This window comes from Eublepharis macularius, chromosome 1 (assembly GCF_028583425.1).
Source record: "Eublepharis macularius isolate TG4126 chromosome 1, MPM_Emac_v1.0, whole genome shotgun sequence".
Taxonomy (NCBI): domain Eukaryota; kingdom Metazoa; phylum Chordata; class Lepidosauria; order Squamata; family Eublepharidae; genus Eublepharis; species Eublepharis macularius.
The window spans coordinates 44,343,276-44,415,364 of NC_072790.1; the positions used below are offsets into that span (position 1 = coordinate 44,343,276).

The following is a 72,089-nucleotide window of genomic DNA, read 5'->3' on the forward strand; positions in this document are numbered from 1 at the left end:
GGTGGGGAGCTTTGATCCGTGAAATTGCACAGGGAGAAGAGATTAACCCCCTCCATCACAGAATGGCTGCGATTTGAATTGGAATTTTCTATGGGCTGTTTTACTTTTTAAAATGCTGGAAAGTTACAATTGCAGAACTCATCCGGTTGGGCATCAACACAGCATGCACTTTTTCCTCCATTTTTTCATAATCAAATTACATTTTACTCCCGTATGTATCCATATGGCAACCCTACTCCTCTAACCAGTGCCTGCTTATTGGCTTCTTCCTGAGGCCACTTTTCCCTTTTTTTCCTCCTGAGGTAACGCTTACATTCTGGACTGGTCTTCCTGAGGCCACTTTGGGAAACAGGATGTTGAACTAAATAGATTATTAGTCTCTCATGACGTTTAGGTATATTTATCCAGGCCCTTTCTCAATTTCCCTCCTCTTCAGTAACAGCCAATGATGTAGAACGGGGGCTGGAAACCCTCCAGTTAGATCGTATCATAACTTCCATTACAATTTTCAAATGTTATAGGAGTAGGAACAATGTAATATCTGAGGTAATATCATATCATCCCAAAAGGTTGACAGCCCTCCCAAACATTAAGCAAAAGAAGTTTTAATATGCTGTACATACCTGAAAATTGTAAGCAAATTTGACCACCTCCTCTTTTTCTTTATGTCACATCTGGAAAAGAACATAGCCTTCCTTTGGGATTAATACTGTATCTAGTTCCTCCCTAAATTAAACAAATTTGGCTTTCAGAGACAAATGTAGAGCGCTGCTAGGAGATTAACAATGTGGTAACAGATTTCCTCTTACATTTAAATTCTTAAAAAACAACCACATAGTAGCTTTCAGGAAACTAGGTGAACTAGCTCTCAGGAAGTCAGACCAATTGACTTTTTTTAAAGTACTTTTTAAACCATCCCGCATTGGATTTTAGCTTAAATGATAAGATGATACACTTTAGAAAGAACACATACAAAAGGTTATTGGTCATGTCAAAGTTTTATTGGTGTTGAGGTAGCCTGCCTTATTGTGAAGTGGTTAGCCGAGATAGCTGCGCAGTTGGCCTACTGATAAAGTATCCTCTTTACTGAAATTTTTAACAGTTCACAAGCGAAGGAACAGCAAGCAGTATTAACGAGAGGAGGTCACAATAAATCGCGATCATCATTATCATTCAGCAGCAAAAGGAATGGTGGTAATCATGGCGGCAAGGAAGCATTTGGCAAAGTTAGGCTGAATCCCAAAAGCAGATGTTGTCATTAATTCATGGGGGAGGAGAACATATTAATTCATGGGGGAGGAGAACATGAAATTTACATCATGTGGCTTACGTGATTCGATAAAAAACTTTTTGCTGGCCAAAAATATAAAATGAGGCAATCAATGGTATGTATGGCTTATTTATTTTTGGTGGAATGGGGAGGGGGGGTTGGTGCGAAGCTGTAACCGCAAATGCACAATAAGCTCTAGCAACATCTGTCAGCACTGCCCCATTTTTGTGCCACTTACTGCTTATGGTTATTTCCCCTAGGGTTGCTTTAGGGAGAGATCCTTTAACCATTCTCAATAGTTGAGTGCTGAAGCATCTCTTCAATATGTATGGATGCTTTTAGCTGTGCTTAGTGCCAGAGGTAACCAGCAGACTACAGGTCCAGTCACAGATGTGTCTTCGATGAGACTAAAGATGCCCGTTCTATATGAAGGGAGACAAACATATTTTTAATGCTGAGTCTTGGTTTCTTCAAAATCAACTCTTGTACATGGTTCCACTACACAGTGGGAAACGATGGCTTATGGGAAGTTAAGTCGGTCACACTTGTTTTGTTTTTAAAATGCTGGCGCTTTAAGGAGCTACCAGACCTTTTATTGTCTTGTGCACATTTATTTATGGTTTTAATGTAAAATTTTACTGTCAGTTTTAACACTGATGTAATCTGCTCTGAGCCTGTTCACGGCGAGAGTAGATTATAAATTCAATCAACCAATCAAATCAAAAAGCAAAAGAGACAAAATCATTTTTGATTAGGACCAACCCAAAATGACACCAAAGACTACACACCATTTTGTGTCATTTTGGTCAGTCCTAATGAAACATATTGCGTGACTTTTGTTGTTCAATATTGCTTTGCACATACGCTGCGACCTGCAACTTCTTTCCGCTTTGTGAATACATTGTAACCCGGAAGAACTTTAAATACATGGGGAAATTATGAGATGTCTTGATGATGTCACTAGGCTATGACCTTTGCCCATTAAACTAATGCTTCTTGCTTCCCTCCCTTCCCTCCCCTCTCACCCAACAGGATGCTCAAAATACAGTCAGGGAAAATTCAGCCATCAATCATTAGGGTTTGTTTTTTTGTGATACTATCTTGATATTTTTAAACAATTTTTTTAAAAGCCATTGTCCAGTACATCTGCGTATATAATCAGCATAATAAAATTCCTGTAATAATATTTTTTAAAAAAAACATTCTTAACATTGGGCATGATCCAGTCCTTTGTGCGGACATGTTCTTGACAGAGCTCTACGGGGTCTTTCTTTTCTTTCCCCCGCCTATTCCTGTGCAGGTAATTCAAGTCACCACTAAAGAAAATGAGCAGTTTATTTCATGACTCCCTTGTGTCCCAACCATACTTCACACTGTGCTTGAGACATGGGGATGTCCACAGACTTCCTGTTCGGTCACATGGCTCCTTGCACTGAATGTCACCTGCACACACAGGTGTGGAAGGGGGAAAAAAAGTTTTCTATCAAGTCCTATCAAGAAGCTCCACACATGGACAATGCATTCACTGTGGGGGAACACATTCATTTTTTAACAGTGCCAGTTTTCAAATATTTCAAACACCTTTGGCTTTTCATGTTTTATATATGCATATCTTTCAATTATATATAGTGCTGTTTCCCATACTGTTTCCCAGCATGGACCAGAGTGGTACTATCAGAAAGCTAAAAGGAAGATTATAGTTAGGGGAACCTGCAAACCTGTACCTGAGAAAAATCCCCTTCAAAAGTTCTTTTCTTGAGGGAACTGCATTAGGCAATAACACTTCCTTCTTCTTCTTTAGGAAGCTATCAGAGAACTTGATTCTCGAAAGCTTATGCTACAATAAAATTGGTTAGTCTTAAAGGTGCTACTGGACTCTTTTTGATTTTGCTACTACAGACTAACACGGCTAACTCCTCTGGATTTATAAGTCATGACACCAATCGCCACCATTTCAGACCTATTTGCATGCCTAGCAACCACTACACATCATACTAAGAAAAGGGACTGCCATATTTAACAAGCCAGGAAACAAATATTCAACAATGAATACAGGCATTCTGAACTCAGAGAAAACCAGCGTACAGCCATTCAGAAACACAGCCTAGTGACTCGGTACACAGGGAAGAACGAACATATCTTTCAAAGTTTGGTGGCAAAAAAACCAAATCCAAACTCTTAATTTTGCAGTATCTTAGCTGTTTCTAAGCTATGTTCTAACAGATGAAGAATGCTTCCAAGTGCTCTCACGAGTGAACACACCTTCTGCCTAATTGGTATCACTCACTGAAATGCCAAATCCCTTTTCCCCTCCAAGTTTCCCCTGTAGTGTACATAGTTTTAACCTGTAGTACAGCCAGCCCCAGATAGTGGAAAGCTACAGCATTTGCCGGGGCTTCCAGACCAGCAAAGGGCTTACCAGCTCCTAAAGCATCAACATTCTCTCAGAAAGTCAAGGGCAACGTGCCAGAATTCTGTTTGCTGGAACCCAGCAGGTGCACTGAGAATGTGTCATCCTAAAGCTCCCCCTGTACCCTGGAGCAAGTACTCTAGATGTTATTAATGTGACAGTATTGGATAAAACTTGGAATCAGGGCTTTTTTTGTGGCAGTACGAGCCAGTACTGGCACCTCTTTCGGCCTGTGGGGTTGGGCCCCCAAGGACACGAACATCGTAAGTACCAGCACACCTCTTTTTTTTTAAAGAAAAAAAAACACTGGATATGACCGAGACCATATTAATCTTCTCCTTACTGGATAATACACAGTTGCAAGTTTAGTACCCAAACTGCAAATACCAAGAAAGGATTTCTTCTTCTTTCCAGCCACCATCCAACCACCTATTGACAGCCGCTTTATCATATGACAAAATTGGCCCGTTATACATTGCATTCCCCAATCTTGTAAGATTTTCAGCCTCTCATATATCAGCATGTCAACTAAACTCCTCTTTATCTAAAAGATGAGAAAAGGAGTGGACGGACTGTACCTCAAGTGACCCCGATGTTCTCAAAATGGCACAGACTACATCAATCTTTATGCCTAATATATCCTTACTGGATTTATTTACCCATCCGGCAGTTTTCTTGATCTTTTTCAGACCTTGTTTTAACACCCAGCTGTTAAATTTAACCCTTCTGATTTTTTTTTAAAAAAACGTGTATCTACAGTTAAAGGAATGAATTAAATGAAAATCTCATGGGTGTTGTTTTCTCAAAAGAATTCATACTCCGCTTTAAGTACAACCTCCTTGAACACATTCATTCTCAATTATCTCAAGTTATTGTCATTCACTTTGTACCATGATACATGCCCAACTCTCTTTGGGTGCAATCCAGCACACACTTACACTAATTAAATCCCATTAATGGTTGAGTAGCAAGTGCATTGGGCATGGGAATTGGTCTTAGGGTCAGAACCTCTGGAAAGAGCAGTACGTAGCTAGTTCAATGATTCAAAGTAAACTACTGCATTCTTTTTAAATGGCAGAATTTAAGCAAGAAATCTAAGTGTATCCACAGCCAAGCTCTGCCTGACTCTTTCTGAGCTTCCCATTGTTCGCTCATTTAAAAGAAGGTGAGGGAGAAAAAATGGCAATTACTAGACATAAAGTGAAATTCACTGGCAATAGCTATAATGAATTTTATCTTCAGAGGAAACCAGGCGCGTGCTCGTGCATACAAATGGAAGCTTTTAAAAGCATGACTGTTTTATTCATACAGTCTAGCCTCTCTTTGGATATGCCTTTTCAAAAACATAAACGAAACTGAGGCAAAGTAGATATGGGTAGCTGTTTTAAAATATATAATGCAATGAGACCACATAAAAACAAAGTTCTCAATACATTTACAGTCTCCGTTTTTTTAAAAAAAAAATCCTGAAAACTTCTATACTAATGTTCAATATACTAAGACACGATTGTAAGTCTACCTGCCTGTCCATCTTCTCCTCTGGAGCAACTTTGTGAGTAGCACGGCAGGAATGGCACCCTCTGAGCTATAAGTGATGAGCAAACAGCAGACTGTGTCAAACTATGTCCAATGCTGAAGTCCTGTGACTGGAACCCCTGACATTATTTTGCCCTAAAAACAACTGTGGGGGCTGCAATATAATTCAGGGGCTGTGATGCAGGGAGCAAAGGTGGGAGGGTACTTCTTCCCTCTGTACTATTTCCCTATTAAAAATGGACCTCCAATGATGATTTACATCTTTGAGGGCCATTTTGGTATACTGGTTAAGAATGGCGAGACTCTTCTCTGGAGAACCGGGTTTGGTTCCCCACTCCTCCACTTGTAGCCAGCTGGGTGACCCTGGGTCAGTCACAGCTCTCAGCCCCACCCCCCTCGCCGGGTGATTGTTGTGGGGATAATAATGACATACTTTGTAAACTGCTCTGAGTGGGCATTAAGTTGTCCTGAAGGGTGTTATATAAATCAAATTGTGTTGTTGTTGTTGTTATCATGGTAGGGATAACAACTGGCCTATCGTGGGGGGCTTAAAGCAAGGGGGGGCATTTTTGATCAAGTAAATGGCATAGGAGGAAGTTGTAATCGTATCTTTCTCACTGCCATGACCCCAATCCATATAACCCTCCCCAAACACACAGCGACTTTATTTATACAGCTTACTTTCATGTTGGTGGATCCAGGGCTTTTTTTCTGGGAAAAGAGGTGGCGGAACTCAGTGGGTTGCCCTTGGAGAAAATGGTCACATGGCTGGTGGCCCCACCCCCTGATCTTCAGACAGAGGGGAGTTTAGATTGTCCTCCGCGCCGGCAATCTAAACTCCCCTCTGTCTGGAGATCAGGGGGCGGGGCCACCAGCCACGTGACCATTTTCAAGAGGTTCCGGAACTCCATTCCCCCGCGTTCCCCCTGAAAAAAAGCGCTGGGTGGATCCAATCACAGTATTCTAGTTTCTGCCTAGTTTGTCGCACTGCAATTTTTCACTAGGAAAAAAAAAAGAGATAAATGCCCCAGCTCTTAGGATCGGCTTTGTCAAATGGCACTGCTTTCTCCTGCTTCAATGCCTTGGTGACATCAGCAATGATTACACCAGTCTAAATACCCACCCTCATCCCTTTTTGCCTGATAAGCAATCGACACATTTTTTAAAATTTTACTTCATTTATACCCTGCCTTTCTGTCCTAAGGGGACGCAAAGCAAATTACATCATTCTTCTTTCCTCCAATTTTTCCTCACAACAAACCCTGTGAGGTAGGTTAGACTCGGAGTTTGTGACTAGCCCAAGTTCTCCAGCAAGCTTCCATGACAGAGCAGGAAATCAAACCTGGGTCACCCAGATCCTAGTCCACCACTCTAGCCACTATACAATACTGTCTCTCGTGGAAAGGAAAAAAGACTGCCTTGCTCAACATGCTTAGAAGCACAGGGTGAAGGATGAACTTACAGCATGCATATGCACAGAAGTACTGGCATAGCTATAACCTAGAGCCACAACTGAATGACAGTGCAGAACAAGAAAATCTAGGAATGCATGCTTTAGGTTTATGGATGATGAAGAATCATAAAACCAATGCCATTTGCAACCTCCATAGAGCCAGTATGGGATAATGGCTCTGGTGCCGATCTTAGACTTGCACAGCTGGGTCCAAATGGCTATGCAAAGCTTATTGGAGAACCTTAAAGGTTTGTTGGGAAGGTGAAAGGGTATCAGAGGAACCAGTATGTGACGAGATAGCAACTGATGCACGTGCATCTCTGTACCGTAGCACCTGAAGAAACTTTCACACTTACAAAGATGCAAATCATCTTGTCTAAACAGTGAAGGCAGACTGCCGACTACCTGCCTGAAACGAAAAATGCACAGCAGCTATCATAATACTGCACAGTTTTGTCGGGAAGCTGGTTGTATACATTAGTTCTTCGAAGAAGTTACTGGCAATTATAATAACATGACCCAGAAGTTGGAAAGCTCAAGCAAATATCAGCAAAAGGCTTGCTAGCGAAGCCAAAATTTGGCAGCATTTTCTCATTGATGATCGGAGAAAAGTACTAATGGCAATTTTGGCATCATCTGAGACGAGGGCAGCTTCCAAGCTGACCCCACCCCCACCCCCACCTTAGTGCTGAAGATCAGCAGAAAATGTAATTAGAGTCTTCAGAATCAGCAGAAAACCAACATGATACAAACTATACTGCAAGCCCTGTTCCTAAGGAAAGTCCATCTTCCATAAGGTAAACTGAACTCAGTGTGTATGGGGGGAGGGGTTTGTTATGCTTGTGTACATGCTACAGAAAAGCACCTGTGGCCATGAAAGTACCAGTTCACGGGTTGTTTCTTCTTCTATGTATTACCATGCACTTTGTGGGGATGCTTTCAAAAACTGTCTGGGACCTTCCACTAGTCCAAACTGCAGTAGCTTACGCTAGTGTCAGGGGGAGGATGGTGGTGAGGGAAGTGCCATCAAGTCACAGCCAACTTAGGACGACCCCCGTGGGGTTTTCAAGACAAGAGATGCTCAAAGGTGGTTTGCCGTTGCCTGCCTATGCAGAGACCCTGGTCTTCCTTAGTGGGCGCGCTTCCAAACTGGAACTAGGGATAACCCTGCTTAGTAGCCAAGATCCGACAAGATCAGGCTAGCGTGGGCCATCCAGGTGGCAAACAGGAATTTTATCACTACGGTGCTAAAAGATCCATACTGGCTTCCCTAAGGGCCAAACTACACATTCAAGAGAGCACAAACAGACTCGGAAAACTGCCGGGGGGGCTCTGCCTCCCCCCCCTGCCATCTTCCTGAGCAGAAATAGTGCTGGGAGAGAGTTACATACCCGTTTTTGCAGCTCCACATGCACAGAATACTCCATGTGGAACAGCAAAAACGGGGAAATGACTCCCCTCCAGTGCTGTTTCAGGCAGGGAAATGGCTTGTGGGGGGAGGGCAGGAGCATTTCCTCTCCCCTCACCAACAGCAATTTCAATGGGCTTAGACTGGAGTAACTCTGTTTAGGATTGTACTGTCAGTAGATCACACACTGTGAGCTAATCCGATTGATCGAGTAGCAACTAATACGGCCTTAAAACCTGATGCAATGTTTCCAAATAAATGCCTTCTGTGAATACGTGATAGCTTCTAAGTTCCACTGAAGTTTCTGACATTGGGCATATCCTCTCCATCTGCATTAAGTACCTTACCATTGCAATTTGAAATCCCATTTACTTTCTGCCTTTCCCAAACCATCCCAGTAACATTAACTACAAATCTCCTTCAGTGTTATATAGCTACAGTTTTACAGAGAAACCGGCAAAGATTGCAAGCAAAACAAAGGCAGTGGGGAGCTGAAGTTTTAAGCATTCTGTTCAGGACACTCTCGAGAAGCAAAGCTTCATTCCCCAACCTAGAGCTTGCAATTGCAATTTATAACAGAAGCATTTTGCATGCGCTGCACATTCCTGTAATGCAGCAGTCCCTGTACGCATTCCAGCACACGGTACATTAGCAGAGATTAAGTCAGGTGCCAACATTTCTTAACGAAATGTAATAATGTTTTGACAGCTGTCCAATCAGCATGTATAGCAATACAGGTATCTCTGTCATGCACGTTAGCATTTTGTTCAAAAGGGGGGGGGGAGTCAAAACTATAGCGCCAACAACATTATTGACCCTGTTCTTGCTAGTAATTGATTTATATAGGGTCATTTATCCTACAGAACACCACAGGTAATTTTATTTTCCCTACTGATTTCATGTGTCTGAGAGATCATCAACCCATCTTCAGACTTGCAATGACTTGCTAGCCATGATTTCCCTCCAGAGCCACTCAAACACTCTACAGGATGACCAGCTGTGAAGGCATCACGGGGTTTGACACCTCCCATCCCATCTGAGGGTTCAGTGCCACTTCAAGGACAGGTACAGCAAGTCCCACAAAACAGCAACTGTGGTGAGTCATTGGCTCCAATGCTTAAGGGGGAACACGGGGCTGGGGGAGCTATTTTGCAGAAGTGAAAGCATCTGAGGCTGACATTCAGTGGTAAAACAGAGCCAGAGGAAAGGGTAAAAATATCCCTCCTCCCCCCAGGCCAGCATCCCCTTTAAAGTGCAGCCCCCACAGCTGTGTTCTGTTAAAATAAACTAGGGAAAACAGAACTAGGCATGTAGTTAAACCATTAAAGACCTAAGACCTTTTAATCACTGCTGTCCTGTCAGGTGTTCTACAAGAATATTGTGGGAATGTTGTCGGAATATTCCTGCTAATGGAAGAATACTTTGGAATTTTTCTGCTAATGTAAGGGGGGAAATTTTCCACCAATTCCCCCATCAGGTTGGTGACCTCCACCTCACCACCACTACCACCACCTCAGTTTCTCGATGGTTTCCTGTCCCCCAAAAGCAGCAGGCGGGGGGGGGACATTTTGGACTGCAGGAAGAGAGGAAAGTGAAGAAATCCCACTCTGCAGTGCTGACAGAAAGGTCTATTTACTGTGGGATTCAAGCCATATTCTAAGCTCAAATAACGCAACTACAATGTACACATGCCCACCATGTGCCTCTGTCTAACATGTATCTTTGAAAGAAGGCAAGTGCACTGCACAACACGGAAAAAAAGACTAGGTCTATACCACAGCCAGGCCTGTGGACTTTCCTGCTTCGAATCAGAAGTGTCAAAAACTCCCAGGGCCTGGGCCATTTATGACACTTGCGTGACAACCAGGGCTCATTTCAAGGGGGAACGCACAGGAACGCAGTTCTGGCAGTTCCCCAAAGAAGTCACATGTCAGGTGACCCTGCCCACCTGACTCTCGGCCATTTGGGGCCCATTTCAGCCTGGATTGGGGCTGAAATGGCCCGGATCAGGCCTCTGATGGGTGGTGGATCACTCTCCCACTCAGCAGCGGCCCGATCCTGACCACTTTGGGCCCATTTTCAGCCATTTTCAGCCCCTTTTTGCCATTTTGGGCCCAATTTGGGGCCTGAATGGCCAGGATTGGGTCCAAAACAGCCAGGATAGGTGATGTCGGGGCGTGGCATATGCAAATCAGTTGTGCTAATGACACACTTCCAGTGATGGCAAGGGGTGTGGCACGTTAATGGCTTATGCTAATGAGTTCCTCCAGCTCTTTTTCTAAGAAATGACCCCTGGTGACACCTAGCCATACAATGATGACAGCACGTTCTCACAGCCTTTCATTCCCATCTATATTACATGGGAATAATGACTCACCACACCGTCAAATCTGCGAGCGAGCTACAGATTGAAAACACAATCTTCCTTACCACAACTCAGATCCTGAAACCTGAGAGGGCAGGAGATGGGTGTCTTCTTATCTGAGGCAGCAAATGTCATCTGTAGTTATGGTAGTTACAGCCAGCCTGTCTGCAGCCTGCAATCAATGCAATGCGGGAAAAGGCTACAGAGTACAGTGTGTTTTTTCAGGTTTTCTCAGAGGGGGAGCAAATTTCTGCCCCTATAGCTGCAAAGGCAAACTGAAGAATGTGGGGCCACAATGCTTCAAAATCGCAACAGCTACCTCTGGTAACTGAATAATGTATCAGCTGAGGGGTGGGGGAGCAGGCAGGGCTGCAGAACCTTCTCTCTGGGACCAGAACTAGGGACATGCCCGAATATGGAAATCTGAACGTTTTTCATGATTTATGCAAGTCACTGAACCCAACTTTTCCTAGCTCAAAAATCTGCCTTTTAATTGCCGTTAAGGACATACCTATCTCTAGGATATGTCAAGGGACGGCTTGCCATCTCGTTTATTAATGAAAAGCCTCGCTGACTTTACCTCAAGAGAACGATATATCTCGTCTCTTTGAGCCTCAGCTCACAAAAAGAAAGTTGTCTCTCTTCCTGTTTCACATTATAGAGATTACTGTGCTTTAAAGGGGAGGGGGGAATCAGCTGAGCAGAAATAATTTCAGATAAGGGTATCAGTTCCTGCCAAAATTCACTCATCCTAAGTATTTTACCTAATGTGTTATGATACAAAAAGGGTCTATACTTGATGTGATTTAACATGAGCTAAAATGATAAATAACTTTGATTCAAGTTTATGAACTCCCACAGCAATGGCTTATTATCAGTTAATATGATGAAAAAGCATTATTTTATTTCTTGGATACAATCCAGTAATCTTTCATCTTGGTATTGTATTTCAGTCTAAGGGAAATCCCTAGGAAATTATACCCTAAACAGCTCTCCCAATCTATAGCTCAAGGGAAACTCTTCAGCAGACTGCATATCCCAAGGAACTTTTGATACTAAGAAAAAGGATTGCAGGCTTAAAATTAAGCTTGTTCACAGAGACTTGAAACATTTCCTTTTTAATTTTTAAGTGAGTTCACATAGGCTTAAATAATTTCCCTTTTGATTGCTGGCCTTAGATTTGCATATCATACAATTTGCCCATGTGGTCTGCCTTTCTTGCATGTTTACATAAACTGGAAATTATGCACTTTCCAATATGCTGTGCATTGCTTGCATATTATGTATACAAACCAACGAAGGCAAATTACATGGGAAAGATACAATCCTAGCACCAACAACTGTAGAAGGAATGTAACAGACAATGCTGTAATGCCCCTATATAGATCTGTTGTGCAGCCTTGCCTGGAATACTGCGTACAATTCTAGCTGTTGCATCTCAGAAGAGGTATTGCACAACTGTGGGAAGATGCCGAAGAGCTCGAAAAAGACAGAGTATCTTTCCTATGAGGAATGACTAGAGAGTCTGGGGCCTTTCAGTTTGCAGGAAAGGTGATTCAAGTTTGCAAAATTATATAAGGTGGATAAAGTGGATGGAGAAAACTTTTTTCTCCCTTCTTCATAATAAATTTGTTTGTTAGCTGGTAACTAATGGACTGACTTGCATTTAATGTCCAGTTGGTAATATTCCATCCCTTGGTCACTCCATGAATGGTTTCAATTCAAGGCAAATCAGGGCCAAGCTACAAGTGATGAATGACACTTGAACGGCATGTGGATTGAGTGGAGGGCAAGTGAACAGGGAGAAATACACTTGCCGTTCAAGTGTCATTCGTCACTTGTAGCTTGGCCCTCAGAGAGACGGAATCCCAGAAAACTGATTTGGGGAAGAGTGCCGGGTAATGTATCAGAGATCCCTTGAGGTCACCGCCCCTACTCAAAACCAGGAGCTGATTTCAGGAGAAGGCAACAGCTGAAAAGAGCAGGTAGTGGTTAGTACCTGACGTTAGAAGAGCTGAGAGAAGCAGGGGCAGGAAAGGGCTAGAGACTTCACCCCTAAACACACACTTGACTTGTGAAAATCCAGACGGCTTTAATAACAAATCGGAGAAGACCACTATTGTGTAAAGATGGCGGCTGTTTTGAATCTTTCTCTAGTCTACCCAAAGTTCTTTCTGACTGGGAGCCAAGCTACAAGTGAAGAATTGAACGGCAAGTGAACAGACTCACGTGTATTCCTCCCTGTTCACTTACGCTCCACTTGATCACAAGTGGAGCGCAAGTGAACAGGGAGGAATACACGTGAGTGTATTCACTTGCCGTTCAAGTGTCATTCGTCACTTGTAGCTTGGCCCTGGGAGCGTCATTCTGCAGCAGCAGGAAGGGCTGTTTATATAACACAAAAGGATTTTAGGAAAAGAGACTGCAGTACAGAAAAATCACTAACTTTCTTCTAATGGCTTTCCTTGCATCGTGACTGAAAACATTTGGAAAAGGTAAGGAAGTGTACACGTCGGACACCATAGCCGCAAGGTTCCTAAGCCATGATCTTTCCTCACTCAAGTCATACAAATTGAAGGATGTGGTCATTTAGAGCTTTTAAAAAGGGGGAAGGGAGATGTTCTGCACGCTGAAATATTGTAATGGGTTGATAAAAGCTGTTGATTAATTTGAGAGCGTTCAAGGAACTTCAGGCCAATAACTGTCACTTTCAACTACTGCTGCAAACAGATAGATGGAGATGTCAGAACTGCCAGGATGAATCAGCACTTCACACTGCAGCACTCACAGACACCGAAGTTATTGCACTGCCCTTTAGCGATCGACTATCGCAAAGCCTTTTTAGCTTTTTCCAAAAGCGACTTGGTATGCTCAAGCTTACATACCAACCGACGTGACTTTGGGTGCCTATGAATACCCCCTGCTGCCCAAGACGGAGCATGACGTTCTCCGGCAGCGATTAGTTCTCAGCTTCCAGTACGTCTTTCCACAAGCTGCCCTTATCAGCTGTCCCCGGAAAACAGATGCTTATGACAAACTCTGAGTCAAGCCAAAGCAGTGTCTAGAAGGTGGTGAAGAAAGCCTGTTCTCTTTTCACAGCCTTCAACCTAGGGCTCGAACAGTCACTGGTATCAACTGAATTACTAAGGTCTGTTCTTCAACACACATTACCCTAGGCTCCAGAAGTCAAGACCCATTTGTAGCCACTCAAGAAATGCGGCAGATTCCGCATGCCAACTCTGTCTCTCGCTTGACAAATCCAAAGCTTCCTTATCCAACCATAACTACTATGAGAATTATTTCAAAGCCCTCCTAAAAGCCATACTTTCCCATGAATCTTTCATCCCAATTGCTTATTGCTACTCTCCAAATGAAACAATTCCTGAGCACAGGTATGCATTTGTTCACACTGGTTAGCTAGCCCTGGTTCACTAACCTCTGCCTTCACTTTGTTGCTGATTATCCTTGACTCTCCCATTCTTCTATATGGCTGATTCCACACACATTGGATAATGCACTTCCAATCCTCTTTGGAGATCATTTGGAACTGAATTTTTCAAGTGTGAAACAAAAAATCCACTTCCAAACGATAGCTAAAGTGCACTGAAAGTGCATTATCCAACGTGTGCAGAATCAGCCATCTTTGTTCTCTTTCCAAAAGGAGAGAGTGAGAACAAACTGGGCCCGGCTCTGGTCAAAGATTCTCTAAAGCAAAATTCTGCTACAGCCCCCTTGATGAACTTCTGTTCCTGGGGGTCAGACCACCAGGAACAGCACGAGGAGCAAAATGGAGGAAAGAGAGGAGAATTGGGAGAAATTATTGGACTGTTGGATACAGTCCAATAAGAATAATTAAAAGCAATAATAGTAATAAGATAAAAAAAATAATTCTACCACTTTGGGGCAAACAGCTGATCAAGATGATCAGTTTTTAAGAGGAAAAGTGACTGCAGGGATAGGGGGGAACCCTGTACTTGTTTCTGCAGGTTTAATTCTTTTTATTTTTAAAATTAAATTTATTAAAATAACCAAATACAGAAATATGCAAAAGATACCAAAATTTATAAAATACATTACTAAACTAAGTTCACTCATCTGGCAGGTCTCATGGGTACCCTCAACAAGGTGGAATTGATCATTATTACTATAAGCCACCTCGAGTCAAAAGGAATGGGGTGGGATTAAATATTTTAATAAATAAACACCACCATACAAAATGCAATGAAGAATTTTTTTTCAGAAACAGTTTAGCACTTCAACTACCCAAAGGACTTTAAATATTCTTAAAACAGCGCTTTAAGAACATTTTAGTGGATTTCTTATTTTCTAGTATTACAGATTCTTGAAGAAGGAGATGGTAGAAAGGAAATAGTAAAGGAAACATTTTAGCAAAGACTAACAGCAGGGAATGTCTTTTCAGAAAGGAATTTTCCAAAGAACTAGGAAGCCCTTGGAGTGGTGTGAATTCTACCTTCCTCCCAGCCTTCCCTGTAATCCCAATTATACCACTGGCAATTTGTAAACATAAGTATCATTTAAAGTTGTGGCTGAACACATGAAGCTGCCTCATAGTAGCCCTGTTCACAAGTTACAGTGAACACACATACCATCTGTGGACAGTGTACACTTTATTTTTCTTTACATACATGTTGAACAACTCTCACGTTACATTCAATGCATTCCATCAATGTGTGATGGAAACCCTACACTTCACCAGGTACTGGGACCAAGTTTCATTGGTAAAGTGAATGCATGATGGTTCTTTCTTACAAAGAGGCAGGGCTCATTTCGAGGGGGAACGTGCAGGAACGCAGTTCCGGCTGTTCCCCAAAGAGGTCACATGTCAGGTGGCCCCGCCGAGGGGTCTCTGATGGATCGGGCCTCTGATGGGTGGTGGATCACACTCCTGTTCAGCAACAGCCTGATCCTGACCATTTTGGGCCCCTTTTCAGCCATTTTCAGCCCCTTTTTGCCATTTTGGGCCCAATTTCGGCCCTGAATGGCCAGGTTTGGGTCCAAAGCAGCCAGGATAGTTGATGGCAAAGGTGTGGCATATGCTAATGAGTTATGCCGGTATGTTATGCTAATGAGTTCCTCCAGCTCTTTATCTAAGAAATGACCCCTGCAAAGAGGTATATGTGGAGGATGTATGTGAGCTCACTGTGACATGTGAGCAGGGCTACTCAGTCAGATCATTGGACTGTCAAGGTCAGTACTCTCTACTCTGGCAGAAATTAGCTCAGGCAGAGCTTTTTCGTATCACCCACTATCTGATACTTGAGAAGTTGGGGATTGGATCTGGGAGGTTCTGCATGTCAGGCAGATGTTCTGTCACTGAACCACGGCCCTTCTGATGAAATCCAGCCACCACTGTTATCCATCATCTCTTCAAAACAAGTGTAATGTACACCATCACATTTCTTATTCTTTTGGCTTCTTGAGGAATACCCATCAAAACTAAGGAAGTTTAGCAAAGAAAGCTCCGACATTAAAGCTCCCGTGTAATCTAAGCATCAATGTAGCAATCTTTAATGGTAAGTGAGAGCATTTGGATTGCTACATTCTACACTACAGACCTATTTCACTATTGATTGTTAATCGGATTCATGCACCAGTGAATCTTGCATACATAGATGAAACACAATTTACTTAGATTTAACTCTAGTTGGCCGGAGGATGGGGTCCATTTTACTGCTGATACGGGAGATGATAACTCATTTTGGTCATTATAGATCAGCAGGTTATATGCAAGGACTTTATCGTAATTGCGCCGGATTCCTATCATATCAGTGTACAGTTCATAACATTGTTAAAATCTCAGTGTGGGTGATAAAAGAACAAACAGACTTCAATTGGAATTTCAAAGATATGGTTACAACAGCCACTGTAACGAAAGAATATGATATTAAGATTTAACTGAATACCCATCGGTCTATCAAGAAGAGCAAAAGAGACTGAAAGTGGAAAGTTGAATCCTTGGCAGAATTATTCACACGAACAGATAGAGGATCATTCCAGAATCTCCTTAAAACATCACATGTATCAAAGGTATATAAATAAACAGTGATCCAACCAATCCGTAGAAGATGCCTATGGAAGGAAATGCTTATTTATGAGTTAAAATCTTAAGTTCTAAAGAAGTGACGCAGTTGCAGGAATTTGCTGGAGCTTCAAGAACATTTCTAACAACCATCTGGAAACCGGTTGCTGGGGGCATCTCACTGCAGCATTAAGGGCTTGAGTTTCAAAAGAAGAAACCGTGTGAGCTCTGCGACCTATCCTGTGCCCCGGTACTGTGTCCCAGCCTCTTGCTTGCTGGCAATGAACTCCCCACTGATCCAGCTCATGGACCCAAGATTTCAGTTTTGCCAACATGCAATAGAACCTGGCTTTTATCCACTGAGATCAGGTAGGGCACTGGACTTAAAGAACACTCCTAAGCAGGTCTACTCAGATTCCTACTCAGGTCTATTCTGTTGGGCTTAGTCCCAGGAAAGGGTTATTAGGATTGCAATCTTAGAAGAGAATGGTGTCACTCTGGTCTACAGGACCTGCATGTGATCAAGTCAGCTGACTTACAGCAACAACAGGTGGGTGGGTTTGGGGCCAGGGAGGTGTTTCAACCTGGGTTTTGGCCTAAACCTCCAGACAGCTATAGCCAGAAACCCCAGTGCAATTCAGATCAGTTTACAAAGTTTGTTATTTTTATCCTCACGACAATCACACTGCGAGGTGGGGGGGCTGAGAGAGCTGTGACTGACCCAAGGTCACCCAGCCAGCTTCAAGCGGAGGCATGGGGAATCAACCCCAGCTCTCCAGATTACAGTCCTGCCGCTCTTAACCACTACACCAAACTGGCAAAGACTTTTTGCATACCAAGCCATGATAATGTCCTTCGACAGCTTTAGCAGAGGACAAAAACTGACTCTCTTCTACTGTACTGCATCTAGGTACCTGTGCTGCTTTCCACAAAACTATGGCCAATTCAAATGGACCCCAGTGGTAAAATAAGACGTGACCTCCATATTGTCACCCACAGATACCACAGATGACACCATGAGATGTGGCTCAGATCCATCCAGCAAGGAGCAAGCAAAAACAGGCTTAGCACAGTTCTGCTTGCTCAAAATCTTGTGCATCGTTTAATGCTTTCCTTTCTATAATGTTACAGTGCCCCAAAATTGGTTGCAAAAGATCTTGCGCAAGCCAAGACAGGTCTGATTTAGCACAAACTGCAACCCAATATGAGCAGGATCAGCTCTTACTTGGGCAACTCTGAAAATACTAACAATGACTATTTATACAGTTTGGGAAAGTACAGTGTTAATAACCACAGAACTTCTGCAGAATAAGACATCCCTTTGATTTGGCTCCAGTACTTCTAACAATAAGGAAATAAGCCCATATTTATATGTAAGTCAGAAAGCCGCAGTCCCCGCCTCTATTAAATCATGTGCTTCTATGGAATCTTACAGCAGAAAAGATATTATCAAAAAAAATATTAACTGATCAGCAAGAACAAGCCATGTTGAAGGCTCCTACGTTCTAACCTTGACTATCAACAGAAAGAATCTGTGATTGTTAATTCTTTTGCAATTCTGAAGGTTTCAGAATCATTATTTGGTATTTTAATGGCACCCAGCAGATGTATGTAATGACAGGTTGAGGTGTGAACTCACTTAAGTTGCTTGGAGTCACCTAAGCAACTCCACTACCTCAAATGAAATGGTCGGGCTCTGCCAATTTGTTGCCAAAGCCAATGGGTGCCCTAGCAAATCTCACTGGCAGTCAGTTCTGCAGCTCTAAAACTTTCAGCTGCATGTATAAGCAGTGTGATTTTATAATGGCATTTTAGCACTTCGCAAGCAATCACGAGATTTCCCATGAACACCAGCCGCCTGCTGATGTCCAGCTAATGTTATTTCTATCAACAGTAAGTCATAAACAACAAGGGTTGCATCACAGTTCCATTTAAATTAAGCCATGATAATGTCCTTCGACAGCTTTAGTAGAGGACAGAAACTGACTCTCTTCTATTGTATTGCATCCATTCCCGGCACCCAAAGGAGCATACAGAAGATATAAAATGAAGCTCTAAAGCATCGCCAATACTTGATAGCTAGCCTGCTTGTGTAGACAGACTGACAAGAGTCCATGGTGCTGGAGAAATAGGAAGCATTGTGCTTTTCCGAAACCAGAACTGAATGGATAAGAAAATGAAAGAGAATACATTTCCTTGCGCAGGAACGGATTCACTCCAAAGCCCTAGGATGCAGAGACATGCAAGACCCAAGCCTACCATTAAGGCTCCACATATTTCTACAGTCTGTCCACTGAAGTCCATTTAGTCTGCTATTATGCAGTGCATCTTCTCACTACGGTCATATGGATTTACGTGGCCTGGCAAATGAATAGTTCTGTTTAAGGCCAGGTCCCGGGAACTGGGCTATATGGCTTATTTGGTACCTTCCAGCTCTATGTATCTCTATGAAAAAATGACTCAAGGCAATGAATCAGATAGATTAATAAAGCTGATGACTTGACTGTGCCTCTCACCATCACCACTAAGCTGGTCCTGGGGTCATGGCACGTTCAGACATGACACATGAGCAGTGACAAAGAAGCATGGATGATTCATATGTGAGCTGGAAACTCCTGCATCGCCCCTGGATGTGCAAATGCAGGCTTCATGCCTCTCCCTAGGAGAGATCAGAATCCACATGGTTCACCTTATGCAGGAAGCACAATGAACCGATGCTTTTGTGCGCAGCGTCTGAAATTTTCCTTCTCTGAAGAAAGCCTAACAGAACTGCAGCCAAGGACTAAAACCTGCACCATAATGAATAGCCACTAACATTGCTTGTTAATAAACCCTCTCCTATTTTAGGAAATGCATTTGGCTTCTAAGTGAATACAGTTTTACATGCACTTGTGTTTCTTTTCAGGAACACGCATGTGTAAGAATTTCACCTCATTGCAGTGCACATCTTATGTGCTAGCAGTTCACCATTTCATAAGCAGCAGTCAATTCAAACCACAAGCATTCTTTAAAAGGCTATCAGCTGCAGGAACAAACCCTTAATACCAGTTTCCTAAGATTAAACCACTGTACAAGGCTTATCTATCCTTAAGCCTCATCTAAACAGGAAAGAATGTGTGACATCACCAGAGCAAATAATGCCCTAGTATGGCAGAGAGTAAAATACCCTGAGATTTCTGTGCTCTTTATAAAAGCTGTGCTAACCGAACATGAGAAGGGAAAAACAATTGTAAAGAGAAGAAAAGAGGTTCAACTCATTTTCCTGTACCATTCTGCAAAGACGTTATGTTATAAACATCTTCAACATCTTGGATACTGGAAGCGTCCGTTGAGTCTTGATCGTTGGCTACAATTCCTACTGAAGAAAGGCTAGAAATAAAGGAGTGCATCCTTTTTGCATAAATATCCCTAATATTAAAATACGGAAGCTCATTTGTTTTCTCTGGCGGGTTGGTGTTGTTGCACGGGTCCGCATCAATATCCTTCTGCTTTTGATAGTATTTGGAGAATTTGTTGAAAATTATGGTGATGGGAAGAGCAACCACTAATATCCCACAGATAATGCAGGACGTTCCGATGATCTTTCCTGCTAAGGTGACCGGAAACGTGTCCCCATAACCAACAGTGGTCATGCTAATGGTGGCCCACCACCAACAGATGGGGATACTCTGCAGTTCTGAAGTCTCGTCATCTTTCTCCACGGAATAGGCCAGAACGGAAAAAATAGAAATCCCCACAGCCAGGAACAAAAGTAGAAGCCCAACTTCATGGTAACTGTGTCTCAATGTGGCACCCAGAGAGCGTAGCCCAACAGAATGCCTTGCCAGCTTGAGGATACGGAATATCCTCATCAGCCGTAGGATCTGAACCACTTTGCCCATGTTTTCAATGTCTTCACTTTCTTCCTCCTTGGTGTCCACCGCCAAGGTGGCGTAGAATGGGATGATGGAGACAAAATCAATGATGTTCAATGGATTCTTCCAGAACTTCTTCTGACTTGGGGCAGCAGCCAACCTGATCACGAGCTCCGAAGTGAACCAGATGATGCAGATGATCTCCACCACTTCCAAAACAGGGTTTTCGACCTCTCTTTCGTTGGCATCCAGCTTTTGGAACTCTGGCATGCTGTGGATACACATGGTCACTATAGAGGCCAGGACCACGCTCAGGGAAGAAACCGCAATTAATTTGGCTGACAAACAATATCCAGGATTCTCCATTCTGACCCATATGTTCCTGCGCAAGTTCCCAAGCCACAGTTTATCAAACTTCTCAAGCTCCTTCTCAAATATGGAAGACTCTTCCGAGGTAGAGTCTATACTCCCGTTGTTGCTTTTCTGATCCCAGTCCTTCTCAGGACCTTCTTCTTTCCTTTCTTGATACCAATTGCTACAGCAGGAATCAATGAAGAGCTCGTTGATCCCCCAATATTCTATTTCTTGGCAGAAGGAAAAAACACACAGCTCTTCCATAACGTGGAGTTTACCTGTGTAATAAAAGTTCAGCACGTATCTGAACAAGGAAGGGTTCCTATCAAAATAGTACTCTTTGTCCGCAACACTATAGTCATCACACAGTTCCAGAATAGCCTCTTCTGAATGGCATTTGAGTAGTTTCCCAAGTCTTGTATGGGGAAATCTGAGCAATGTACTTTGGCCAATGGACTGCTTAAAGCCACCCACATTTAAGTTGACAAGCTCCTCATCTTGTCCCGGTCTGTGGAAGAACTCACCATACACCATTTTGAGTACCTTCCGTGCTGTGGCCTGCTTTCCAAGGCATGCGATATTAAATTGCATCTAAAGAAAAGAAAAAGCCAAGATGTACTTAGGTAATTCAAATCCAGTTTTGTTCTTACTGCAGTCACTTTTCATTTCTGCTTGCTGTGAACAGCCATATTAAAAGCAGAGAAGAAAATGAAAGCCACAAACACAGTGCTAAACACTTCTAGTGGGGTGAGATTAAATTACTTCAATGGTTGATTAAATTAAACTTAGCACACCCGGAAAAAAACTCTGGTTTACACTTCACTGCTTGCAGAGAAAAGACAGTTAATTCATCCAGCTTGTCCTGTAGTTATATCATATTTAAATTAAAGTTCTTCCTTAAGAGAATTAAAAAGGGAATCTGTTAGTCTTTCTAAGAATATATCTCAGTAGAAAGTAATTATTATTCAAGTTCATAATGCATTGATTTCCCTATTTCATATTTACATCCCTGAAACTACATGGTCTAGTTTAACCTATTATCAGAATACCAAGTCCCTTTCCTTTGGTGCAGAAACTAGAGGGTGCTCTAATTGCCCCCCGCCAAAACCCAACAACAGAATACTGGTTGTCACCTATAGTTCTCAGCTCAAACCTATCCAACATATCATCAGTGATCTGCAACCCATCCTGGAAAATGATGCTTCTCTCTCACAAGACCTGGGTGAAAGACCTCTCCTTGCCTACAGACAGCCCCCCACCTCAAACCACACTAACAATCATGAACCAACTAACAGAGTCCCCAACACAGGGACCAGACCCTGCAACAGGCCTAGATGCCAACTCTGCCCACATATCTACCCAGAAAATACAATTACAGGACCCAATGGTGTCAACTACACAATCTCTGGCTCTTACAGGTGCTCATCTTCCAATGTGATATATGTCCTTATGTGCCAACAATGCCCCTCTGCTCTGTACAGAGGACAAACCAGCCAATCTCTGCACAAAAGAATAAATGGACACAAATCTGACATCAAAAATAGCAATACCCAGAAACTAGTAGAACACTTCAATCTACTAGGACACTCCATCAAGGTCACCATAGTTCAACAGAAACATTTCAAAAGCAGGATCCAAGGGGAAGCTGCTGAATTGGAATTCATATGTAAATTTGACTCAATCAAACTTGGATTGAATAGAGAGACTGGATGGTTATCTCATTATCAGAAGTAACTGCCTTTCAGGCATTCCATTCAGATTCAGCTATGGAGGGGAGGGGGGGTCTGAATTGTACACTCCACCTCTTTCATGACTTTTGCAACTGATTTGCATCTACTCCCCCCTCCCCTCACCACCTATATATCTCTAGCCAGTTTCTTCATACCCTCCATGCATCTGATGAAGAGAACTGAGGCTTCGAAAGCTTATGCTACAATAAAGTTGGTTAGTCTTAAAGGTGCTACTGGATGCTCCCCTAACATGTGACATTAAAGTTTCATGCATGATTCCCTTTTTTCTGTGTTCCCCCTTCATTTGTAGTGGAAGAGTTATGCTACGTACATGAAGCATTTATATCACATATTATAGGAAGAGTGTGGGGAAGAAGAAGGTTGTGCACCTAGTCCTTGGCTGCTGAAAAAATGCTGGCATCCAAGTAATTGAATGACCTGATCCTACATCTTTGGACATAACCCTTGACTCAGGCAGTTATCTGGACACCTAATCTGGGAAGGAGGTATCTCTATGGGATCTGCAACTTGATCTACAAACGTGCCAGGTATAGATTCTGATATTGAACGGCTTTGTCCAAATCTTAGAGTGTTGTACCGAGTCATGCCAGTGACATAATGTCTCTTCCGGATATTTACTGAAACTGACATCATGCCATTGGCATAATGTCATTATGCCATTGGCATAATGTCATTTCCTCCGCCTCCTACCTCTCCTGCTGGTGTATCATGCCAGATTAGGATACTAATCAAAAGATGAAGATACTGCTCACTTCCAGCTCTCAGAGGGAGGGGAAAGATCCTGGGCCAGGCAGCAGAGCCGCCTTAGAGAAATATGGGTTTGTTTCAGCTCTAGAACTCATTGGAGCAAGTTGTCTGCTATCAGGGAGCTATCCATGGTGCTGTAGATTTAGCCTCTGAACTTGTCTCTGTTCTTGCTTTCTTCCTGTACTTTGATGCCTCGCTTCTTGTACGATACATGCTTACAAAGTGGACTGCCCTTGGTCAGTGTCTCCTGAGCGAGATCACTCCACCATCCTGTAACTTCCAACCAGCTATACATGGATATTATTTCAACCAAATAAATATAATTCACATATAAAACGAGGCAAAAGAAACAAAACCTATCTTACTCATTTGAATAGCTGAGCATATAGTGCAATCTTCAGATGCATGAACCACCTCAGATATGTCCAGTTCTTGCCTATGTTCTCTCTGAGCTACTAGCTGTGCTTCAGAGAGGTGCTTTCAGACAAGTACAATCCATGTGCTTCCCTGAAGTGGCATCACTCTTCTTCCTAGACCATCTAAACTGACTCTTGCAATGAACTCTCTGTTGCTACTTGTGAACAAATATCTTTCTGACTTTTCACACACAATGTTTCAAGATCTTGTGAAAGTTGATCGAATGTGGAGCAGCCTTTTATAACTCCTCCACAGATGCATTTGGCTCCATTCCGCACCTGAGTTAAATCAACAATTTCCTAAAAAGATGTAAGTAGACATACACAAAGTTTTGTTTTCTGAAAGGGATGGGTTTTAGAGAAAAGATATCATGTTACAGCTGACTGGAATTTCTCTGTACAGAGGGGGTCTGGATGATCACATCCAAAAGGTTACAAGGAGACACCAGCCAAGGACAAGCTACCCAGTAACAAACATGAAGAAATGAAGGAATCAGTGCAGTACAGAATCCATATAGCTAGAATGGTGGACTGGGAACCGGAAGACCCTAGTACAACTCCCCACTCGACCTCACAGCTCTCTGGGTTGCTCTCACAGCCTAACCTACTCCATAAGATTGCTGTAGTGATAAAATTATGGAGCGGAAAATGAGGTGTGCTGCCCTAAACTCCACAGCTGAAGGGTGGTTTTAAAAGGTATTAATTTTTTGAAAATCCATCTGCTACATTATGTCATCTTATTTTACATTTGTAAACCAAACATATCTTACTACATGCCATTCCTCAAAAGAGCACTGGATATTGTCACCTTTATTAGATGGGGAAACAAACTATGAATGAAGTTTTATCCATCTTCCTTTTCTAGCTATTCATAGAGATGAGTTTGCGGCAGAAACGGGTATCTAAACTGATATCATTTGACTACTTACCTAAAAATCTCTTCTTAAGGTATTTGCCAGTTCCAGAAGCATTCCCTGTTACAGTAGATCATGTCTACAAGCTTATTCGTAATGGCTACAAAGCGGGATTGAAATGGCATTTCTGCACATGGCAGCATCCAGAAATATTCCCGTTCAGCAAAACGACAGGGTACCTGTAGGCAAAAAGAACGGCTGTTATTTAGATGTTCCTCTTCTAGGAAAGGATGGCACAGGGTGAGAACAAGAAAATCAGTACAGAGACTGAGGCAGAGCAGTGTGTCAAAAAGAATTATAAAAGGGATATGTACATGTAAAGTGCCGTCAAGTCACAATTGACTTATGGCGACACCTTCTGGGGCTTTCAAGGCAAGTAGAAGCAGAGGTGGTTTGCCATTGCCTTCCTCTGCAGAATCTTCCTTGGTGGTCTTCCATCCAAGTACGAACCCCGCTTAGCTTCCAAGATGTGACAAGGGCCGTTTCCGCACACGTTGAAAAATGCACTTTCAATGCACTTTAGTTATCCTTTAGAAGTGGATTTTGTGTTCCACACACGAAAACCCAGTTCCAAATGATCACTAAAGAGCATTGAAAGTGCATTATCCAACGTGTGTGGAAGCAGCCATTGTCAGGCTATACCATGCTACCTTCCCATAAAAGAGATATAGGGCCAAGCTACACATGACGAATGACACTTGAACGGCAAGTGTATTTCTCACTGTTCACTTGCCCTCCACTCAATCCACTTGCCAGGCAAGTGTCTTTCGTCATGTGTAGCTTGGCCCATAGTTACACGTAAAAAGGCTGGCCATCTAAGCTATATTGGCCCAGGCAGTTTAGAATACAGTAGTGCTGGATGGAGCTGGTACCGGGTTTGCCTGGCCGGCATTCAACACTAGATTCAGTGAAGATATCTTCATCAGGGCTTGGAACATATTTTTTCTTCTTCCTCCCCTTTTGACATTTCATCAAATGAAGAATTCTGGAGGACGTGAAAGCCTGCACACTGTTGGGGGAGGTGGGATGGTCCTAATAAAAGGTATTATCTGGCCTCAGTTATTAGGTGATTTTGCTTTGGACCAAAACAGCTACCCACAACCTCTGTTTGTATTGCAGAGCATCGGTGCTTTTTCAAAACTAGTGCTCTTTGTGTACCTAAAGAAATTCTTGTTGCAAGATTTCAAGGAATTGTATCAGACCCATATCCTCATAGCACACTGCAGTACAAACCTCATCGTGTGTTTTTTCTATGCACATCTTATATCTAATGGTGATCTTGGCCCCAGTGTAGACTGATAGATCCAGAGAACAGGGTCAGTTTCAGACAGGGGGTATTCTTCTGCAGATCTGGGTTCTCCCTTTTGCCTACAAAAGGAGGAGGGGGGAAATAGAGAAGGAAAGAACTGCGGCGGAGAAACAACTGCGTCTCAAAACTGTGAGTAGGCTGGAAATCAGATCTGGGTAAACAGTATATCCCAGCTACTTCAGGGCTAATCCACAAAGGCTGGGTAAATCAGAACGTGGAGTCCAGAGAGAAATTTAGAAAGGGAAAGTTTTGGAAACATCCCTGATGTAAACTGTTCTGAATTCCTTGAGAAAACAGCCAAACCTGTTGCCATTTCCCTGATCGTAAGTGGTTTGTACAAGAGAATCAAGGCATTCCCTTTCCGATTTGGCCTAGACAGAGTGTAAGGGTAATTTTGGGCTACGAAGGTCATAAATACTATGACAGGAACATCTACACATACAAACCTGTTAACATCAATGTTACTACAGGAAGAATTCAGCGCTCATCAACGCTCCAGAAGTTGCTGGGCTATAGCTCGTTACCGAGACTGCACTGTGAATACCCTCTTCATTGACTGAAATGCTGGCTCACCTAGTGTGCCACATCCATCCAATTAGTTAATGGATAGAAGTCCATACAGAAAAGACTGGGAGTCATTGTAAGAGCACATTACTAAGAAAGAGAGGATCTATTCACCTGCCCATTACATTTTTATTCCACTCATGTTTCAAGAAGATCAGGGTTCTCATGTCCCCATTTTATCCTAACAAGAACCCTGTGAGGTAGATTAAGCAGAAAGTGACTGGAAAGCAAATTTCCAGGGCAGAGAGGGGATTCAGACCTGGGTCTCCCAGATTCTAGCCTGATACTATAACCAAAGTCTAACCTATAATGCTCTTCTCACAAGGGTCATGGCAGAGAATGCAGTTCCCTTCTTCCTTATCTATTGCAGAAGCACATGGTAAAACCAGAACTAGACATTGTTCTAGACACATCCGAGGCTACGATTATGCCATTAATCGTAATTTTCTAATCACAGGTTACTAGTACTGTCTTCAGACACAACTCAAGATTCTGCCTGAGAATCTCAGCATTCATTCCACAAAGAGGAGGTGTCTAGCCCTTCTTGTCCCTAGAATATGCCTTAGCTTTATCTCCTGTCAAATAGCGAAGTGCCTGATTCACCCTGTGGGTAGAGGAGACTAGATAAAAATGCTCAGTAACTGAAGCACTGTAATGACGTATGTGTTGCTCTGCTTTTTTTCCATTTGCTTAAAGGTTAGGAAAAAACATTCTATATGTTCTCTTGCTGATTTGTTTTTAGTGGGACAGCAAATACTCCTAAACGAATAGTGATTTTTCCATTTAATTAGATATTTATACCCTGCTTTTACTACCCACTAGGGAACCAAAGCAGCTTATAATATCATTCTTATCACAAATAACCCTGTGAGGTAGACTAGCCTGAGAGAAAGTGACTGGCCCTAGGTAATCCAGAGAGCTTCCTTGGCAGACTAAGGAGACTCAAACCCAGGTCTCCCATCACAGTCCAATGCCTGAGCCACTACACTATGCTGGCACTAATCTAGCTTGTTACAGTGTTCATCTCAATAACCCTTTCAAACAACTGTGATCACTCATGTTTTTACAGCAGGGATAAGCAGCTTAACTGAGGTCATGGACATTAGGCCTAAACAAGAGATGTGCTTTGATAGTTTGTGTTAACTTTATCATCATATTCATGTTAGTGAATAATATGAATATTGCACAATGAGGAGAGCACTGTATACGCTGTCAGGTTTTCCCCCAGGCTCTGCTGCACTGGGGCACCTGGCTTCATTATCAGGGTGCTGCTAGGGATTATGTGGGACCCCACTTTGTGGTAGGAGGGGAGGTATACATCACCCATGCACCCTCTCAGGCCACCTTCACTCTCTCCATCCAACCTCCAACCACTCCTGCTCCACTCCTCCTACACAACCCACTCTGCCCTGTGCGTGGACTTTCCTTATATCCTTTCCCTCATTCCTGGCCCCACCTGCCAGCCACACCCCTCTTTGGCCCTCTAGCATTGGCTTTGGCTGCCTCAAGCAGTTGCCTCTGGAGGTAGCTAGTTTGGCTGCTTGGGACAGCCCCAAGCAGTTGCACCTGTGGTAGCTTGTTGGGCTGTGTTGGACAGCTACAGCTGTGCTCTCTTGGCTGGCTGCCAAGCCTCCTCTGCTCCGAGCTTCCAGCTGCCCCAGCTGGTCTCTATTATCCCCTTCCTCCCTGTTTGCAGCTTGGGGTGTGGCTCTGTGTTGCTTCTGCTGTCCTACCGGTAAGATAGCTGTGTGCTGCTTCTGCTGTCCTGCCAGTAAGATAGCTGCCTGGCTGGCAGAGGGCTGGCTGTCCCTAACTCTTGTGCCTCCTCCCTCTGCCCTGGCCCTCTCCTGGCTGTCCTTCCTGCCCCTGGTAGGGCTCTTAGTCTCCCACTGGAGGGTGGGGCTGGCTGGCTTCCACCTGCTCCTTCTGACCCTCTGGGGCTTGGGGGCTGCTCCACCTTCCTGTGGCTGGGTGGCCTCTTTCTCCCCCTCTCCTGGTGGTCCATGCTGGCCCAGGGTGGCCGTTGGGGTGGCTGGGTAGTGATCCCCTGACTGCTTCCCATCCCCACTTCCTGGTAAGTCCGGGGGATGAGCCTCAGACTCCGGACACACGCTACAAAAGTTCAGGATCTGCCACATTCCTTTGACAAATTGCATGCTAACAGAAATGTGAGTGTCTTCGGCTTCATTTTCATGTTTTAAAAATGTTGGCAGATGGTCGTTGTGTTTGGCAATAATATTAGCAAGCAACCCACGCAGTTTTACAAGGGGTTGGCTGCACTCATATAATCCAATATTCCTTTTCATAAATTTTATCACCTGAAAGGACAAAATAATATTGAAAATCTGGATGTAACTCCTGAGATGATCAGAAGTCTACTGAGGCACACAAAGATAACAAATGCCGAGATAGTTCCAATGCGATTTGTACTGAAAACCAATAATCCATTCATTTGTATTCCTTTCTGGTGAAACGTACAGCACAATCCTATGAAGAGTTACTCTGTCCTAAACCCATTGATTTCCATGGTCCGAGCCTGGAGTAACCGTGCATCGTATTGTATTGACGGTGGCTCAGTGCACAGGCAAATGGAGAGATCTTGATCAATCTGTCCTATGAGAAAGGGGGTTAAAGTTGGCTTAAAGTTCACCTGGAATCCTTGCGCCGAAAACAAATCACCACCCTTGTGATGGAAGACTTCATCATGAGGTCCTCTGAGTTATTGCGCTTCAAGTATAGGACTCTACCAAGTGATTTAGGAAAACAAGAGACGCCGGAGAGACTCGTTATGTTCAATCAATGCCAGCACGTTCTGACAGCCAAAGAAAATCTCTCTCTTCAGACTAGTCCTAAAAACCATAGCTTTATTTCTCCGTCACAGTACTCAGCACTAAAAGGACATTAAAAATATTGTCTAATGTGAACAATGGGTTGGATCCAAGAAGATTTTCAGTGGTTGAAAAAAGGATGAGGGTATCCTTTTGACTATCAAAAAACTATGCTGGGACACACTCCTCCATCAGTAACACAATGGTATTCCCAGGTCTGGGATCAGTTTATAGTTGAAAAAATTACTGAAAGGATCGAGTGTTCAAATTCCCCTAGTAAAAAAACAAATGTCTATGAAAAATGGATGCCCTTTTTCGAATGTATTGATAAAAAATGACATGCAGCCTTCAAGTTTCTTATATCGAACTATTTTAGAACAATGATGTTTTATATACAGGTTTACTACCTAGAGTAGCAAAAGTTTTTCCCAGAACAAGAGTTACCTACTTGTAATGATATAATTTGTCAAAATCTACATGTTCAACATTTTGTATCAGTTAACCTCATGTTAGCATCGAATGTTATCATTATATGTATAAGAATGTTTTATTTAATTAATAAAGTCTGTTTGAACTTTAAAAAAAAACTATGCTGGGAATCATGGAACCAGCATGTTAAAAAAAAACATGTGGAACTGGGGCTGTAGTAAGGAGAGGTATTAGGTGAGATGGAGCGAAAAAGGTGGCCAGATTCAACCCAGCGTAAAAGAGCTCTGATGGAATATTCACAGGCACATTAAAATAGACTGGATGCATTCAATTTCATCGAGACCCTGATATCCCACCCCACTCCAGCTATCTCAAGCAATGCACTTAAGTATTAAATATTTTTAACATTAGATGCCAGCGTTCTTGGAAGGAAGTGCTTTGCAGAATATTAAACCCATTGGAGAAAATGAACAAGGATGGATGGCCGTTCCTACAGGATGAGAGGCAGGGGCTCACAAATCTGCTTACCATGCTTGTTGAGAAGAGGGCCTCTTTCCCCTCTAGTTTGCACGATTTGCATGCTGCAATTTCGTCTCCGCCTACCCCCCCGCTTCCCTTCCTTTTGATGCACTACCGGAACCCCTTGGGGTCCTCTTCCTCTTCCACCCTTCTCAGAACTTCCCAGCACAAACTGGTGAGCAGTTAATGAGCTGTCACTGGCAACCACCATGTACACTTCCATACCTCCCAGCTGGGGCAGATCAAAGGAACACCACTTGGGGAGTGGGTGGGTGGGGCTGCTTGACCTTTCGTCTTTACGACTGGTAGGCTGAGGTCAGGGTTTGACATAAGAGGTGCCCTACTGGATCGGACCAGGGGTCCCACTTCTAATGGGGGGGGGGTCAGTTGACCCTTGTTGACATGCTTAAGAGCCATGGGATTACACTGAATCCAGCACTGCTGTTGGAGAAACAAGTTACTGCAGCTGCAAAAAAATGCTTCCTTCCAACTCAGTCTAGCCTGGAAGGTGGCCCCCTACCTTGACACGGCCAATCTGGCCTCCTGGATCTATGCCACAGTAACATCTAGACTAGACTACTGTAATGCACTGTATCTAGTCTCCCCTAGAAGTCAACTCAGAGACTCCAGCTAGTGCAGAACACTGCAGCACAGTTGCTACCAGGAGCTAGGCAGAGCACGGATATTACTCCCATTCTCCAGTCATTCCAATAGCTGCCCATCAGTTACTGGGCTCAATTCACAGTATTGACTATCACATACAAAGTGCTCCAAGGCCTTGGCCCCTGATCTGTGGGACTGCCACTCCCCCATGGTCTGCCATGACAGCTTTGCTCATCTGAGTAAAGGCCACCTGCAGGTGCCAATGTGCAAACAGAAAAAATCAACAACTGCATATATATGTGTATTCTCTTGTGTCCTTCAGCTTATGGAATGGCTAGCCTGAGGAAGTCAGGAAGGCTCCCACCTGCCTGGCTTTCCGCAAACTATGCAAAACTGAATTATTCAGGAGAGCTTTTTCACTCAAGTAGTAGGGCTATGCTGTAACAAAATGGTTCAGAAAGTTGCTTTGGTAAAAGGATAGGGACTGTGAACTATACTACTGTGTATAGTACATATTGTTTGTTGCTGTAAGTATCATCTTACTATGTTAATACTTGACATCTGTCTCTGCTCTGTTTTCAGATTTCTGCTTGACTGCATTTGACTTACCCTGTGCCTTGAATCTCGATGAGAAAGGTGGACTATAAATAACATAAATACAAAAATAAAATAAAAAGGGAATACAGTCTTTCTAAAGCATCAGCCTTCACAACCTGCATCACGTCTGTCTTGTCTGGATTGTGCTCCAACATATTCTGCCTTAGCCACGGGATCACAGCTTCAAAGCATCAGTTCACATCCAAGATGGACACATCTGGAGGCTTAGATAATGAAATATGCAGTCTGCCTGCAATGACATTTTTCCTTGGTCTAATGTATTGTTCACACATCCATTAACCTTCAGCTGTGTGATGGTGCGCGGAAGATACTTTGGGGTGGGATGTCATCAATATGTATATGACACCTATCTCTATATTTCAATACACTGGTGTTATATATGGGCCGCTAGCTTTGAAGGATATTTTTTTCCCAACTCCCAAGATTACAAAATTGATCCCATTAAATCGAAAATGTGTGGATTGGAAAAGTACACGTTCCCAAATTAAAAGAGCAAGGATAAATTGAAATGTGCCATAACTATTAAAAGTTGTGACTTTTTACATGTAGAAGCTTGCATTTACATAAAAATGACATTTTAAAAAGGCATGTTTTACATCTTGTTAAAGACAGCATAACGGTGCTCAGGACATGAATAGATTCAAGTGAAATTTAACTGAAGTCCTTCACCAAAGGAGAAAATAAGGTTAGTTATTGCAGTCTAAATGTCAGACAGATCGAACACAAATGTTGTGAGTTTTCAACAATGACTGAGACAACTGGAAGGTTTCTCTAGATGGAGATGATTTCCCTGCCTCCCCCCTCCCACTACAGTCCCGAATGCCCCCTAAAATGCTGCTCCTGGAGGACAGGAGACCCCCAGGAACAGCCTGATAGGGGGGAGTTGGACACCTGCCACAGGAGGGCAGCATTGATGAAAACTGCCCCCCCTCGCTCATATGGAAATTCAATGGTGGATCCAAGCCAATGACATTACAGTAGCAATTAATCAGGATTTAATGTGAAGGCATAAGCAAAGTATTGTTGCTCTAAAATGGTAACAAGCATCAAAGCTTTCTGAAAAAATCAGCTTCAACTTACCCCTCCCCCTGAATTATTCACATTGATGGCAGCATCTGGCTTCCCTCTCAAGTCTTGAAGATTTCAGAGATGTCAGGGCATTTGGCATAAATTTGCTCTCCAAGAGTATTTTCCAGTATTTATCCACAAGCCCTGGGCTAGGTTACCCATTTACAAGCGTATTAATGAAAAGAGATATAAAATAGCATTCATTTTGCATGAGCTTTTATAAATGATTGAATACGTGTCAGCACTTCTTAGGAATTACCCAAAGCCCTAACCATAGATAACAGAGAGACATCTGTCAAAGATTCATCTGCCACTTGAGTCATTTTCAGACATTATGCATAAGCTAACTGGGAAGTGACAACTGAGAGTAGATCTCTGCTATCTCTGGTTGCCACGTAGTCTGAATTGGTGGCATCGCAGTCTGAATTGGTGGCATCGCACGTATTTTACATGTGCATACTGCTTTGGTATGCACGAACCAACTGCTGGATTTTCCAAGGTTCTGGTTCATGCATATCAGACAACATGGTGACAATCTTTATCGGTAGCATCTTAGGTAATGTATGTTCCCAATACACACAGTTGCTGGCCTCCTTATTCACATCCACATGAAAAGGGCTTGCCCCTTAACAGCTCTGTACAGTCCAAAAGCAAGTCTTTAAAAAACAGGATCCTATTCTTAGACATTTATTTTCATCATTCGGAACTCTGAAACCACGTGAGCACTCCAGCTCTTGTCCCAGCATGGTGCAGTGGTTAGAATGTTGGACTAGGATCTGCAAGACCCAGGTTTGAATCCCGACTCTGCCATGACTCTGCAGGGCGACCTTGGGCCACTTATTCTTGCTCAGCCTAACCTACCGCACAAGGTTGTTGTGAGGATGAAATGGAGGAGGTGAAAGAACCACATACGCTGCCCTGGCGAATGGGCAGGATAAAAATGCACTACATTAATAAAAATAAATACATACCTTGCAAGGAATTTTTTTTAAATGGTGGGTCCATGGACAGGAATTGAAAAGAAGAGGGCGAAGCCATGCTACTTTCTTTGTCTCCTTTTAAAGAAGTGCTGGATGAGAATTCTAATGGTGCAAAATGTGATACCCCTTGAAGTCAATAGCAACTTTTTAAGAAAAGGAGTATAAAAAACATCCACAGAATGGTGGAGGGTTGAGGGGGAAGTGGTGGTTATCTTGTCATCACTAATGATCAGTCTGCTGATGCCTGTGACAATCACATATTCTTATCAATCACAAGATCTTAATATCAATGGATTGAATAGCTTGCCCTAGAACAGCATTTCCCTGGCGGAGGGGCACTTTTTAGATAGAGAAAGCTAACAGAAAGTACGAAGGGAGGCTAATTGGGGAGGGGAGTCTTTCAGCTTTGGGTGGGGGAGACATGATAAAGGATACAAAGGGCAGAGAAAATGTGGGTGGTGCCTCTGAAGTGCAGCATACCTCCTAGACAGAAGGCAAATGTGCTTCAGTTACATACCAGGAGAAAACACTGGGCAAAGGTGATTTGAGAAAACACAAAGAAACTGCAGCAAGTAAAACAGACAGGCAATGAAGTTTCGTTGAAGCTCAGAAATAATACACTACAGTTGGGAACCCAAACCAGAGCAAAAACTCTGTGTAGAAGTCACTGAAGAGATCTTTTTCACCCTTGCCCATAACTAGACATGGGCACGAACAGAAAAAAAACCCGAACATGGTGTTCGTTGTTTGTTGCCATCCACAAACAATGAACAACAAACACTGACTAACATGATCCTGTGACGAACATGTTCATTGTTCGTGGGGGCCAGCAGGCTCTCCTCCAGCCATCAAGATCCCTACCGCACCACTCCCAGAAACCTGACCTGAGCAGGCACCAGGAAAGGTACCAATAATAAATAATAGCTTGGCCCCAGAGCCTGGCAGCTGCCCTGGAACCTGAAGGGGTAGATCCCTATCCCACCACACACAAAGGAAACTCAAGCTCCAATGCACACACCCTCTCTCTCTAACAGCAGCTGTCTCTCCCTGAAAGCCAGAGCTGGGAGCCCCCCTCCCCCCGGTCTTTTCCTCTTGTTAACAAATTTGGAGCTCCAGTCCACACTTGGAAGGAAGACCTGTCTATCAAGCTAAATTGGGCTTAGATTGGGGTTTCCAGGGCAACAGCAGGAGTTCAGACAGAGTTCTGACAATCCCTGCCTGAGTTGCCATAGGAATTGATTGCAGGTGCCAGACTGTCTGGCTTGATGAACAGCAACGAACAGCAATGAATGAGGCTTGCAATGACCACCTGTTCATTTCGAATGGGGCCTCATGAACAGCTTGTTCGCAAACAGCTGAACAGGCTGTTCATAATGCTGTTCGTGCCCATCTCTACCCATAACACGTAAACTGTTCATCCATTTCACTGGGTCACCCAATGAAACGGATGAACAGTAGACTCAGGTGGTCAGACAAAAGGAAGTACTTCTTCACACAACACATAAATAATTTAAGGTTGGATATTTTCTTTATGCCAACAATGCTCCATTCCAGATTAAGTACATACTTTGAAGATTGCAGACTTCCTACATTTCCGTGATCAACACAGCAAGATAAAAGGTTTCACTTTATAATAAGCTTCAAAGAATCAATAAACCGTGTTCAGCTTATTAGTGTGCAGGAGCACACACAAACACAAACAATTCATACAAGAATGGAACATTGGAGCATTACTTGTTATATATTTTACTGTGCTAGAAGAACCAACAATCAGAGCTGCCATTTTCCGAGTCCACATCCAATTTATAATCCTATTTTGTATCACGCAAGATGCAATAAAGCTACTAAAAATCACAAGACAGATTAATATAGTGTGTACTCCAAAGCATATCTTATCTCAGCAATAAGCCTTTGTACACCGTTAAAACCAATGTTAGTATAGTATGGCCTGGAATTTCCCATCTTTCAATCATTTGTAGGACTTCTGATGATTGGGGGAGGGGGCAGGAGTTCAGGTATAATATAATCAACTTCCTAAGTTAAACTTTGATAAAAGCTTCTGGTAACAGTCCCAAATTTGCTAATGAGCCAATCTGGAATAGCTATGTTAATGTCCCCTTTCATCTCTCCACACTTCTCTAACCAAGGAGAAGAGGAATTGTTATATTTATTTTGTCATTGAGAATATTTATATCCCATTTTGTTAGACTCAAGAATCCTGAGACTACTTAGAGCAACAAAACGCCACAAGGACACAAAAGGTTGCATGGAGGGGCAAGCATGATGTAATGGTTACAGTGTCAGACCAAGAGCTGGGAAATTCAGGTTCAAATCCCCGCTCTAACAAAGAAGCTTACTGGGTGACCTTGGACTAGTTACCCTCTCTCTCCCTTTCTCTCAGCTTAATCTACTTCACAGGGCTGTTGTTGTGAGGATAAAATAAAGAGAATGAGAAAACAGAGTTGTAAGCTGTTTAGGTTTCTAATGGTGAGCAAAGCAGGCTATAAGAATCTAAATAAATAAATAGATAACAATCCATCGACAAGATAAAAACAGAGCAGTGGTTAAAACTAGAGATGGGCATGAACCGGAAAAAGAACCAAAAAAACCCTGGTTCATGGTTCGCTAACCAGCGGTTCATGGAAGCTCGTTTCCATGAACTTCCATGAACTGGTCTGCTGGTTCGTTTGGTTCATTTTAACACCAATGTCCTTTCCATGCTGCTGCAAAGTGGTAGAGAAAGGGGCATTTAAACCCACGAATCAGCTGCTTGTTGGGGAGATCCCCGACAAGCAGCTGATGATTTAAACAGTGGGGCTTGGCCAAGTCCCGCTGTTTAAATGGCCATTTCCCTGCTGCTCCAAGCGGTGGGGAAATAGCCATTTAAACCGGGGGCGGGGCAGGGCGGGGCAGGGCTTGGCTGGCCGGAGTTCCTGGCCAGACATCCAAGCCCCGCTGTTTAAATGGCCATTTCCCCACTGCTCGGAGTGGCGGGAAAATGGCCATTTATACTGTGGGCGTTGCTTGGCTGGCTGGCTGACTGGGAGTTCCCGGCTGGCCGGCCAGCCAAGCCCCGCCCCACCCCGCTCCACCCCCAGTTTAAATGACCATTTCCCCACCGCTCGGAGCGACCATTTAAACAGCCCCGCTGTTTAAATGATAAGCTGCTTGTTGGGGATGTCCCCAACAAGCAGCTGATCCAGAGGTTTAAATGCCCCTTTCTGTGCTGCTTTGCAGCAGCACGGAAAGGGGCATTTAAACCCCACAAACCGGTTTGTGAACTTGCCTCAGTTCATGGAAGTTCCTGGTTCGTGAAAACCAGGATAAAAATCAATGATTTTTTTAAAAAAAAAATTAAAGGATTTTTTAAATTTAAATCGAATTTTTTAAATTTAAATCGGTTTTTTGTAATAAAATGTTTTTTGAGGAAAAATCTATCTAAAGATAGTTTTCTATTTACAATACATTATAGTCCAAAGGTTATCATCATGAAATAAGGATTCTTTTTTAATTATGTAGCATGAGGCTGTATATTCATGCAATGTTTACATTTTTTGGTAAACAAATTCCATCAATCTATTCACGATGTCTTGCTCTTCCAGAGGTTTCTGTAAGATTACTGAGCAGTTTTTCTGTCTGGAAGATATTATCACAGATGCTTGGCTTTACAGTTCTCAAAACTGTGAATTTGTGTCTGCAGAGATCACGTCTCTTCTTCACAGCAAAAAGGTTATAAAATAAACATACACAGTTGAGAAAAGGACCTTAATCCCATTGTTCCTTTGCAAATCTTTGTACACAGAATCAATCCCTTTCCACTTACGTGCCAAGTTTCAAAAACTTCAATGAATAGAAGATTGTTGGGAGTAGAATAGATTTGTACAAGAAGCTAAGATTGAGGAGTCTTTGTGTAGAAAAGAATGAGTCTTTATGTAGAAAACCATGATTTAAATCTAGTCTTACGGACTAGTGATTTAAACCGTCATTTAAATCATGATTTAAATCGATTCGATTTAAATTAAATCCACCCTGATAGTCATTGGGTTGGATCCAATCTAAATTTTCTGCTGATTTGTTGATTGTGCTGCCTTACCGCCCGAATAAGGTCCTCAAAGTAGCAAACATCAAAACATTAAAAGAGCATTTAAAATAAATTATATATAAAATAAACAATTCTAAAACAAAATGAAAAGAAGTCTTCACCAATGGCAGAAGACAACAACAGAGGGAGACAGATAAATCTCCCTGGGGAGAGAACTCCATAGTTTTGGTGCCAAGACTGAGAAGGCCTTTTCTTGGGTTGCCACCCATCTAGCCTCATATGGTGGGGACACCCAAAGCAGGACCTCCAAGGATGATCAGAATGGATGGGAGAAGACAGTCCTTCAGGAATGCTGGACCCAAGCCAAACAGGGCCGTAAAGGTCAATGCCAGCCCCCTGAATTAAGCTCAGGAAGCAAACTGGGATCCACAGTAGATGGAACAAGACAGAAGTGATACCGTCCCTACTATCCACCCCAGTCAACATTCTGGCAGCCGCATACTGTGCCAACTGTAGCTTCTAGACAGTCTTCAAGGGCAGCCCCACACAGAGAGCGCTGCATTAATCTAATCTAGATGTCACCAGGACAGGCACCACAATGGCAGGGTCTTTCCTGCCCAGGAAGGGCTCACCAGGTGAAACAGATAAGAAGCACTCCTGGCTGCTGCTGCCGCCTGTTTATCCAACAGGAAGCCTGAGTTCAGCAGCAATGCCAAGCTACAAACTGCTCCTTTAGAGGGAGTGCAACCCCATCCAGAACAGGAGATATCTCAACTCCTAGGTTAAACCTCCTCCCCCACCCCAAACACCTCCAGTTTGTCAGGATTAAAGTTTTTAGGCCTTATCCACTCCAAAACCGTCTCGAGGCATCAGTTCAAGGGCTGATTCCGCACACGTTGGATAATGCACTTTCAATGCACTTTAGCTATCGTTTGGAAGTGGATTTTTTGTTTCACGCTCAAAAAATTCAGTTCGAAATGATCTCTAAAGAGGATTGGAAGCGCATTATCCAACATGTGTGGAATCAGCCAAGGTTTCCACAACCTGCCTGGGTTCTGCTGGAAAAGGTGGGGCAACTTCCACTAGTTCCCCAACATTCTGCAGCAGACCCCAGATTTGCCCTTCGTGGTCTTCTTGAGGGTTCCCTGTCTCCCATGAGCATCATTGCAGGGAGATCAGTAGGCTGCAGGCAGGGAGAAGGGAGAGGAAGCAGGGACATTCTGCTCCAGTCACAGAAGTGTCTTGTGCAAGTGGAAAATTTAGTCTGGGTCCAACTCATTGCCTATTGTTACCCCACTCTACAGACTGCGGTAGAAAAGGCAAAAGCTCAGTATCTTGAAGTTAAATCAAAAAGAGTCCAGTAGCACCTTTAAGACTAACCAACTTTATTGTAGCATAAGCTTTTGAGAATCACAGTTCTCTTCGTCAGATGCATCAGATACATTAGTCAGATACAGACTAACACGGCTAATTCCTCTGTATCTTGAAGTTGGGGCTGTTTCTCCACTTCTGCTGTAGGCAAATCATGGAGAAGACAGGAGACCAGTGAATTTTCAAATCAACTGGACCAAGAGTTTCTAATAGACAGAGGAGAATAGCCCACGTTCAACCCCAAATCGGTCACACTTTTGAGAACATCCTATCTGAATACTCAAAATACTCAATGAACATTTACAAATGTTGGTTGAATGCTTGCAAAATCCACCCATGAACTTGCATGCAGGCGCAGTTTGCCCTCTTCCACAAGCCATATCTTTTCAAAGAAGTCTCTTTAAACAGCCTGCCTTTACTCTTCCCAATTTTCTTACTGGCGGCGAGGTGTATATGATGCAAACCGTTGCTTTTGCAAAACCCACTCCCCAAAAACCTGCATTAGAAACCTAAGAAAAATTCTAATTCTTATTCAAGCCCATCTGACCAGGTACCAAGAGTGTCTAGCAGATGCCTGTCTGTATGATGATAAACATTACCTACCTACCCAACAACTGCGAATGCATGCAGAATGTCTGAGAACAGGCCGGCAGTCTGAGAGCACAGGGTGCAGCTCAATTTGAAAGAGAGTCCTGCAAGAAGCACATTTAGTTACAAGGATTGTAGCTTTGCTAGTTTTGAGATTGCTTGAGAGAGGCCAGGGCACTCCACTCCGCTGAGTCATGCGTCTCCGCTCCTTATCACTGTTCTATGAGCATTGCAAAATACCACCTATGCCATATTAAAAACCAACACAATCATTCGTACCTTCCCAAATACCTGGCCTTATCACACGACAACTATGTTCCCAAATTGTGTAATGCCATAGACAACTAGCTTGGTTTCTGCACATCTATAGAAGTGTACCCCATACCTACTTGTCTATGGCATTACTTGTGGGCTTATCTGATCAACGTCTACATAAAAGCTGGTTGCATAACTCACATCATTCACCCTTCTCTAGTCCATTCTTGGCACTGGACTGTTGGAGATCACAACCATGGAACAGAGCTGCATGATATACACACACTCCCCTCCAAATTAGGGAACGCAATGGGGATTTACCAGAAGACCCTTCAACCCAAATTCAATTCATTATTCAAACTAATGCCCTGTAATGAGTAAATAAACTGTGGAGTTTACTGCCCGTGGATGCAGTAATGGCCACAAGCTCAGATGACTATATAAAAGGAGGTTAGACAAATTTCATGGTGGAGAGGTCCCTCAATAGCTAGTAGTCATGGTGAATGAAGGGAGCTGGGAGCTTCTATACATAAAGGCAGTAGACCTGTGAACACCAGTGCTGGGAGATAGCAGAAGCATTGGGCCTTGGCCTCTATGCCGTTTGTTCAGCCCTCCAAGGCTACTAGTTGGTTACTGTGTGAGATGGGATGGTGGACTAGATGGACCACTGGTCTGATGCAGCAAGCTCTACTCATGTTCTTCAAGTTCCCTTGGAATAAACATCCCAGCTTTTGATTCACCAATGGCAGTTCACCAGTTTTTTCAGACATTATACCCACACAAACTGGGAGCCTTATAACCAGTCGAAGATCCCTCCAATATGTGGACTCCCCATGTCCTCCGAATAGGGACAACGGCCATGTTTTGCACGTGCACACAGCTTCCGCATGCACGAACTGACCAATGGATATTTCAAGTTTCTGGTTTGTGTGTACTGAAACACTATGCATGTGCAAAATAGGTGCATTGCCCCTATTCAGATAACATGCCAACCATGCCTATGGGGAGCAGCACAAGAAGCACATACTCCCAATATGCATGATTGCCTGGCTCCTGGTACGCATGAAAATAATGTCCAAAAAGTGCTCCAGTTTCACCTCTGTCAAAGCACAACAGCAGCACATATTCTGTTTATGGATGTACCTGCACCAGCATTAAAGGGTGGGCTGGCTTCATGTTAGCTGCATGCTAATGCTGTCAACTGAGATGGAGACAAACAGTGCAGATGACCTAACTACGTCTCGAGGCAAAGTGTGCCGGGGAAGTTACAGGTGTTTATATACAAATGCTAGAAGTGTCCGAGGTAAAATTGGGGAGCTGGAATGTTTAGTGTTGGGCGAATCCATAGACATTGTGGGCATATCAGAAACTTGGTGGGATGAGGAAAATCAGTGGGACACGGTGATTCCTGGATATAAATTATATCGGAAGGATAGGGAGGGAAGGGTTGGTGGTGGGGTGGCTCTATATGTCAGAGAAGGTATACATTCCAGTAAGATTGAGAAGGTAACTGAATTAGATTCGCTTCTGGAAATGCTATGGGTTGAAATTACGGGCCCAAATGGAAACTTAACTGTGGGAGTTTGTTATCGCCCTCCAGATCAGAAAATAGAGGAGGATTATAAAATGATGACAGGATTAAAGATGGCTGCTAAACAAAAAAAACTGTGTTGTAATGGGTGATTTTAACTACCCACACATTGACTGGGCCAATGGGTGTTCGAATCGGGGGAGAGAAAGTGAGTTTCTAGACTGTCTCAATGACTGTGCTATGGAACAGATGGTTACAGAACCTACTAGGGGAGAGGTGATCCTGGATTTGGTCCTCAGTAATGCTGAAGACCTGGTGAGAGATGTAAATGTGATTGCACCACTTGGGAACAGTGACCATAATGTTATTGAGTACAACATATGTATAAATAGGAAATTGCCAAATAAGACCAACACAGCCATGTTTAACTTCAAAAGGGGTAACTTTTCTGAGATGAGGGGGTACGTGAAGAAGAAACTGAAAGGGAAAGTAAAAAAGGTCAAAACACTTGGGGAATCTTGGAGACTATTTAAAACTACAATCCTGGAAGCTCAAATTAAATATATACCGCTGGTTAGGAAAGGCACAAATAGGTTTAGGAAAAGGCCAGCATGGTTAACAAGCAATGTAATAGAAGCTGTAAAAGGTAAAAAGGATTCTTTTAGGCAGTGGAAAACTAGTCGGAGTGAGGTTGATAAAAAGGAGCATAAGCTGTGGCAAAAAAAGTGCAAGTCTGTGATCAGACAGGCAAAAAGGGAATATGAGGAGCATATTGCAAAGAACATAAAGAAAAACAATAAACAATTCTTTAAATATATTAGAAGTAGGAAACCAGCTAGGGAGGCAGTGGGGCCCTTGGATGACCAAGGCGTAAAAGGATTACTAAAGGGTGATAGGGAAATGGCCAAGAAGCTGAATGCGTTCTTTGCTTCTGTCTTCACTGTGGAAGATAAGAAGTGCATGCCCACTCCGGAAGCACTGACTTTGGGAGGGGTTTTGAAAGACCTGAGTCACATTGAGGTGACGAGAGAGGAGGTTATGCGACTGCTAGATAATTTAAAAACTGATAAATCACCGGGCCCAGATGGCATACATCCAAGAGTTCTGAAAGAACTCAAGTGTGAACTTGTAGATCTCCTCACAAAAATATGTAATCTGTCATTAAACTCTGCATCTGTTCCTGAGGACTGGAAGGTAGCTAATGTTGTCCCCATCTTTAAAAAAGGTTCCAGGGGAGATCCGGGAAATTACAGGCCAGTCAGCCTGACGTCAATACTGGGTAAATTGGTGGAAACTATTATCAAAAATAAAATTAGTGGGCACATTGATGACCAAAAGCTGATGAGGAAAACTCAGCATGGGTTCTGTAAGGGAAGATCTTGTCTCACCAATCTGTTAGAGTTCTTTGAGGGAGTGAACAAACAAGTGGACAAGGGAGACCCGATAGATATTGTTTATCTTGACTTCCAGAAAGCTTTTGACAAAGTTCCTCATCAAAGGCTCCTAAGTAAGCTCAGTAGCTATGGGATAAAGGGCCAAGTCCTCTTGTGGATCGAAAACTGGCTAATTAATAGGAAACAGAGAGTGAGTATAAACGGGCACTTCTCACAGTGGAGGGTGGTGAGCAGTGGGGTGCCACAGGGGTCGGTATTGGGTCCAATGCTTTTTAACTTGTTTATTAATGATTTGGAATTGGGATTAAGCAGTGAAGTGGCTAAATTTGCAGATGACACGAAATTGTTCAGGGTGGTGAAAGCCAGAGAGGATTGTGAGGCACTCCAAAGGGATCTGTCGAGGCTAGAAGAGTGGGCATCCATGTGGCAAATGAGGTTCAATGTAGCCAAGTGCAAAGTAATGCACATTGGAACCAAAAATCCAAAATATAAATACAAGTTGATGGGGTCTGAACTGGCGGAGACTGACCAAGAGAGAGATCTTGGAGTCATGATAGATAACTCACTAAAAACGTCAGCACAGTGTGCGACTGCCATAAAAAAAGCTAATGCTATGCTAGGGGTTATTAGGAAAGGGATTGAAAACAAATCAGCCGGTATCATAATGCCTCTGTATAAATCGATGGTGAGGCCTCATTTGGAGTACTGTGTACAGTTCTGGTCGCCACACCTTAAAAAAGATATCATAGCACTGGAAAAAGTACAGAGAAGGGCAACTAAAATGATTAAAGGGTTGGAACACTTTCCCTATGAGGAAAGATTGAGGCGCTTGGGGCTCTTTAGCCTGGAGAAAAGACGACTGAGGGGAGACATGATAGAGGTTTACAAGATAATGCACGGGTTAGAGAAGGTAGAGAAAGATGTGTTTTTCTCCCTTTCTCACAATACAAGAACTCGTGGGCACTCTATGAAATTATTGAGCAGTCGGGTTAGAACAGATAGAAGAAAATACTACTTTACACAAAGGGTGATAAACACATGGAATTCGTTGCCACAGGAGGTGGTGGCAGCTACAAGCATTGCCAGCTTCAAGAGGGGACTGGACAAATATATGGAGCAGAGGTCCATCAGTGGCTATTAGCCACAGGAGATAGATGGTATTCTCTTTGTGGGGAGGTGGTGCTCTGTTGTCTTGGTGCTGGAAGGAAGGCAGTGGGAGGGCTTCTGGTGTCCTGGCCTCACTGACAGTCCTTTAGATGGCACTGGATTTCTAGCCACTGTGTGTGACAGAATGTTGGACGGGATGGGCCACTGGCCTGATCCAACATGGCTTTGCTTATGTTCTTATGTTCTTAATACCGCCCCCCCCCCCTAAACCTGCATTCTAACACCGCATCGCAGTTCAACTGCTTAACTATTATAGCATGCACCGATATATTTTTTTTAACCAAACCTCAGGAACCTGAAAGCAGGTAATACAGGTCTATAAAGCTCCAGGAATTACATTTGAGCCATGCTGTCTTACAAAACACTTTCACAGTTCTTCAAAGGCCAACCCACAATATCTTACGATATTCCATTCTCCTTCGAACCGTGTAAAAAGTGACAGAAGTGAATGCACAGCTTTCGATGTTTACTGTCATTTGGAAAGAAGTGTCTACAGTCATGGATATCGCTGTTGGCGCTGTAGACAAAACAAGACACAACATCAATAGACTGGTAATGTGTTTTGCAATGAGCGGGGAGAGCTATAGGTCAAGTTGCTCATTAACAAGGGATCTTTGAACACTGGGATGCGAGCCTATTGGGAGATGACTGTAGAACAAACCAAGACAATCTATTTTCATTGACATGTTAATCTAATACCAGGAGGTAGTCGGAACATGTATATTACTCCTACTCTGCAGTCACTCCATTGGCTCCCATATGTTACCAGGCTCAATTCAAGGTATTGGTTATCACATACAAAGCCCTTCAAGGTCTTCAATCTACGGGATTGCCTCTCTTCCTATGCTCTGACACATCAGCTTTGCTCATTTGAACAGAACTTTCTGCAGATACTACCCTGCAAATGGGCAAAATCAACAACGGTCGACACATGACATTCTCAGTTGTGGCCCCCACCTTACAGAACGGCCTGCCTGATGAGGTTAGGAAGGCTCCCCCACTGGTTTTCTGCAAACTATGCAAAACTGAATTGTTCAGAGGGGCTTTTTGACACAGGTAGTAAGGCTGTGCTGTAAGGAAATGGTTCAGAAAAGGGATAGGGACTGTAGACTATACTACTGAGTACAGTCTGTTGCTGCAAGTATGTTCCTACCAGGTAGTTTCCACATTGTTTAATATGTCATGACAAATTGTTTATGTTTTGTTTCAGCATTGTTTCAGCTCTGCATGGGACTTCTGGTTGTTTGCCAATTTCTGAGATCCATGTACATGTGTAAGTGTCATCAAGTCACAACTGACTTATGGTGACCCCTGCTGGTATTCAAGGCAAGTGAGAAGCAGAGGAGGTTTGTCATTGCCTTCCTCTGCAGAGTCCTCCTTGGTGGTCTCCCATCCAAGTACTGACCCTGCTTAGCTTCTGAGATCAGGCTATACCATGGAGCCTTCCCTTCCTGCAATCCATATCCTATTGCATTGTTCACTGAGTGTCCCAGCTGTTGATCATATTGCCTTATACTGTGTACTCCACCTTGAGTCTCTTTAAGAAAGGTGGACTACAAAAAACGTAAAAATAATACTGTGTATCATTTTTACGGCTGCACAGAAACTAAGAGATGAAGTTGCGAATTAGGAAATTCCCTATTCAAATTCCTGTTTCGTTTTGTTTTTTGGCTAGAAGAGAATAGTCTTTCTATCAAAACATGCTATAGCTATTTGAACTTCTCATTTAAAATCTTTTATATGTGCTTACAAGGCATCTCACAGTTCCTACCAAAAACGGAATTATATTGCCTATGAAAGTTGAAGCTATTTTGAAGTGTGCTCAAAGCAACTGGCTACCATTTTTCACAGTTCACTCCATAAGAACAGGGAAAAGATTCAGATGGCGTGTTTAAAGCACCTGAAAGGAATCACATGGGAGGCTCCACAGCAAGAAAGTACCTGAATTATGCCAGCACTATACACAGTGCGAAGAGAACAGGGGGAAATATCTGTATGTGTTGTAAAATCATAATAACAATGTTTGATTTATATAGCACCCTTCAGGACAACTTAATGCCACATTCAGAGCGATTTACAAAGTGTTATTGTTACCCTCACGACAATTATCCTGTGAGGTGGGTGGGCTGAGAGAGCTCTGAAAGAGCTGAGACTGACCCAAGGTCACAAAGTTTCAAGTGGAGGAGCGGGGAATCAAATCTGGCTCTCCAGATTAGAGTCCTGCCACTCTTAGCCACTACACCAAACTGGCTCTCCTCTCTTGTATTCCTGAGCATAGAAAGCCTCAGTCGGTTCTCTTGGCATGGTGGGAAACAAAGGCCTCTTGAGTTGACTGCAGAGGGGAAATTGAACCAATGAGAGAAGCAGAAGCGAGTAGATTCCAACATTGCTGCAGCACAGCGGTTAAAGTGTTAGACTAGGATTCAGGATCGAATCTCCGCTTTGTCATGGGGACGGTCCAGCCCAAACTGTCTTCCATCATTCCCCTCCTGCCATGGAAACTCATTGGATGATCCCGGGCCAGTCATGCTCTCTCAGCCTAACTTACCTCATAGGGTTGTTTTGAGAATAAAAAGAAGAGAAAGATTAAGCTGCTTTGGATCCCCACTGAGGAGAAAGCTGGGGTATAAATGAAAATAAATAAACACATTTGGGAGGGCTGTTAAGACTTGCTGAACCACCATATTATCAGTCACCCTACTAAACTCAGATGCTCCTTGGAAGCAAGACCCAGCCAAGTCAGGACGTCCTTATTATTGCAGGTCATAAGTGATGTTGATTCGGCTACGATTACTTTTACCAGCCCTGGAAGACTTTGTTCAATAACTAGAATGCTCCTGAAGGCCAAATGCCAATTATTCAATCCCCCCGTTTTTTTTTTTCTCTTGAGAAACGTTGACGTCTCACTGTGGGAACGTTTCCTGATACAACATCAGACTGCCTTCACATAGGGTCACCGCAGGATAAATTCTGACCTCATGTCTACGCTTTTCCCTCCAGAGAATAACTTGAATTTTAACCAGAAGTTCTCATCTCTTTTACTTCTTCCAAGAAGGAAAATGCTGACTTTACAATTTGGTAGTATTCTTATTCCTTACTAACATGGACCACAGATTTTGCACTTACACAAATTAAGAATGTCGAAAGAAAGATGGCTATGCAGAACCCATGAAAGTATTTTTTTTTTAAAACACGACTAGTGATGAGAACAATTTTAGAAAGTTCTAGTCATTCATGGGGCCAGGTCATCCATCCAATCCATCTACTCATCTATCACATTTTATCCTACTTTTCTTCTAAGGAGCGTGCACAGTTCTCCCCTTCCTCCATTTTAACCTCACAAAACCCCCGTGAGGTAGCTTAAACAAAGAGACAGTGGGCCAAGCTACAAGTGACGAATGACACTTGAACGGCAAGTGTATTTCTCCCTGTTCACTTGCCCTCCACTCAATCCACTTGCCATTCAAGTGTCATTCGTCACTTGTAGCTTGGCCCTATGTCAGGCCCAAGACCACATGGTGAACTTCACAACCAAGTAGATTAACGGGGCTCTGTTCACACACTAAACACTGCACCACACTGGCTTTTATTTAAACTGGATTGGGGGGCAGGGGAAAGATATAAAAGGGTCTCCAAAACTTGGCTACTTCTACATTTACTGCAGGAAAACGGAGCCGATCCACGCACTGACTAAATCAAATGGCAATGTTCATGAATATTGCTGCTTCAACTCCGCTGCATTTTGTTCCTAGTTCAGAGTGTAAAGTGTGAATCCGCATGAAGGCTGCAATGTGGTGCACACTTACCTACGAGTAAGCCCCACAGGACACAGTGGGACTTAATCGCAAATAAACATGGCTAGCGCCAGAGTATCCTCCTTACCCTCAAAAAATGAATGGAATGCGTTCAGAAAGCAACTTAAGCCACCTTTTGGAAAACTTTGACTTTAGTCCAAATCCTTGATCAGAGAACACGTAAAGCCTTGCAGATTCTGAGATTAAGTTTCCAGGCTCATGTTCCTCCTCAGCAGGAAACAGAGAACACAGGGAAAGCATCACAGAGGGATCTGATCGAGTGCCGATGTTTGCGTCTTCAACAGGATGGCTGGCATCCATTTCTGGCTTCCCTGAAGGTACAACCTCGTGATATTGGATTACATTGTCTTAAACCTCACAATGCACCTCGAGTCTCAGTGATAAAAGCGGGTTATAAATAAAGTAAGCTTACTCTTGCAAGATTAAATGCTTTCCCATCAGCGGAATTAACAGGGAGATTCACCCAAATTCCTTATTCAGAAAGACTGTGTGCATGTGCGTCTGGTGTGATAGAGATCTTGGCCCACCTGCTATTGTTTTGTTCTCAATGGACTGATCTTAGGTCCTATTTAAATACTATCTCCCACTGGAGCCGTGGGAGATTTCTTATTTATCAGTGGACATTGATCCCGAAATAACAATCAAGGTAGCAAAATTTTTGGCAATTATTCTTTCACTGAAACATTAAAATTAGTCTTAAGCTAGTTTTTAGGAGAGATTCTGAGCTGTCATTTGCACTTAGAATCTGTAAAGTTCTTGATTTTCTTTTATATCTAAATGCTGAATTTTAACTATATGGGATTATTTTTTATTTATCATTTACCTTTTATACTGTCATATAGATCCAGAGGAGTTAGCCATGTTAGTCTGTAGTAGCAAAAATAGAAAAGAGTCCAGTAGCACCTTTAAGACTAACCAACTTTACTGTAGCATAAGCTTTCGAGAATCACAGTTCTCTTCTTCAGATGCATTCTTTTACTCTGTAGATCTCATATTTTTATGTGTTGTTATTTGATGGTTATATATTTGTATTTGATTTTAATTATGCTTAGGACCTATGGTTATATACGCAGAATGACAGTAAAGAGTCCAGTAGCACCTTTAAGACTAACCAACTTTATTGTAGCATAAGCTTTTGAGAGCCACAGCTCTCTTCGTCAGATGAGAGCCACGGCTCTCTTCGTCATGCATCTGATGAAGAGAGCTGTGGCTCTTGAAAGCTTATGCTACAATAAAGTTGGTTAGTCTTAATGGTGCTACTGGACTCTTTACTATTTTGCTACTACAGACTAACATGACTAACTCCTCTGAATCTACGACCATAAGCAGAATAAATTGTTGATGAATAAACTAAACTAATAAACAGATGTAATTCTGTGCCTACTGGATTCAATAAACCATTCTATCCAAGAGCAAATGGAAAGCCCTAAGATCTAAAAGTCCTTTTCTCTTCCCCCCTTGTTAACATTCAGCGCGATGAAGAGTTCTGGAGCACTCTAAAGCTTGCACATTGTACTGTGTTGTTTTAGTGAGTTTTAACAAAATGTATTCATTGGCTTTTGGTTTTTTTATATTTTACTATGGGACCAACATGGTGAGTGCTGTCTTTGGCCTTGTTTGGAGTGCTGTTTTTTCCCCTGAATGTTTAATTGTGGCTTGGGGGGTGGCATTCGATGATAATGCTGCATGCTTGGTGGGCAGCAAAGTGTTAACCACCACTGAACTAACAGAAACATTTGAAACATCAGACATTCCACAGAGAGAGAGAGAGAGAGAGAGAGAGAGAGAGAGAGAGAGAGAGAGAGAGAGAGCGCAACATGCCTACTTTTCTCTTACATTCCATTTACTAGTAGGACTAAAGAAAATATGCTTTTCTAGTAGGACTTCTTGTCATTCATTACTTTCCAGTGCTTTTGCTGACAAACTGGACCTCATTCTCAGCAAAACAGCACAGCCAAACCTGCTACACAATGCAAGCCAATGAGAGCCAAACCAGATGATTTCAACCCAATAGGTTACTCCAACACCAATACAGTACCTCTCTCGCAGTAAGGTTACTTAATAAAGAGAAAAGCCATAGGAATGAATTGCTCGACTTCCCTCCTGCCACCTCCTGGCAACTTGCCTTGGAAAACCCACCCATTGCTACACACTCTCTCATACTCTGCAAAACTCAGAATCCAACCCTTGGCCATGAACGTGATGAGGGTTAGAAAAAAGTCAACACATTCGCAAACACGTTTGCAAATGTGTGGTGGGTTCAAGTGCATGACTAGGTAACTAATCTTTGCTGAGTGATCTTAAACACACATCTTCAAATCGAATGCAACAACAAATCCAAGTTTGTCACTGAGAGCACATTCAAGAGGGAGACACGGCAAATCATCTTCTTGAGAAGTGTACCCATATGATCCAACTGTTTCCAAAATGGTTTCACAATTTTACACTTGTAGGAAGTACAGATGCTTTATGAGCCCATATCCTACTATATAAAATACTAAGCAAATTCCAGTCAACTCACTTCCTACTCTGGTGCACCTCCAGAGGGCACTGCCGTGGAGGGAAGTCCAGAAGAGGCAGCCCGTTCCTCCAAGAGTGCGCCATGGCGGGAAGCCCAGACTGGGAACAGGCGCAGAGCAGGTGGACATGCCTGCCCTCCCTGCCTTCACCCAGCTGGGATCAGGAGCAGAGAAGGTGGCAATGCCTGCCCCCCTGCCTTCACCCAGCTGGGATCAGGTGCAGAGGAGGTGGCAATGCCCCCTCTTCACCTGGCCGGAATCAGGTGCAGAGCAGGAGGCAATGCCTGCCCCCTCTTTACTCGGCTGGGATCAATAGCGAAGCAGGTGGCAATGTCTGCCCCACCCCACCCCGCCTTCAGCTGGCTGGGATCAGTCACGGAAGAGGCAATGCCTGCCTGCTTGTCCTCCCCTTTCTAGAGCCCGTTGTATTTTTCCCCACAACGGGCTTTGTTATTAGTAATATCATAAACATGTAAAGCAACCCTCTAGAAGGGGGGCAAAAGAGACAACGGGAGAGCAAAGAACTGGAGATCCTTAAGTGCTTAAGACATTCTCGTCTCAAGACTGTTCATAGTAATTATTTTCTTCCAAAGGCTGCTAAATGTTTGGATATTGTTTCTCAATTCCTCTTGAGTTGGTTAGCCAGAACATTTTTATGGGGGAAAGAAGTATATATAAGCCTATCATGAAATCAAAGTAAAAGAATCATTTCTTGGAAGATGTGCTTTTAAAAAATAAATAAAATAAAAACCAGAATCAATAGATCCACGCTGCTTATTTTGTTCCTTCTCACAACTGTTTGACCACATAGATTATGTGCCTATTTGGTTTTCTATTCAATGCAAAGGCAAAGACTGCGGTGATTGCCGGTGGACTCGGAGGTGTGAATGTGACCGGCTGCCAAGTTCCACTGCTTCATTAAAACACACTTAGGCAATTTTTAAAAATAAAACCGAGCACCTTGATCTGAAGGTTATACATCCACTGTCTCAAGAGCTATTTCACACTAGCCCTGGGATACTAATGCTTCAAATCCTTCTCCAGGATGCTATTTAAATCTATGTTGGAAAGACAGGCTAGATCTCTGCAGCGTGAAAGAGTTTTGAAGTACTTAATCGATTTCTTCCCTTGCAGGTCACCAACCTTTGGTCCCACAAGAGGAGCAAGAAGCCACCAATGCCGGAAACTGTCTAGCCCAGAGTTCTCCATCTTCCCCTTCTCAAAGCACAAAGAGACGCAGGACTCTAGAATCCCATCCTTACAAACCCTGTTCCGACCCAGAAAACACATTTCCTATCTAGACCAGAAATACTATTTTTGAAAGACAGGGAACAAAATGTATTCATAGAAAGTTCCCCCAAGTCCCAATGAGTCCTTCATCATTTATTACACAATACCGATATTTAAAATCCGTGTTCTGTTCAGGAAAAAAAAAGTTCTGCTCAAACTAATTTTGAAAGCCTCCCCCCCATTTTTTCATAGCAGTCATAAAGCTAAAGAGGCAACGGAGAGAGATGCATGCGTTGCTGATCTGAAGCCCATTTCTAGGTATGTGTGTATATTGTTTCATCACGCCTTAGCACCTGCTTACACAGCTTAAACAACATGAGAAGTGCCTCTGAGCATGTGCAGCGCGCCTCCCTTCTCAGCCAGGTCCCAGCACAATCCAAGAAAGGTCCCACAGCTCAGTCCTCTCTAGACCCGGCCCCGGTACTTCGGCTGTCATAAATACACAGAAGGTTTCTCCTCTCCACCCCTCCCTTCATGCAAGGACGGAGAGGGCACGTACAGGAGCAACCATCAATCTTCCCCAACCTCCATCAGTTCTCTTAAGAGGTCCCTAAAGCTATAGGAAGGGTCAAGAGCAGAGCGTCTGCGTTGCAGACAGAAGGTCCGGGGTTCGATCCCCCAAATCTCTGGAAAGGATCCAGTTGCCAGCATCCAGATGGTGGCTGGAGATCTCCCAGAATTACAACAGATCTCCATGCCATAGAGATCCAGGCATTATACTTTGCTTGGGTCTCTCCCCTCCCCAAACCCTGCCCTCTCCAGGCTCCATCCCCCCAGATCTCCAGGAATTTTCCAACCCGGAGTTGACCACCTTAGGCTCGGGGAGGATGCGACGTGAAAGAAAGAGCTCTGCCTGCAGAGCCGCTGCCAGTCAGAGCAGACAATCCTGATCTTGGCCCGACTCAGCATAAGGCAGCTTGCCTATGCTGAGCTGCAAAGCGGGGGAAGTCGCGTTAGGCAGAAGCAATTGGGGGGGGAGGCAAGTGGAAAGTTTGGTGCAGCCCCGGCTGTGTGTTGTGTGCGGAAGCGCAGCGATGGAAGCAGCGGGCTGAGGGCAAAGCGGCACGGCAAGCGCTAGGCGCCCCCCGGGAGGCGAGGAAATACCTGGCACGCAGGGCGATCCCGGAGCCAGGGAGCTGCAGCGGGTCGCCTAAGGCGCGAGTCCCCGGAGCTGCCGCTGCTTCGAGAGACGCTCGCTCCCCACGAGTCCCGGCCGGAGCGCCGCGGCGCGGCAGGGAGGGACGGAGGGAGGGACCGCGGAGGCGCGGGAGGGGAAAGGGCGGGGTTAGCCCCGCCGAGCTCCCGGGCCCGCTGGATGAGATCCCCCGCCGCCGGCGGCACTGCGGGAACGGGAAGGCAGAGGCTGGCTGGCTGGTGTGCGCCCTGTGCTGTACGCTGCAGGCAGGCGACCGGAGGCGGAGGAAGCCGCTCCAGGAGCCCCCAGGCCGGCCCGCCTTGCTCGGAGGGACCCCAAACTTATGAATTCCTCCCCCTGCGCGGCCGCCGGCCTGTGGACTTTTGGCTCAGCCAACAGGTAGCCGAGGTGATCGGCGCCACCCCATCGCGCCCCAAGAGAGCCCAAAGCGGGACGGGAGGAAGCGGGGCGCGCGTTGGGATCGGCTGACCTTCCGGACGCGGTGGAAGGTGGCGCTGCGAGAGCGAAGGGCAGAGCGAAGGGCCGCGGGGCTGCAGCGCCAACAGCGGGCAGAGGGGGGCCCTGGTGGCCGTGCCCCCCACCTCACAGCACCTTCGCGGTCTGGTGTCATAAACTGAACTACCCACCTCCCTTTTCCAAATGTAAACGGAAAAGCTTGTTTGTTTAACTTTATTTATGCCCTTTCTCCCCAATGGGGGACCCAAAGTGGCTCGCGTCACTCTCCTCGCCTCTGTTGTTTTGTTTCCCTCACAATATCCCTGTGAGGTTAAGTTAAACTGAGAGGGTATGACTGGCTCACAGTTACGCAGCCAGCTTTCATAGCAGAGTAGGGATTCGAACCTGGGTCCCCCAATATCCTAGTCCACCCCCAGCTGTCGAAATGTACTGTAAACAACTGCAAACACAGGAGAAGCTTTTTTTTGGTCCCCTATGCTTACCCAAGTGCACTGAACACAAAGTGCATTCTCTGTCTGCTGAAAAGCCTAGGGGTTTAAAAACCCTGGGTTTTTAAAAAAAATATTAAAGATATCTTCCCTGGGCAAGGCTATTATTATCTGGAGTAAGACCTCTCTCTTGCCCTTCCTTATATTTGTATGATTATACAGCTACGAAAGCAGGATTGGGGGCACAAATATATCGTCCAGTAAAAAGCATGGAGGTGTGTGGAAAATATCTTTATGCACAGCCTCTAGAATTTCCCCCTAGTGCTTAAAAACAAGATAAAAACCTGGAATCAATACTGCTGTACAGACAAGTGGTGCTAACAGTACAAGCATCGGAGAGCACACAACCTCATTTCCACTCTGTTCTCATGAATAATGGAAGTAGGTCTGCCTTTTTAGCTTCAGGAATCCAGATAAAACGCTTGAGGCACGGTTGCCTGCTCCCTTTACGCCCCCCCCCCAGCGGTTGGGGGCAAGTTCCTTTGGATGAGAGAGCACTGGCCAGAGTCTCTGTGATATTTGCTTTACTTACAAATGTTCAAGCAGATCGCAGAAAGGGCAAATATAAACAGCAAACTCCATCGTATTCCCAGAGGAGAACAGTGGCAGACGACTGTAGCACGCTTTTGTTCACTTCTTTGGCGCACACTAATTGATCATACAGTTCCCTATCTGCTGGTAGACAGAGATCCAAGGATCACGCTGGCTTGGGCCAAGTACCTCTCCACCGTATTTTCCTTAAAGACTCCTTATCTGCTGCTCAGGATCACTGGATCAAAGGATCAGGCAGAGCTCTTTCACATCACAAACTAATTAAGAGTTGTATTGTCGAAGGCTTTCACGGCCGGAGAACGATGGTTGTTGTGGGTTTTCCGGGCTGTATTGCCGTGGTCTTGGCATTGTAGTTCCTGACGTTTCGCCAGCAGCTGTGGCTGGCATCTTCAGAGGTGTAGCACCAAAACTGAGAGATCTCTGTCTTTTGGTGCTACACCTCTGAAGATGCCAGCCACAGCTGCTGGCGAAACGTCAGGAACTACAATGCCAAGACCACGGCAATACAGCCCGGAAAACCCACAACAACCATAATTAAGAGTTGTGTGTTCGGAAGTTAGGAAACCTTCCAGAATCCTAATTTTGGAGTATCTCCTTGGATTTTATTATTAGAAAATGTCTGGTCTTGTTTCCAAAGTAAAATGAATGGATTAGAATTTCTTTCTAGATTTGTAATTCCAAATTTGGTATAGCCAGAACTCAGCAAATGTGCAGATTTGAGATCCATCCAATCCCATGCACCTTCTGTGTTACCAATGGAGATGTGCACATTGATAAAACACTACAAAAGTCCATTCAGATGTGATTTTATATAGTGTGATATGATATTTTGTGTGGGGTGTTTATGATGCTCAGGACCTCGTGATTCGAGTCCAGTAGCACCTTAGAGACCAACAAGATTTTCAGGGTATGAACTTTGGAGAGTCAAAGCTCCTTTTGTGAGATACGGGATCTCGTGTACCCAATGGCCTTGGGCCCTCATCTGTAAGAAGAGCTCTCCTCCTCTGCTCCTTTATGACAGCTTTGTTTATCTTTTTTAATTAATTTATTTATTTTAAACAATAATAAACAGCACTAGACATTAAAAGGTATACAGTGAATACAGAAGGTAATGTCGTATAGAAACAAGAAAGTTGTTTACAAATGTTTTAACTCCAAAATACTGCCGTTGTTTAACCTTACAACTAGAAGTAAAATATACATTGCCTTTAAATTTGGTTTGTTTGTGGGACCACCTATTCAGTTTTTACCGAATAACCATTCAACAAATATGTGCTTCTTCAGACATAGTTGAAACTATCCGTTATAGTGGCAAGAACACAACAATACACCACCATCTTTTAATAGTTAGACTTGATATGTAGTGTCTATATTGTGAAGTAACCAGAGTTAGTTACTGTTTGCAAAATCTTTGATTTGGGTTGTAGCTTGTATTCTTCTATATAGGTAAAAAAGGGAAACCATTTGTCAGTGAAGTTTGTTTCCTTAGGGACATGTTCAGCTCTATATAAATCATCATTGATCTTTTCAAGAATAAAGTTGTTCCAACGTTTATCAAACCAGTTCTCAATCGTCGGTGCTTGGTTCACTTTCCACAGCGTAGCTATGGCACTTTTGGCCGCGACAAAAAATGTTGCAATAACAGCTTTGTTTATCCGATACATGCCTTCTGCAGGTGCCTGTCTGGCAAATGGGCAAGATCCTCAACAGCAAGAGGGATCTAGTCCGAGGAGACTCAAAAATTAATCTACAAGTAGCCAAACTTACGATACAATGTCCTTTGCAGGCGAGTGCTAAATGGGGGGAGGAGAGCGGGGAGGGGGCATGGCGACAAGAAACACACGGACACAGTGCTGGAGGTAAAGAGGCCACAACTTTATTGAAATTACAGCTCAGGGAGCAAAGGCGTGCATAGGGCACAGATCCGAGCATCGGCTGACCCGTCTGCCAAGCCGATGAACCACACGCCCCCTCAGACCCCTGCTGAGGGGGGAACCATGGGATGACAGTCAGTGGGATGCCAGGTGGGTGTACACCCCTGTGTGGATCATCACCTGTCACCTGGGAGTGAGGCGGACTGACAGCCCCCATCTGGGCATGCACTGGCCATTCCTCACTCCCCAGACCCCTTATGGGGATCCCCATAATAGGGAAATTGAGCCTGAGGGCCCTGTTTCCCCCCAAACGGATCAGTGCCCAATGCCCCAATCCGCAGCCTGCTCACTCCAAAGTTGTGACAAAAGGGGGAGCTGGGCGGGATGCCGCCACGGGTCAAGTGCTGAGGGGCGGGGATCAGCCATCCGACCAGGGGCCCTCGCCGGATGTGCCTGGGCAGAATCACCTGGCCCCTGGACACTCCCCGCCCCTCCTCAACATGGCGGCCCCCATGCTGCTTCCCCACTCACCTCCCCCTGCATCGCCCGCAACTCAGGCCCCCAGGTGAGTCTGGGAGCCGTTATTTGCAGGCGAGTGCTAAATGGGGGGAGGAGAGCGGGGAGGGGGCATGGCGACAAGAAACACACGGACACAGTGCTGGAGGTAAAGAGGTCACAACTTTATTGAAATTACAGCTCAGGGAGCAAAGGCGTGCATAGGGCACAGATCCGAGCATCGGCTAGCCAAACTTACAATATAATGTCCTTTTTATAAAGTGCAGGTGCTATAAGTGCAAAATAGATGATACATATATGAAATTGGCTTCTTTCTGTCACTAGGGTAAACACCCCTGAAAATAGCTAATAGATACAACCAATGCACCAATATAAGATAAGTATAGCAGGTAAGTACATAAAAGTAGATATATAAGGAAAGTTCACACAATATAGTCCTTACATTTATCCGATATAATCTTTTTGCTTACTTCTTTTCCAGGCAATGAACCATCGTGAAGGACCAAGTTTTATCCGACGGGAAGCAGAGAGCCTTTTTATATAGGTAGTAGAACTATATTAGAACGGTTCAGGAAGGTGCTTTAATAAAGAGAACAGGGCTGAAGACTATACTAGGACCAAAGGTGGGTAATTTCAGGTGCTCCTTTGCCACTGCTTCAATTTATTCTGCAATGTGCTGATTTCTTTGGGGGGGGGGGGATGCTATTAATCGTTTCACCTTGGCTCATTCACACCAAGGCGCTGTTTTCCTAAAGGAAATGCTGCCCCATTCCTGCTGCAGTATCACCAGCTTTCCACTTCCTCCAGTGGTGATAAGCTGCACTGGCGGCAGGGTTAGGTTTAGCTGACCCCTGGGCAGATAGACAAATGCATTTAAGCCACAGCTACGTCTTAGGGTTTTGCAAACCCAGAAGAACCCACAAGTTTGGAGGGAAAGCTTATTTTAAACACAAAAGATTGGGGGGGGGTTATGTTCAATGTAAAAGTAGCTGTGGGAGGGGTCCCGAATCAGCATTTTGCATGGAGAGAAGGGGTCGTGCCACTTCCTTGTTTTAACCCACCCATCCCACGGTACTGTTTTACCTGGAGGAAAAATTACACCTAAATAGGTACGTGCCTGTTTTGTATTGCCCTGCATATAGCAGCAGGAGTAAGATTAAAGTGGGAAAACAGCACAGAGATCAATATTAACCTCACCTCACCTCCGCTCTGCATTTCTGATGTGATTCACGTTCATGGCTGCTGTAACCTTTTTTGTTTTTAAAGTGCAAGGTCCTGATTTATTTCTTTAAATACTTCCCTTCTGCTTTTCTCCTGAAAAGCAGGGCTCCAAGCAGCTTATAAAACTAAACAAAAAGAGCTCCTGCCCTACAGTGTGCATATCTTCCATCCCAGTATTTCAAATCAGGAAAATTTTACTCTTCGTAGACATCAAAGGCAACTTGGTCTCATGAAAATTCCTAAACCTCTGGAGGATCAGCTCCTTAAGCTTTGGAGCAAGACACACAGTGCCACATAGCAGCTCCTCTGAATAACAAGCATGTTCTCCCAGAAACAGCAACTGATCTTGGATTTCCCACATCACCTGCAATTTAGCTTTTACTTTATCCTGCCCTCGTGCCCCGCTTCTGTCCATAACTCCCCCAACTGCTGTTACTCATATGTATGCACTTGCCCTACAGGGATATCTTCCATACAAGAAACATTCACAGCTATTAAAGGGACATTAAACATCTTTTGTCAAATCCTGCACTCCTATCAAGTGACAGCTGAGGCAAAGCGAGAGTGATAGATGCATTCCGAATGCTCAAGACAGACGAAAGTCACACCTGATCGAAAAGGGGCTTCTAGATCTCCACTGCCATCTTGTGTTTATGGTATATGATGAGAGGGGGAAAATAAGGCCGAGCTGCAACAAGAAGGTCACCCAGGGAACTGCGTGGTTGAAGGGGTAAATTCAAACCCAGGCGTCTCAGATCCTAGCCTGATGTTCTAACCGCTCTACCGCACCAGCTCATACTGTGGTTACCTAGCCCTCTAGCAGTGATGATTCTGTGAGGAAGGTTAAGTCTAGGTTTGATCAGGAAAAGCTTTTCTAAAGCAAATACGGAAGGCTTTGAAAGAAGAAGGAAACTATACAAGCAGCAGCTATATGCCCTGACAAGTAATATTCTATACTGATTTTGCTGTACTGCTGCCCTGTTCCTATTTGTAATTTTAATCTCATTCTGTATGGACTCATTTCTGTATTTAAAATCTTATATTTTTATATATGCCAATAAAGGCTTGCTTGAGATACAAGCAGCAGCATTGCAGAAGGTAAAGAGATAGCTGTGAGACAGGGGAGGGGCAAGAACAGATGAATGTGTGGCTCATATAGGCAAGAATAGAGAGAGGTTTAAGAGAGGAGCATCCTGAATAACTAAAATGAAACAAATCAACAGCCAAATCCAACTCATTAAACTTCACGGCACCTACATGCCAAATTTCCATGCACTAGAGTTAGAGAATAGTAACAATTCATGCCCTGTTTCCCTCCTCCTGCTCGGCACACCACATGGTTACTATTATACAGAGTTGCATTCTACATATTCAGGCACCACTGGCGCTGAATAATGTGGCATCTCTTCTATTCAGGCAAAATTCATGTTTCCCTTAGTGTCTGCATGTAAGACAAGATGTTCGTATCTCAATGCAGACACTAGTACTTCTGTTTATTTGGGATGGCGTAAAAGCTGGAATGGAACAGCCTGGAATGGAGATTAAATAACATTACTGCAAAACTCAGTGTGATGTATTAAAGACATCGGGGAACAATATTGGAAAAATGAAAACATTGAAATAGTATGTTTTTATTAACCATTTCCGAGCTAAATTGCTTACAGAACAGCACAGAATGGTCCGGAATGGGCATTTTCTACACATTTATTTGGCAGAAACAAGAGGATATGTTAGAGACACAGAAGAATAATATTATAGAAATAAGAGTGGGGCATTCAACATTTTATTAACTCCATCGCAAACAAAACTAATTTTCAACCAAAATACATTACCATGCTAGGTTCTAAGGCAGTTAAATCAACCAAATACCCGGATTATGTAGGCCTAGAGGGTAATGATACACCAAGCCACAAAAGTCCAACAGAATCCACGTTGCAGTACTATTTCCATGCAATTTACTGTTTTGCAGAAACACAAGAATACCTCCCCTTGATCTACGCCTACCAAATTCACAGGTACCACAGAACTCACACTCGCAAGCCTCTCCTGCCCCCCTAGTTTAGCACAGAGCTGAGTGACTTGTAGAGCAGTGTTGATACTGAATCCAACAAAGCTTGCTATAGAGCTCCCTGGAACACCTATGAAGCAGTGGTGACAATAGCAAAGAAGTGTTATTTTTTTGCTATCATTGCCATCAGCCAGTTGACTATCATCCCAAATGTGTAAGGTATCAATTAACTCCTAAATCTGAGCCTTTACTGTTCCATGAATAGGAAATTAGTTGTGATGCTTTTGCAAATTGTTTTGCAAAACCAGGTCTGTTTATGGACCATTTTGATCCAGTTACCATAATGGATGTTGTTGACAACCTCCTGGGATCTGTAATATACTACCACTTTGGCAGTGTCCATTCCAGCCTGTTTTCCCACAAAATGGTAAAATACTGAAAAAGTACTGCAGTGTGGATTCTGTCGGTATTTTTGTGGTTTGACGCATCACTGCCATCCAGGCCTATATGATTTGTGTATTTGGTTGGCTGGCTGGCATTATAAGATATTTTTGGTTGTAAATGAGTTTTGGATAGTAAGGGGTTAATGCAATGTACAGTGCCCTGCTCTTATTTCTGGAATATTGTTCTTCTGTGTTGTTGTTATATTCTATTATTTTCTGTAACATAAATGCCTATCAAATGCTCACTCCAGCCTGTTCCTGATGCATCTTGGCTTGGAAAGGGTTAATAAAAGCATAAGATTTCAGAGTTTTCATTTCTACAATACTTTTCTCAAACATCTTTAACATAGGGCTGGCATCAGCCCATGAGGGCCGGGAACTCTCTCCACTCAGCTGGGCAGCAGATGGGGAGAATGGGCAGGAAACCCTGAAGTACATTTCTGGGAGAGGTGATTTCACTACTGACCACATGGGGAGTGACATCAGCCTATTGCCAGTGATGTCATTATGTTGCCAACAAGCGCCCCCCCCCAACCCCGTAAGTCCACCCCGATTGCCAGGCCATGTCTGGCACCGCAATAGACTTGCCAGGTAAAGTAGGCAATTACCTACTTTATGGCAGGTAATCTTCCAACAATTAAGGCTTCTGCTTGCTGATCCTCAGCTAATTGGCAGGTGGAAGCAAGCCAGCTGAAGGAGATTGTAATCATTCCTGTGTGATGACATCACTTCCAGTGTGCCCTAGAAGTGATGGCATCACGCCAGAGCGCTTGGCCAAAACCAGCGTTTTTGGCTGAAACTACTATTTTTTTGGCCCAGCACTAAAGAATTGGTCCCGGTGTGATACAGTTGTTTGCAGGTTGCTGATCTCATCGCATGGGGATGATTGAGCACAAGTTTCCACCACTTCCCCACAAGTTGCACGAGGGGACGCAGGTTGCAATCCTAAGTATTTAGGATTCAAGAAATAACTGTGTTATATCATGTAACTGAGTACAGCTCTTATATCAATGTTGCAAGCATGGACAAAAAAAAAAATCAATGATGGCTCCAATGACGACAGCACCCTCGCTTGAAAATCCTGATTATTTAAGGCCTGTGCAGAGCTAAATAAACCGACTCCAGAACTGGAAAAATGATGAGGGAGGGCAGACATTGTACCCAAACCGATTCCAGTGCTGGGGGATTGACCGCTAAGAAAATCAGGAATAAGTCGAATGTGCGGAAAAGCCTCTTGATAGACCAAAGTTCTGACTTATTGACCTGGGTCACATGTTACAGTGAACACTTGTACATCTTGCACAGTTGTGCGTACATCTGCTTGTAAGAAGGAGCCAGTACATGATCACTTTGTACTTGAAACCAAGGACCAGTGCCTGAATAAATGTGGGGTTTGTATCACACCTTCAGCTGTACATGTGTTGAATGTAACATGAAATTTACTAAATGCACATATTTTTTAAAAATCAGGTGTATGCTTTATGTGGATTGTTCAGTGTAACTTCTGAATAAGGCAGCTTCATGTGTTCATGTGTGCATCCATTCATATTAGAACTGACATACGTTAACCCAATCCACATCTTGGACTACTGTTATCATGACAGTTCATAAAAAGGTTTCTTCAAAGACAGCCTTTTATGTCTACAAGCCCAGGAAGTGAGAAATTATTAGCAGCCTTGTGGGAACAACCAAAACAGCTAATAACATAACTCGTATAAACATTTTACTTGCTTAATATTTAGCCGGGAGCTGAGGCTAAATACCCTCTACCCCCTCCAGACTTTACAATGGACTCCATCCTAGTATTATTGTATCCTGGTTGACTCGTATAAAAGACTTCATGAATGGTTTTTCCCACAGCCATCTGTTCCCCCACCAACACTGTACTACAGCATCAACCCAACACTGAGAGAATGCTGCTTAATGGGGAAAAATGATGCAGCTCATTCTTAACCCAGAAGAGTTTTAAAGTACAAAATGCATTCAAGAGGAAAATCAATCTGACTAGTATCTCTTACTGTTGCTTTCCCTGGAAAGCATCTCTGTTGTAATAAGTTCTATACACTAAAGAGACTCCTGCGGAATTGAAAACGGACTTCTTTGTAACAATGCAGGAGTCACTGCCATCTCACAACTGTTCTAAGAGTAGCCTTGGGACTCATGGGGCAGTGTTCGGAATATATCCAGAATGCACAATGAGTTTTTAAGTGCTGCGTCATCAGTTTGGGGTCTGATTCTGGGCTATTGATATATTTATCTAAAAGTGATGCTGAAAACAAAACACATTTCTCTCGCAACACATCCATAACATTTTCCAGGTGCAACCCTTTTTAAAACAGCAACTGCCCACCCATGCTTACTGAAAGCTTTGCAGACATATGCTGTACTTAGAACTGCAAAGATTAAGAATCCGTGTTCGGCTTGGGACATTTTTAAGGTTTTCAAGATACCTATCAGAAAGCAGGAAAACCAAAGCTTTGTTGCCACCTGTTCTGCCCCTTAACTCCAGCTCCTGGGGCTAGAAAGGAAGTTGTCTTCTAGAAGGAGGGAAAGAAGGGAGCGCTTGCCTGGACAGAGGGCAGCATCATCAAGTGCTCTGCCTTGTGAACCACTTTGTTAATGGCAAGTAGGAATTATAAAACTGGTTTATTTTGCATATCTGTGAACTTTTTGGGGTTTTGTATGTTTTGTACATTGTAAGCTGCTTTTGGTCCCTATGGTACGAGAAAAGCAGATTAAAAGTGTTCTTAAATAAATAAATTCATATCAAGAAAGAGGAATTGTTTCCATCCATCTAGAGCTATATTAAATACCTTCAAAGACTGCCAACTGATATTTTGAATTTTTCAGCCCCTCTCAAGCGAGGGGCTGCTATCCCCATGGCATCCATAAACTCTCCCCAGAAGGTTCATATATGTATCTAACCTGCACTTACCAGTCCTGACTACTCTCATATATCCCCTCTTCCACAGAAGGTCTCCGTCAGATTCCGTAATTCTTTGAAGCCTATTCTAATCATCATCAATGTGTATACTGCCGTTCAGGACAATTTAACACCCACTCAGAGCAGTTTACAAAGTGTGTTATTATTATCCCCACAACAATCACCCTGTGAGGTGGGTGGGGCTGAGAGAGCTCTGGGAAGCTGTGACTTACTCAAGGTCACCCAGCTGGCTTCAGGTGGAGGAGTGGGGAATCAAACCTGGCTTTCCAGATTACAGTCCTGGCGCTCTTAACCACTACACCAAATTGGCTTCTAATTCTAATCCCACTCACCACACATCTGCGGCAGACCAGGCAATTTGTCCCTTACCTGTCAACCTGTAACTTAGCTACAGTGATCCAATCAACGGTCATCTCTAGGCTAGATTACTGTAACTTGCTCTATGCGGGGCTGCCCTTGAGCCTGACCCAGAGATTACAGCTGGTACAAAATGCAGCGGCGCTTGTTATTACAAGAGTGCCAAATAAGGCACATATAACACCGTTCTTATGCTAGCTGCATTAGTTGCCAGTAGAGTACCGGATTAGATTCAAGGTTCTGGTATTGACCTATAAGGCCCTGTGCAGACTGGGACCAGCGTATCTACGGGACCGTCTCTCCCCATATATTCCCCAGTGGACACTCCGATCAGGGGACAATCAGCTGTTGGTGGTCTCTGGCCCCAAGGAGGCCTGCCTAGCCTCGACTAGAGCCAGGGCCTTTTCGGTCCTGGCTCCCACCTGGTGGGACGCTCTGTCTGCTGAAATCAGGGCCTGGCAGGACCTATTATCCTTCCGCTGGGCCTGCAAGACAGAGTTGTTCCGCCAGGCATATGGCTGAGCCTGAGCCTCCACTGGCCTGAAAAAAAGGGGGGGTATAAAATCTTAACCCTCCCTGTGAAGGCTGTCCACCATCCTGTTTAAAAAGTGTATGGATTTTTATTGTATTTTAATATATTGTTTTTATTGTATTTCATATTTTAATATGTTGTTATCCGCCCTGAGCCTGCTCACAAGGAGGGTGGAATAGAAATTTGAAATAAATAAATATTTATTTCCAATGCCCAAGTGTTCATTTGGTGTAACTAAACTCTTGTTCAGGCTGAGAACCTACACAGCATTGGGAGTGGGCTCCTGTAATCATTATTCCTGACTGCTGATACATCTGTTGCTTTAAGCAATTAAAGGGGTTTATGTTCGGGATAGAAATGCCAAAGACACAGATTGCTTTGCTTTGGAAAAAAGTGCACTGTGTGTGACTGTTCCTGACAGTGTTACTGCATTTCTTTTGAGACATTTTTAAAAAACCTACAAAATTATCTTAAAGCACTTTCTCCCTCATTTTAAATCATGAATATATCCCGGAACAGGCCTTTGGGCTTGCTGAGAAATCTTGCCCCCGCCCACTACCATTGAAATTTCTTTGTTCCCCATCCCCTATGAAACCTGACATAATGCCTCTAAAGCAACCAAGAAGATAAACGAGAGATTTTCCTGCAGATCAGAAAATTGATACGATCAATGCAGAGATATCAAGCACAACTGGAGGATACTTCCCCTCCGAACAGGCAACCAGATGTTTGGAAAGGAAAGTCCAAAACAAAAACTTCACCTCATTTTTTAAAAATACTTTATCTCATTCACCACACCATTACTGCAGCAACCAGAGCATACAAGAAGAGACAAATTAGCAGAGCTTGATGAAAAAAGTGACTGAGTGGCCAATTAAGTAGAAAACAGACAAATTCCATTAAGGCTACAGACCTATCTATTGCTGATACGTATTCCTTCTATTTAGTCTGCATGGCAATCTTTAGGGATTTCACAGCCCTCTAATTCTCTTAGTCTCGTCATCATCGGCTTCATTGGTTAGCAAGTATTCGGAAGCCTTCATGGAACATTTGGCTGTATCTCATTACGGTATATTGTAAACCCATTCACAGAAAATGAAGTCTAAATATCTTCAGTGATGGGTTGTTCTGTCTGCTTCTTTCCACTTAAATGCCTGCTTGTAAAATTCTGCCCAGCATCAGTGTTTTGTTTTTTTATCGTAAAGTTGCTTATTATCCTCTTACAGAAGCCATTTTATCATCATTTTCCAGAACAAACAAGCCAGAAGTACAGCCGATACATGTTCTTGCTATAGCAGTCAGTATGTGCCGTAGAAAATGGGAATGGGAATAATTTTGTTTCACTTCCTTCTTTGTTTGTCGGGTTTGAAATGAGAGCAGGCAAATTTGCCATTTTGCAGATATCAGGAAAGCGTTTGACATAGTTGATTTCTAGGAAGTCGGAATGCTTTTGGGCTTCCATGAAGAAGACTCATTTTCAGTTCCAGTCTAAAGATTTTCTGTCCTACCTTTGTGCAAAACACTGCTACAGCAAAATGATGGCCATTTTGTTACTTACCAGTGGAACTTCATGCTGAGGCATTAGGCTTAACATGCGTTCCATATGTCAAGGGAACTGTCTCTTCTTGTGGAGAAAAAGATACGTACCATAACTGCAAAAGGTAACTTTAACGGTCAGAAGCAGGGCTGTGGAAATGTAATCCTCAGAAAAATATTGTCTTGGGGCTCTCTCCAAAATTCTATCGGTAGATAACAGTATATTTACATGCATGGAATATAAATGTATTATATACTTGGTGTGTGTGTGTGTGTGTGTGAGAGAGAGAGAGAGAGAGAGAGAGAGAGATGTGCTGTCAGTTCGCCTCTGACCTATGGCGACCCTATGAAGGAAAGACCTTTAAAGCATCCTATCCTTAACAGACATACTCAGATCTTTCAAAGTGAAGGATGTGGCTTCTTTTATTGAGTCAAACCATCTCGTTTTAGGTCTTCCTCTTTTCCAACTGCCTTCCACTTTTCCTAGCCTTATGGACTTTTCTAGAGAGTCTTGTCTTCTCATGATGTGGCCAAAGTACAGTAGCCTCAGTTTTGTCATTTTAGCTTCTAGGGAGAAAAATATTTCTCTTTAAAGATCTTCTCGAGCTCCCTCACAGCTGCACTTCCAAGTCTCAATCTTCTTCTGATTTCTTCACTGCAGTCTTCCTTTGGTTGATAATTGAGCCAAGGAATAGAAAATCTTGAACAATTTCGATTTCCTCACTGTCAACTTTAAAATTGTGTAATTCCTCAGTAATCATTACTTTTGTCTTCTTGTTGTTCAGCAGTTGCTTTGACCTTCACCAGTAGTCATTTCAAGTCTTCACTATTTTCTGCCAGTAATGTAGTATCATCTGCATATCAAAAATTGTTAATGTTCCTTCCACCAATTTTCACTCCACCTTCTTCTAGATCTAATCCAGCTTTCCTTATAATATGCTCTGCATAGAGGTTGAACAGGTAGGGAGATAATATGCATCCTTGTCTGACACTGTTGCCAATTGGAAACCATTCTGTTTCCCCATATTCTGTCCTGACAATAGTCTCTTGACCAGAGTACAGATTGCGTATCAAAACAATCAGATGTTGTGGCACCCCCATTTCTTGTAAGACTCTCCATAGCTTTTCATGATCCACACAGTCAAATGTTTTGCTGTAATCTATAAAACATAGGCTGATTTTCTTCTGAAATTCCCTAGTATGTGCCATTAGCCATTGTAAATTTGCAATGTGATTTCTAATGCCTCTTCCTTTTCTGAACCCAGCTTGAACATCCGGCATTTCTCGATTCATAACTGGTAAGAGTCTTTGCTGTAGAATTTTGAGCATTACTTTGCTTGCATAGGAAACTAATGCAATAGTCTGATAGTTGCTGTATTCTTTGGCATCCCTTTTTTTTGGAATTGCAATACAGACTGAGCGTTTCCAGTCCGTGGGCCATTGTTTTGTTTTTCATGTTTGTTGATAGATTCTTGTTAAGATTCTGATGGAATCCACTTCTGTAGCTTGAAATAGCTCTATTGTTATTCCATCTACTCCAGGTGCTTTGTTTCTCCCAATTGCTTTGAATGCAGCTTTTGCTTCTCTTTCTAAGATTTCTGGTTCTTCATCAAAAGATTCTTTGTCAAAGGTATCTGTCATCCTTCCATCTCTTTTGTATAGTTCTTCAGTGTACTGTTTCCATCATTCCTTTATTTTGTCCTGATCAGATACTGTATTTCCATGTTGATCTTTCAGTATGCCAAGCAGTGGCTTGAATTTCCCTTTGATTTCTTGGATCTTTTGGAACAGATCTCTTGTTCTTCCTTTTTTATTGTTCTCTTCTATTTCTTTGCACTGGTAATTATAATAGATTTCTTTGTCTCTGTGTGCAAGCCGCTGAAAAATTGCATTTAGAATTTTGACCCTATTTCTGTCACTTTTTGCTTCGCGTCTATCTTTAGCAATTTTAAGAGTTTCCTCAGTCATCCATTTAAGCTTCACCTTTCTTTTGGCTACAGGAATAGTCTTTGCACATTCTTTCTTGATAATATCTCTGCTTTCAGCCCACAGTTCTTCTGGTTCACGATCAATTAAATTTAGTATTGCAAATCTGTTCCTTACCTGGTCTTTAAATTCTTCAGAAATATTATTTAAATTGTATTTTGGCACTATGATTCTTTTAGTGTTTGTCTTCAGCTTTACTCTAATTTTTGATATTAGCAACTCATTATCTGTATCGCAATCAGCTCCTGGTCTTGTTTTAGCTGAGAGAATACAGCTTCTCCATCTACTGTTTCCAATTATGTAATCTATTTGGTTCCTGTATTGGTCACCCAGTCATTTCCACGTATACAATCATCTTTTTAGTTGCCTGAAGCATGTGTTAGCAATGAACAGGTTGTTGTCTTCACAAAATTCTAAGAGTCACTCTCCTGCTTCAATTTGTGATCCTAGTCCAAATTTTCCAACTGTGTTTGATTCTGCTTTGTCTCCTACTTTTGCGTTCCAGTCACCTATGATTATCAGCATATCTTGTTTAGGTGTATGATCAATTTCTTCTTGGACACTTGCCTAAAAGTTTTTGATTTCTTCCTCCTCAGCATCTGTAGTTGGAGCAGAAACTTGAATGATGGTTATGTTAACAGGCCTTCCCTGAAGTCTGATTGATATTACTCAGTCAAACTTTGCTTTGTGCTATATCTCGCCTCACTGTTAGAACAATATCATTTCATTTGAGTTTATCCTTTCGGCAGTAAAACACTTTGTGGTTTTCCGACTGATAATGTCCTGAGTCGGTCCACATTAGTTCACTCACACCAAGGACTGCAATGTTTAAATGTTTCATTTCTTGTCTTATGATTTCTGGCTTACCTAGCTTCATACTTCTCACTTTCCATGTTCCTATTATGTGTGTCACACAGCTTTGGATGTTCCTTTTGCATAATTAAGAATAGCGCTATTCATACTTGTCCTCGGCCCTTCCCCAGTAGCCAATTGAGTGCCATCCGACCTGGGGGTCCTGTCTTCCAGCACTATATCTTTTTTTCATTTTGGATTGTCTCATCATAGGCTTTTCAAGGTAAGAGATTAGCAGAAGTGGTTGCCTTCTTCTGCTGCGCAGTACCAACCAGGGTTAGTTGAAGTGACACAGCCGTTGTTTGTGAAGGATCCACCGCCAATGTCACCTTCCACTACTGTTGCTGCCCCCGTAGCTAACCTTCAAGAACTCCTCCACTCCCATCACCATTGGAACATTCCGTTCTCTTCTGCTGATGTGATTGTGGGTTCCTGAAGGGGGTAGATGCATCTAGTACACAGCATTTAGTGATGTGCTTATATATTGCTCTTCTAAACAGATTAGTGTCCTCAGAGCAGTGAACAAAGTCAATGTTATCATTATCCCTTAATACAGCTGGAGAGCTGGGGAGCTGGGACTGAGAAGAGTAGCTTACTCAAGGCTACCTGCTGAGCTCATGGTAGTAGTGGGATTTGAACTAACAGAGTACTGATTTGCAGCTCAAACACTTAACTACTATTGCCACATACGATGAGGACATGCTTCTATTTCCGTTTACTAGTTTTCTTTGGCACAGCAGATTCATGTGTGCTTATGACATGTCAGAGCCTACATAGAAGATGTATGCCATTTCCATGTATAGAATAAGGCTGCTAACAGGACTGGAGGGGGGGAGGCTTAATGTATGGAAAAAGCTACTGAAGCTTTTTCGCAGTGTAAAGGTAAATAACATCCCATTAAGCCTCTATCAAAGGAACAGGATTTTTTTTTCTCCAGGCAGTTGGTAACTCTAGTAGAGGGAGGATAATATTTGAAGCCATTCTTATCCATCAGAAACACAGTGCATCATGGGAGAAATCTGGTGGCTTCCTGATAGGGCCAATCATAATTTTGAACTTGTCGTTATTACGTCTCTTCCAGCACCAAATCTGCTGCAGTGTTTTCTAGGTGGGGTAGCAGGGAGATCCAACCTGTGCAAGACTGCACACATGTTTGTCTTCAGGGCCTGAAAGAAAGATACGAAAATTAAAACCATTCATTATATTCTGAGTGTATAGAGAAGTCATAAATAATTAACTGTCCGTGGCACAATTGTCAATGAGGATATATTTGAAATATTCAGTAATGAAATGTAAACTCTCTGAGGAGAATGATTAATTATTATCATATATTATTTAGCAACCAGCACTTATGAGGGTGCTAGTTTGCAGGGGCTTTCCCGTCTGCAGAGTTAAGAACAAGAGGGAGAAAGTTCAGCCAAGAGAGAAATGAAGGGTACGCTGTTAAATCAAAATCAACAGTTTTGAACAAGCACCATGACTGGGAGGGCCGGCTTATTAAATATATTCTTAACCTTACTTACATCAGATGCCAATAATTAAAACAAAACTTAAATTGGGGGGGAATGTTCGTTTCACAGCGATAAGACTGAAGAATACCAATTGCAAGAGGCAAAGGGTTCCCTCTGGAGGACACCTTTGGTAACTACAGTTTACCATGTCCTCTCTACGTCCTCTTCTTTGCTTCAGTTCTCTGTAATATGTACAGAATGGGAAGTTGTACCTTTTGCCATCAGCAATCCTTGATGGTCATTACAAGCAAATCCCTTCAAATAACTGAGTGTGTCCTTGAGGCATTGTGGCAATAGAAATTGTAGCCCAGGTATTGTTATTTTGTAACTACTATAGAGCGGCATCTGACAAAGAGAGCTGTGGTTCTCAAAAGCTTATGCTACAATAAAGTTGGTTAGTCTTAAAGGTGCTACTGGACTCTTTACTATAGAGCTGAAGTAATTGCTCTGCTCTTGATGATGGTAGAGACTGTTCGTCAGAAGAACTAGATAGTCTTTTGGGGGGGCGGGGAATGTACATATTACTGAAAGACTATCTTTTCAAAGTAGATACTTCAGTGTCACTCAGCAATACCTGTACAAAAGATAGTAAAGAGTCCAGTAGCACCTTTAAGACTAACCAATTTTTCTGTAGCATAAGCTTTCGAGAACCACAGTTCTCGAAAGTGCATCTGATGAAGAGAACTGTGGTTCTCGAAAGCTTATGCTACAATAAAGTTGGTTAGTCTTAAAGGTGCTACGGGACTCTTTACTATTTTGTAACTACAGACTAACATGGTTAACTCCTCTGGATCTATGTACAAAAGATAGTCACACAGGCCATACATATAATAATTCACTGTTAACACATTCATTTGCATGTACATTGTACATGCCCTGCAGAACTGCCATTCAGGACCTTTAGAGCCCTAAATGGATTGGGACAAGCATACCTGCAGGACCGTCTCTCCGAGTATGTGCCCCAGAGAGCACTTCGTTCAGTGGGTAAGAATTTACTGGTGATCCCTAGCCCTAGGGAGGCTCGTTTGGCCTCGACCAGGGCCAGGGCCTTTTCGGTCCTGGCCCCAACCTGGTGGAACTCTCTGTCTGAGGACACTCGGGCCTGCCAGGATCTTTTATCATTTCAGCAGGCCTGCAAGACGGAGATGTTCCACCAGGCTTACGGTTGAGGCCAGCGTCAGAACCATCATTGAGCCTCCCACCGGTCTCCGGTATTTGAGTACAGCTCGTGTGTCTGTCTACCTCCTCTTTGTATGCTGGGGGTAGGAATGTGTAGCCAACTATATCAGGTTTTTGTATATATATATAATTTTAATTGCTGAATTTTATTGTAGCATTTGCTATGCAATTGTATTTTATGACTGTTGTACCCCGTCCTGAGCCCACTTGTGGGGAGGGCAGGTTAAACACCGAATAAACTAAACTAATTCAATGCAACTTCCTACAGCATGCACACCACATGTACTCAGAGCAAATGGCCTGTGTATAAGATATCAAGCATCAAAACTCACACGTGAATTCCCATGATCTCCTATATAATAGTGCCTGCAATATCAGAAATGTGGGTTTTAATTTTGAAGCAAAAATGAATTTAAAAGATGAGGAGGGTATTTCAGGACAGCATTTTTATAAAGGGACCTTGATAAACAGGATTCTGTAGGAAAGGCACTTTCTATGACAGAAATAGGTTTCTAATTTAAATTGCCTACAAAACTATACTATATACTGCCAGGGCTTTTTTTCTGGGAAAAGAGGTGATGGAACTCAGTGGGTTGCCCTCAGAAAAATGGTCACATGGCTGGTGGCCCCACCCCCTGATCTCCAGAGAGAGGGGAGTTTAGATTGCCATCCGCGCCGCTCAGCACTCAGCACTCAGCACTCAAAACTCCCCTCTGTCTGGAGATCAGGGGCGGGGCCACCAGCCATGTGACCATTTTCAAGAGGTTCCGGAACTCCGTTCCACTGCGTTCCTGCTGAAAAAAAGGCCTGTATACTGCATTGTTTATTGGAATCCCCGCTCTGTCAAGGAAACTTGCTGGGTAATCTTGGGCCAGTCACGCACTCTCAGCCTAATCTACTTCACAGGGTTGTTGTGAGGTTAAAATGGAGGCGAGGAGAATGATGAAAACCCCTTTATGTCCCCATTGGGGAGAAAGGCAGGGTATAAAAGAAGCAAGTAAGGAATAAAATATTGTGCTTTTATTGATCTGTACCTGTGAATATTGGTCCATATTGCACTGTTTTTTTAT

The 72,089-nt window shown here is 43.3% G+C and overlaps 1 protein-coding gene and 1 long non-coding RNA gene across 2 annotated transcripts; one reads left to right on the forward strand and one right to left on the reverse strand.

Moving 5' to 3' along the window:
- Window positions 1-996: 996 nt before the first annotated feature.
- Window positions 997-52,595, reverse strand: KCNS3 (potassium voltage-gated channel modifier subfamily S member 3). Its single transcript, XM_054986239.1, has 4 exons — window positions 52,513-52,595; window positions 24,534-24,697; window positions 19,751-21,281; window positions 997-1,692 (listed from the first exon to the last, which is right to left on the reverse strand). The coding sequence occupies exons 3-4, from the start codon at window positions 21,279-21,281 to the stop codon at window positions 1,655-1,657; spliced, it is 1,569 nt and encodes a 522-aa protein (XP_054842214.1). The 5' UTR covers window positions 24,534-24,697; window positions 52,513-52,595; the 3' UTR covers window positions 997-1,654.
- A 134-nt stretch (window positions 52,596-52,729) lies between these two features.
- On the forward strand, window positions 52,730-58,751 carry LOC129334383 (uncharacterized). The gene is made up of 3 exons (XR_008597512.1): window positions 52,730-52,942; window positions 56,932-57,073; window positions 58,133-58,751. It is a non-coding gene; the product is annotated as an uncharacterized LOC129334383 (long non-coding RNA).
- Window positions 58,752-72,089: the final 13,338 nt, after the last annotated feature.

Coding starts and splice junctions, on each gene's coding strand:
- KCNS3 (XM_054986239.1), bottom strand. CDS start 21,281: ATGCAATTTAATATCGCATGCCTTGGAAAGCAGGCCACAGCACGGAAG. Junction 1,693..19,750: donor CATAACGTCTTTGCAGAATG/GTACAGGAAAAT, acceptor CCCTTCATATAG/AACGGGCATCTTTAGTCTCA.